This window comes from Lactuca sativa, chromosome 7 (assembly GCF_002870075.4).
Source record: "Lactuca sativa cultivar Salinas chromosome 7, Lsat_Salinas_v11, whole genome shotgun sequence".
NCBI lineage: Eukaryota > Viridiplantae > Streptophyta > Magnoliopsida > Asterales > Asteraceae > Lactuca > Lactuca sativa.
Window position 1 is genome coordinate 42,620,303 of NC_056629.2, and position 72,089 is coordinate 42,692,391.

The 72,089-nt window shown below is 36.5% G+C and overlaps 3 protein-coding genes across 3 annotated transcripts; all 3 read left to right on the forward strand.

The window, feature by feature from the left end:
* Nucleotides 1–7,608: 7,608 nt before the first annotated feature.
* Nucleotides 7,609–10,116, forward strand: LOC111880697 (protein kinase PINOID). The gene is made up of 2 exons (XM_023877117.3): nucleotides 7,609–8,833; nucleotides 9,124–10,116. The coding sequence occupies exons 1-2, from the start codon at nucleotides 8,208–8,210 to the stop codon at nucleotides 9,893–9,895; spliced, it is 1,398 nt and encodes a 465-aa protein (XP_023732885.1). The 5' UTR covers nucleotides 7,609–8,207; the 3' UTR covers nucleotides 9,896–10,116.
* A 31,336-nt stretch (nucleotides 10,117–41,452) lies between these two features.
* On the forward strand, nucleotides 41,453–42,277 carry LOC128127226 (uncharacterized). The gene has a single exon (XM_052765663.1). It carries the CDS (start codon nucleotides 41,453–41,455, stop codon nucleotides 42,275–42,277), a length of 825 nt encoding a protein of 274 aa, XP_052621623.1.
* A 12,472-nt stretch (nucleotides 42,278–54,749) lies between these two features.
* On the forward strand, nucleotides 54,750–57,283 carry LOC111880736 (glucan endo-1,3-beta-glucosidase 13). Its single transcript, XM_023877152.2, has 4 exons — nucleotides 54,750–54,877; nucleotides 56,298–56,609; nucleotides 56,735–56,765; nucleotides 57,043–57,283. Exons 1-4 carry the CDS (start codon nucleotides 54,835–54,837, stop codon nucleotides 57,128–57,130), a joined length of 474 nt encoding a protein of 157 aa, XP_023732920.1. The 5' UTR covers nucleotides 54,750–54,834; the 3' UTR covers nucleotides 57,131–57,283.
* Nucleotides 57,284–72,089: the final 14,806 nt, after the last annotated feature.

The following is a 72,089-nucleotide window of genomic DNA, read 5'->3' on the forward strand; positions in this document are numbered from 1 at the left end:
TTTTGTAATTAGCGTTTGAGTATTCTTTATATATTATGTAATTGTCTTTTGAATAATCGATAAAACAATCTATTATCTCACAAAAACTTCATAGGGTATTTGTGTCATTTCCCCTAATTCGTAAATATATGTTGCTAATTAAAAAAAATGTATTTATGTTTTTTCTTTTATGTTTTTTTTTAGATGGGCAAAAATGCCCTTCGATTTAGAAGATAGATTAGTTTACAGTTCACCATGTTGAAATTTGCACACAAGGTTAAGAAGGTGTATTGTCAAGGAAGACTTTATGGTTGCATAGATACCCATACATATTAATACTATTATGATATCTTTACTTACGACTATAAAATATACGTAGTTTTGACTCAATTAGGTATAAGATAATTTTTTTTTATCTAACTATGAAATAAGTTATATGGGTTGATTTTTACGTACCACTATAAAATATACTCCAACATATTATACCTTCCTGTAACTGTTTTTAACTAGAAAATATTTATAATAATCTGATTTTTTAATCACAACTAACATATTAATTATCTATGTTTTTAAAAAAATAGGGTCAACTAATCAACCCATAAACACAGCCGTTTGTTCCACATATTTTACGACCAAGTGTTATGATGAATTTCATTAATTTTATCCTTAAAACACTTTATATAAATAAAGATAAATTCTAAAAAACAAAAAGGAAAATCCCACAAAAGATAGTACAAGATCCCTGGAGTTCTAAAGTGAGATTTTCCATTTAGATGTAATACATGTGTGTAACTTGTGCTTCATATTATAAGTGATATTTTCTTGATTCTCTAACCCATTCATTTATGCAAGTCATAGATCCTCATGTCTTCCCAAAATCATTTGTCCCTTAGATTTTGTGTCTACATATCCTATATTTTATCTAATTAATTCCAAGTAACCTATTTCTAATTTTTAATTGTGTATGGCTTTAATCTCAATCAACAAAACTACAAAAAATTACGATTCCCACCAACCACTTTCAGAACTAATATGGAAAGTTAAATCATAATTATCATATATGCTTCCAGATAGATTACCATCCTATTATCATTATGACAGCCAATGAAATTATGGGTGGGAAAGATCGGTAGAAACACTATAGTGGAATCAATTATTTGTTTAAATAAGTACCATTTAAAATAAATTTATACTTTATGAGTTAAAATTCTTAGGAATCTATAAGCTCTGACTTTGAACTCATTTTAGCATACAATTCAACAAACTACCATAACTACGTTAACAAACAGATGGTTCCAATTTGTTATATAGAATATATATAAAATATAATAAAGCAAACAGGAGTTTCATGTGAGTGAATAGTAAATGATGTAAGTTGCAAGCTTTTATGGGGCTCAAAATTTTTGGATTATCAAACATGAATACAAAATAAACAAGCATCTTTAAATATGGGGGTTGGCTCACTTTAATGAGGAATTTCAGTTTCTCTCACTTGAATGCTTAACTTTTTGGCTGCATTTTCCATGACAAATAGTTCCATGGTAACCATCATTCGGACCCTTTTTCATATGAAATGATACATATCTTTTTCTTTCTTTTTTCGAGCTCAATTTTCGAGAGTCATCCTCATAAGGTTATATTCTTCTAGTGTCGTTTTTGTGGAATCAACTTGTAAATTTAGAAATATTGAAGTGGGTTAAACCAAGTTTGTTGTAAACAGTTAAAGCACAAAGTTTAACTTATATGATGATTAACTAAATAAAATGATCGATAGCCCAAGTCGAACTCGTTGGAGGCGGGAAGAAAGTAAAAACGATAGGATGAGTAAGAGATCCCAAATATATAATTCTTTATTAATTTCAAGGTGATTAATAAAGCTTTCATACTTCTTTTGCATATCGGGACTAAACGTCACATGTTTTGCGAAATTTCAGCTAATTTAAATTGATGATTAAGATTTTTATAATGGAATAAACAAAAGTCATGGAGATCACACAATTTGCAATTAATACAAAATAAATCTAAAATTAATAATGAACCAAATTCAAGGAAAACTAAAAATTGAGGTTTTTAGGAGCTTCAACTCGACAGCTTCTTACATCGTTATAAAATAGGTTTCTTAACCGCTGACACATTAAAAATTATGTTCGTTTAAATGTGCTTTCTTTCCTTTCCCCTTGTCAATCTCTCACTTATCATAAATGTTTTACAGTTTTAGCTAGGTTATCAATTTGCTCAACAACACCCTCTTAGAGCCTATAGATTTTGAAGCATCAACAATACTTTATTTTAAGATTTCTTAAGCTTTGAGTCTTTCTATATTTCCTTATAAATTCTACACTTCAACTACTGAGATGCTATTGTGGGGATCTAATTAATATGAGTGTGTTGATGAAGACGTGAGACATTCTCATTCCTCTTCGTTAACTAATTTTCAGATGGGATTCTTGAGTTGGAAATATGATTTGTGAAAATGATTTTTTAGGGTAATGTATTTCTTTTGTACATATTTATTTATTTTTCTATACAATGTGTACCATTAAATTCACCTCACAACTACCATTTTGAACGTACATTGAAGGTTAAAGTTCTTCTTTTATACGATTTAACATTAAACAATTTTTTACACAATTTATCATTAAATTATGTCCGATCATTTTCTCCGGCCAACATTGTCGACTCTCACTGCTGCCATCCTCCTCCCACAACCACCATCTACCTCCACCAACAAACACTACCTACCTCCTATCACCAACAAACACTACCTAAACCATGTTATTTGGAGATAAATTATACTTTTCTTATCTGAATGCCATTTAAACCTTTTCCCAATATGCACCAACAAAACTTACTGTATTGTATAATAAGTTGGTAAAGAAGGTAACAATATAAGATACATACGTATCTACACTCCAAAAGAAAATTAGCAATTAAAACATGGACCAAACTTATTGTTATTTTCAAGAAAGTTGTCTGTACATATTAAAAGGATGGTGGACCCTTTAAAAATTCCAACTGTAGGACCATAATTTGTTCCAATTTTGATGACATGTCCTACATGTCTGGTCCATTTAGGCAAAAGCAACCTTTAAAATATCGATTGTGTCATTTTCACTTTCCAAATCATACAACTATTAATCAAATAACTAAAGTATTTTTATTTAAAAATGAAGTATTTTACGTCCTACATATTTATTGTTTCTCAAATAAAATAACATCAATATGTCAATAGCCGATATATTTTCATTAAATATGTAAGTGAAGAAGTTTCAAACCTTTCCTTGATGCAAGATCTTGCCTCTCATATAATAAACAACAAAATGCATTGACAAACATCAAGACATGTTCAACTAATCATAACCTTTTTAGATCGAACATGATAGACAGATGCCAAAACAATTATTCTTTAAGATATATTATTTGTTTCTTTAAAAATGGCGAAAATAGATGGTCCTCTTGTTGATATAGAGTACTAGTTCACAAATAAACAAAATCTTGATGAAAAGAAAACTAAATATTCCAATTCTTATTTGTTTTTTTTTTTTTTTTTCAAGTTGGAAGCACATTAAAACAAGGAATATAATTTTTATGTCTAAGACACTCAACTTAAGCTTTTGGAGATGCATGTATAAGCTACAATTTTGCTTTTAAAGTATTGTGGTATTATATGGACGTGTGTCAATCTTAGTAGTTAATACAACGCCTTTAACATTCATGCTTATGATTTGACTTTTATTGATTATACGTAATCCATATATGGAATTATTGAATGCGTGAGCAAACAATGATGTCTAACTCACTTCATGTAAGATAAAATCTAGTATATACACGATTTTAGCTTTGTACTTTTATCTTCTTATTCAGTATACTTTGACATTATACCCCGATTATAAACAAGAAAATTAATGTGTATTTAGATGACATGTTTTGTTATGATTCTGACTGATTTTTCAAAGTACAATATTATAATATGAATAAATAAAAATAGAATATTAGTATACACCAATAGATGAAAATATATTGGTATTAGTAAATGAAAGTTGGATGTTATTATAAACAAAACAACTAAATATATATATTTTTAAGAATCATGCCTAACTTTTTACACCAAGTGTCTAAATACTTCTTTTTTCAAGTTAGTACATGATGGTACCCTTTCCTTTGACATCTTTCAAGTTAGTACATGATGGTACCCTTTCCTTTGACCTCTATCTATGTATCCATCTCATTCAATTAAACTACCAAGTATAAGGCTACATCATGCATCTCCAGAGATTATTTTTATACATTCTATAGTCGATTTAGTCAAATAGACTCTAAGACCACTTCTCATAGACAAATTTGGAAGATAGAAATGTAAAACAAAATTCCTAATACCAACGAATAATCAATATTGAAAAGTAAATGGTATATATATATATATATATATATATATATATATATATATATATATATATATATATATATATATATATATATATATATATATACTTCAAGTATGCAAAAAAAAAAATACTATCATATGCAATTCAGTATTCTTAGTAATATAAACATAAGGTTTCTCGACTTGCCCCTATTTTGTGGACTCAAAACGATCGACTCATAAATATTTATGTTTATTTGAAAAGTTATGACATCCTCACATTGTTATCCTTTGAACACAAATAGTACGTTTTATATCAATCGTTGTTTGTCCCTTTTCACACAACGTGTTGTAATATGATTCGGTTATAGTATATAAATGAAAAAGGCAGATATTATCGATTCCCTTTGTCCCCTTGAATGTCTCTATGACAAGTCTAAGCAAACTAACAATGAACGCACAATGTGTTTTTGACATTCGTATACTTTTGTCACGGGAATCAATTTAGAGAGAAATAATAAATCATGAGCATAAAAAGTGGTAAAAGATCGAATTCGTTGGGGATAATGACTTGAAAGGGTAACGAATTTTCGACTTTTGTCACATTTAGTCACTAAACTTTTTTTCGTTATCTATTTGCCATTGAACTATTGAAACTGTTCACATTTTACCCTTATGACCGGCTGTTGCCGGTCATAAGAGTAAAATGTGAACAGTTTCAATAGTTCAATGACAAATAGATAACGAAAAAAAGTTTAGTGACTAAATATGAACAAAATCGAAAGTTCGTTTCCCTCTAAAAAGTTCAATGACTAAATGTGAACAAACTTTCTCTTGTATTATGTTTTAGCAAATTATTTATTTTTGTTAAATTGAAGCAACATTTGTTGATTAAGAAATCTATGAAATAAAAAAAAAAAAAAAAAAAAAAAAAAGAAAAAAACAGAACCCTGAAAATATATTTAAAAAAAACAAAAAACCAAAATCGAAATAAAGAAACCAATGGTTTGACATTTTCCAAAATAAAAAATCAAAATTTGCAATCTGATTTTGGTTTTACAAAAAAATGAACCATTCTCACTGATGTGAATTATGACCATTAGTTTGGCATGCGGAATTTGTGACATCCCATAAATATGTAGTTACAACATCGTCTGAACTCATAATTCATAGTAAGGGGTTAGAGTATCATCGCATGAATACGTAGTTACAACATCGTCTGAACTCGTAATTCATCACCTACAGGTTATGGGTCTGCTGGTGTTTCCACTGAGTTGTCTAGAATAGTCCGTGGTCGCCATCTATACTCTGATAGATGACTACATCGCCACATTGTCGGTTAAGGTTATGGTATCTCCTTTCATCCTACATCACATATTCATCATCATCGATTTACCTAATTATCATCACCTTTCTATCATCTCCTATCTCTCATCATTTTATTTCATCACACACCAACTATTTCATCTACCCATGTTTCATCTGCAACATATTTGTAGATATAAAATAAATATATCGTTTAAATCTTTTAAAACATGTATAAAATCGTTCATCCAGCATAGACAGTAAGTATTCAAATAATATGCACACATAGCACGTAATTTATATAAAATACTTCATATCTATGTGTAAGATGAAAATAACTATATATACCATAAAAATCCCATAAATGCTTCCTAACTTCGAACCCCAAGGTTTACTCTACAAAAGCTTCATATTCTCGGCTCTCTGGACCTAAAAGGGTCCAGATCTATCACACCAAAAAGCTCAAGATAGCTCTTCCTTTCACTCTACACACTCAAGCTCGCTAGGGTTCTCACTTATGGGAAAGGTAGTTGCAATTGAAGGTCATAAGTGCCTTTAAATATGGCTCGGGCCCAAAGATTTAGGGTTTCTACCAACAACGCGGACTCGTCGAGTCGCCTCACCGACTCGTCGAGTCCATTCATTAATCCGAGTCATCAGTCGCGACCTTACTCGACGAGTTGAGGCGTCAACTCGTCGAGTCTCTCTTCTTAACTCAATAGAAAAATACTTAAATTATGATACCTGGAAATCCGGATGTTACATTTTGTTTTTTTTTTTATTTCATAGATTTCTTCATCAACAAATGTTGCTACAATTAAACAAAAATAAATAATTTGCTAAAACATAATACAATAGGAAGTTTGTTCACATTTAGTCATTGAACTTTTTAGAGGGAAACGAACTTTCGATTTTGTTCACATTTAGTCACTAAACTTTTTTTTCGTTGTCTATTTGCCACTAGACTATTGAAACTGTTCACATTTTACCCTTATGACCGGTAACAGCCGGTCATAAGGGTAAAATATGAACAGTTTCAATAGTTCAATGGCAAATAGATAACGAAAAAAAGTTTAGTGACTAAATGTGACAAAAGTCGAAAGTTTGTTACCCTTTCAAATCATTATCGTAATTCGTTGTATGACTATTTCCAACCTAGTGTTAAAACCAAATGTCGCGATAATCAATTTTGATGTAAAGTTACAACTTAACAAAAATTGTTTTCTGAATAGTATAACATTAGTTGTTAATATCACATAGTTCTTCAAGGTTAAACATAATATTAAATCTTTTACTAAAATTGGTACAACTCCGAATTAATTCAACCTATGTAGTTTATCATCTTATAATAATTTCTATATTTAATATTGTTACTTATGATATAATATTATAAAAATATTGAAAAATTCACTACTCGTTAATAATTTTACACAAATTTTATTAAATTGTAAAAAACTAATAACTATAAAATTTACTTTCAAAAAAAAAAAAAAAAAAAAACTAGAAAAATATATAAAATATTGTTTTTAGTGCTAAAAGTTTATACATAAATATATCTCAATAATAGCTGAGTGGCGACATTGAAAAATTAACTTTGGAATCAAAAGTCTCTTAGTGCAACAAATTTGATCACTTAAATACCTAGATAAACCCATATGAATTATGAATCATACAATGTGTATGAAACAACGTTCACATATTCTTATGTATCTACCTCCCTATCTCATTCAAGTAAAACTGTATATTCTTTTACTACATTTGTGTTTTCAAAGTAAATAAAGTTGAAAATCATTAATTTTTCTTTAAACAGCAAAGATATTATTAAAACAAACAAAAATGTAAGAAGATGCTAGAAGACAGAATTACAAGAAACAATCCTAACTTTCTTGAACGTAAGCGGGTTTTTCTCGCCTTCAAAAATAACTTAAGAGAATTATTTGACGATTAAAACCAAAAAAGAATCAATCAAACAATTTTATAACTTCAAATGATGTTAATCTGATTGAAAGGTAAATGCTTTTCTTTTCATTTGTAGTTTCTAGGAAGCCCTCCCTTTGAAATTTCTGATGTTTATAGCGTAGGCTAGGCCTAGAGAGGAACCATAAGAAGCAACACTCTTCTCATTTGCCACGTGCGAAGCTGCTACCGGAACTCACGTGCCACGAAGCCTCCTTCTACGTCACTAATCGGGCTTCAGCACGTGCGACCACTGTTACCCCTCACGTGTCACATTAATCTCCGGTCCATAAAACTGAAAAAAGTAAACCATAAAACGCCACCTTCCACAGCCTCTCTCTCTCTCTCTCTCTCTCTCTCTCTCTCTCTGCAAGAAATTTAACCCTCCGCCGTACGTCGTCGTCTTAAATATCGCCAACAACCCTCCTCCCTATCTACACCGCCCTCCTCCTCCTCTTCCTCCGAAGTGTACGGAAACCTTCTCTTTTTCATTATTGGCGGATTAGTGGTCTGAAATCCATAGCCCACGTCCACCTTCAAGCTACTTCTTAGAGCATTGTAGGTTTCCCGGTGGTTGTTGTGTGTTTAACATATTTGAAGGATAATGTTAGAGTTTCCGAGGGATCAGTCAGAAGGTTTAGGAGAAGAAACGGTTTCCGAAGCGGTGAATTCAAGTCAAAGCTCGATGAGCAGTGATAGTTGTACTAGTTTTAGTCGTTTGTCATTTGATGCGTTGGAGCTTCTTCCACCAACACGGCCGCTGTACTCTCCGGAAAATATGATAATTAAGCCGCATAGGTCTTCGGAGTCGTCGTGGCAAGCGATTCGGACGGTGGCTTTGAAGAGGAGTAGTAGTGAAGGATTTGGTGGCGTCGATGGAGGAAGCAGTTTGAATTTTAGAGACTTTAGTCTTGTTCGTCAGATCGGAAGTGGTGACATCGGGAAAGTGTACCTGTGTCGGTTGAGAAACGAAGATGTAGAAGAAAGCCGGTGCTATTTCGCCATGAAGGTGGTGGATAGGGAAGTGTTAGCTCTGAAGAAGAAGATCCAGAGAGCAGCAACTGAGAAGAAAATCTTAAACATGCTTGATCATCCGTTCTTACCGTCTCTCTACGCTCAGTTTGAAGCTTCTCATTTCTCATGCGTCGTCATGGAATACTGTTCCGGCGGCGATTTGCATTCCCTCCGCCATAAACAACCGCGCAAACGGTTCTCTCTCTCAGCCGCAAGGTACCTACCTTAAATTTAATTAACCTTAACTTCTCTTCTGTCGTTTTATGCTTGTTTCTATATGCCTTATCCTGATTTGTACACTGGAAATTTGAAAACAACTTTTGGACTCTACCGATTTTTCTATGATAGTTCCAGACTTTTTTGACTTTTTACCTGCAAATTGCCATTAATGGACCTCTCTTTGGTTAGCTTTCAAATCGAAGTTACCTTGAATATTGATTTGTTTATTGCATGGATTCCCGAGAAACAAATTGATCGAGATTTTGATTATATTTTTGGTAATCCAGGTTTTATGCTGCTGAGGTTTTGGTAGCTCTAGAGTATCTGCACATGCTCGGAATCATCTACAGAGACCTAAAGCCTGAAAATGTGTTGGTCAGATCAGATGGTCACATCATGCTCACTGATTTTGACCTCTCTCTATGCTCTGACGCAATCCCTGCCGTTCAATCTCAATCACTTTCTTCATCACCGGATCCACCTTCTTCCTCGCCGGCGGTTTCACGTCCGTCGTCTCATCCTTTCTCTTGTCTCCCTAGTCAACTCTTCCGATCGAAGAAAATCCAGTCCTTCTCCTCCACCAAACGCTTGTTCGTGGCGGAACCGGTGGACGCTAGATCCTGTTCCTTCGTCGGCACTCACGAGTACGTTGCTCCGGAAGTCGCTTCCGGCCAGTCCCACGGCAATGCCGTCGACTGGTGGGCGCTCGGGATCTTCATCTACGAAATGGTCTACGGTTGTACGCCGTTTGCGGGTGTAACAAACGAAGCTACGCTGCGTAGCATCGTGAAAAAGCCTCTCCAGTTTCCAACTGTCTCGCCGATTTCTTCGCGCGAAACCCAAGCGCGTGACCTGATATCCAGATTGCTGGATAAGAATCCGGAAAGCCGATTCGGGTCGAAACGTGGTGCGGCTGATATCAAGACCCATCCGTTTTTTAACGGGTTGAACTTTGCACTTATCCGGTCAGCGACACCACCGGTGATCCCAAGACAAAAGACGGCCGCAACGTCGACGAGGTACTTTGGTGGGCCAACCTCGTCGTTTGATTTCTTCTGAATAGATTTTTAGGTGAAATTACTAATGAGGACATGTAAATATACGTATAACTTTCTATAAATACGATAGCTCTAGCTCTATTTTTGGTAATCAAGAATGGATTATATCCTCCCTTAATTTTTAGTATAAATTTAGATGTTTATTGTTGGAACTTGGAAGTCTTTTAAGTTTAGGGTAGAAGATGAATTAGACTTTATAGTGAAAATTGCATATTTCGTCCACTCATTTTCTTTTCACGTAATGTTTTATTTTGAACTATTTTTCGTATGTGTGAGGTGAACTAGCAATTAGGGGTGGCAAATTGGGCCATTGTGTCGTGTTTTTGTCTGACACGACACGACAATGTTTTATGTAAAACGAACACGATACGACATAATGTTGTGTTTTTCTTTTTAATTAACACGAAAACAAACTGATTAAAAAACGACAAATACAACACGACAAAGATGACATAAAATAACAATCGAAAAACGACAAACACCATCATATAATATATACAAGAGATTAAAAAAAATTGTTGGCGAGTATAAGAAGTTTGAAGAAATCTTTAAAGATACTTTGTCGAATTGTATGTTAATAAATAGTGATAATGATTTGAAAAGGTAACGCATTTTCGACTTTGTTCACATTTAGTCACTAAAGTTTTTTTTTTGTTATCTATTTGTCACTGAACTACTGAAACTGTTCATATTTTACCCTTATGACCAGTTGTTACCAGTCATAAGGGTAAAATGTGAACAGTTTCAATAGTTCAGTGGCAAATAGATAATGAAAAAAGTTCAGTGACTAAAAGTGAACAAAATCGAAAGTTTGTTTCCCTCTAAAAAAGTTCAATGACTAAATGGGCCTTAAGTCCTCATTACCGCCTCACCAGCCACCCAACTCCCCTGTGTGAAACCTTAATCGACCATAGTGAGCTAGGAGAGAAAGAGGGCTAAGATTTGAGTGTTTTTGTGATACATTGGAAGAGAATAATAGAGCATCAAGCTTGGATCACGAGGAGGCTTTTGGATCTAGAGGTTTTCCAAGAGTTTACTTCAGTTTGAGGTAAAAAGATGCTAACTTGATCATTTTCTTATGAGATTTTGGGTTAGGGTGTTTGTAGGGTTTTCTCTCATCCATTTTGGTGGTATTAAGTCACTTGAGCATGTCTTGAGGTTGAAACCTAAAATCTGGACTGTAGGTGGTCTAGTGAGCCCAAAGACTCAAACTTTATTGAGCTAGAGGCAAACTTGTGTGCATGTAACCCTTGTTGGAACTTGTATTGACATTATGAGCTAAATATGCCATGCATGGACGTAAAGCTTGCAACTTTACGTGACATTCGAGCCTTAGGGAGTTAGATCTAAAGTTTGGGGTCATGGATCTGCCTTAAGACGTCTGAATGAGCACATGGACTGAATGGACTCACCAAGTCAACGAGCTAACTCGACGAGTCGACACTGGTTTTCCCCAATGAGTCTGGACATGGGTAACTCAACAAGTTAATGAGACAACTCAACGAGTTCAATTGGGTTTTCGCGACATTCTAAGGAAACGAGGGGACTTGACGAGTCACATAGATGCACTCGGTGAGTCGAGTCAGCATGGACTGTTGACTCGAGTGTGGTAAAGTAGCCTTGTAACATGAGAGATAGATAGATAGATAGATAGATAAATAGATGACATGAGAGATAGATAGATAGATAGATGTAAACACCTCTATATAAGGTGGGTTCATACCACATGTAGATGTGTGCTTGAGAGATGTAACATTGAGAGTGTTAGTGTGTGTTAATTATGTTGATTTAGATCTAGATACTTTTTTGTAAACAACTTTCATAATTGAATGCATCTCTTAAACACCCAAATCACCGTGTTCTTTGTGTGTTCTTTAATTTTACATGTCAAACCAATGGTCATAATTCACATAAATGAGAATGATTAATTTTTTTGTAAAACCAAATCAGATTGGAAATTTTGATTTTTTATTTTCGAAAATACCAAACCATTGGTTTTTTTTATTTCGGTTTCAGTTTTTCATAGATTTCTTCATAAAAAAATGTTGCTAGAATTTAACAAAAATAAATAATTTGCTAAAACATAATACAAGAGGAAGTTTGTTCACATTTAGTCATTGAACTTTTTAGAAGGAAACAAACTTTCGATTTTGTTCATATTTAGTCATTAAACTTTTTTTAATTATCTATTTGTCACTGACTATTGAAATTATTCACATTTTACCCTTATGATCGGTAACAACCGGTCATAAGGGTAAAATGTGATCAGTTTCAATAGTTCAGTGGCAAATAGATAACGAAAAAAAATTAGTGATTAAATGTGAACAAAGTCGAAAGTTCGTTACCCTTACAAGTCATTATCCCTAATAAATATTGTTAGATCAATCGATCAAAGTATCACAATTGGGCATGATTCGAACCAATGAACAATAAACAATATTTACTCGTAAATGACTTTTACTATATGTAGCTTGTAGCGATAGGGACTATTTCGATTGAAATAGTTGAACTTTAATTTTTTGTTATTTTAATTAGTTAATTTTTAATAATAATTAAAAAATATTTTATTATAATATTTGATATTAAATATTACATTTTAATTATAATATATTATTGAAAAATCTTCAGAAAAGTCCTAAAATTTTAATCCAATTTATGAAAAAAGTCTCAAATTAAATTTTGTTTATAGAAAAACACAAACTGCCGGCTAAAACTTTGAAAAACCCCTTTTTGGCAGGTTTCGTAGATTTAGCCGATGTTCTGTCATTTTTTGTTAGTTTGCTCAAAATATTAGGATTTTTTTGAAAATTACCCGATAACCAAAATATTAGGACTTTTCTGAATATTACTATGTAATTAATGGATATTATTATTAACAAATCATTTATAAACATAACAAATATTTTTTATTATAAACAAAGGAAATACATTTGTTTCTAATTTGTAGGAATAAAATGGTCGACTACGTCTATTGTTTGTTGACCACTTTAAACTCCTCATGTTCTTCCTATGTATCGTTGTGAGTGTCATAGTGAGATGTACTACGTACGTTTCTTCAATTAAATACAAGAGTTGATAATATTTATTAATACACAATCAATAAGTATCTACTTTCTATTAGATGTGACGCTATAGGATCACATGTTATTAGAAAATATCATTACATAATGATTATTGAACATATAGATCTTTCATTATGTTCTTTAACGTAAATACCACCTAACCTCGATACATTATTCGGTAACAACCATCAAATTACAAACATAGTGAAAAATAAATTTTGAAAGACAATTTAAATAGATAATCACCCTACATTTTTTTTCATATAAACTATCATTCACGATTCACTTTTGCACATTTGATAGACGTGTGTTAGCCTATAGTTGTTACCGTGTGATGTATGGATGTTGGGTGGTAGTTATGTTAAACAACATAAAAAAACACCAACATTAGATGAACACTCACTGAATACATCTCACCATCATACCCACAACGATGCATAGGAGGAACGTAAAGAGTTTGATGTGGTCAATAAGCAATAGAGAAGTACTTAGACCACTAATTTATTCCTAGAAATTATCAACAAATGTATTTTCTTTTTTATAATACAAATATTTATTATGTTTATAAATGATTTGTTGATAATAATATCCATTAATTCCATGGTAATTTTCAGAAAAGTCTCAATATTTTGGTTATCATTTAGTTTTCGGAAAAGTTCCAAAATTTTAAGCAAACTAACAAAAAAAACAGAATATCGGCTAAATCTGCAAAACCGGCCCGAAAAGGGATTTTTCGAAGTTTTAACCGGTATTATGTGTTTTTCTGTAAACAAAATTTAGTTTGGGACTTTGTCATAAATTGGACTAGAATTTTGGGACTTTTCTGGAGATTTCCCTATAATATTTTTGTATTTATAACTATTTACGGAAGGATGTACTGAGTGGGTATGAATTAGGCCACAATTTGCCACAATGGATGTAGCGCACAACGTCTTTAGTGTGCGGTACAAGTCATGCTTGACTACAATATACTCTCTCTCTCTCTCTCTCTCTCTCTCTCTCTCTCTCTCTCTCTCTCTCTCTCTCTCTCTCTCTCTCTCTCTCTCTCTCTCTCTCTCATCCACTATTATGTGTTCGTGGTATCAAATACATGTAATCACCACTATCCTATGTGGAGTTGAGATGTATGACGTTTTTATTATGGTAGAACCATAACAACACTTCCCTCTAGGGTAAGAATTTTTCATCTTTCAGGTTTTATAGAAAATAAACATGAAAAAGTGATATTTTTTTAGTTTTGGAGTGTATTATTACATTTTAAAAAAAATTATGTTTGTGTAAAAAGGACAAACTTAGATGAAGGGGGTTATAATACATTTCATATAGATGATAATAGATTGATTAATTATAGGAAAAAAAAAATCAAAATGGGGAATAAGTATAAAAGGTTAAAGTTAATAGTTTTTGTTTAATAAAGTTAATAGAAAGTTGATGTCGCAAGAAAAAAATTATGCATGAGGTCGATCGTTGTGGATGCTCTAAGTGCCATTAAGTGAATGACAACATTCGAATGATGTTATTTATTGCAATTACTTGAGGTATATCTAAATTAATAAAATCCCAAGAAAGTATATCAATTTTAATTAAAAGCAACACATCGCAATATTAGGTATTTGAATAACAAACATACAAATAAAAATGTCAAGAAAAATAAAAAAGAAAACAGATGTGTGTGGTTATTCTACGATTATAAATGAATAAACAGATTTATTGCTGATCATGAGATGAAATTTACAATTACATTGAGGATATATATATATATATATATATATATATATATATATATATATATATATATATATATATATATATATATATATATATATATATATATATATATATATATATATATATATATATATATGCTTACGTTATTTTATTCTAACTAACTATTGTGCGGATATCGTATGCTATTAGAATTACTAAGAGAATAAGTTGTTTAGCAATGCGAATACGTTCAATTTTACATAACTATTGTCATTAACATACATTCTCACTAATTAAATCGCCTATAAAGTAATTATATACTTATTATTATTATTCTCATTTCTATCAGAATATTTATTTGGTCGTATTCTGTTAAAATGAAAATGAGTGAAAAACGATGTGTGAGAATAAAAATAAATAATAATTAGCGAGAATGCATGAAAATGACGATATTTTTATAAGATTGAACGTAATTGCATTGCTAAACAACTTATTCTCTTAGTAATTTTCATAACATACGATATCCGCACAATAATTAGTTAGATATGCGCCACCCTTGATGCCCACCAGAATCAACCATTGTCCACAACTCAATAATCTCTCTTTTGGAGGACGATTAATAAATAAATCGTCTTGTAAGATTTCCACTCCTCGTAAAACTTAAAATTAAGTAACATATTTCCTTTACTCCGCCCACCCACTCATTAATTATTGTCACGATCTTGGTAAACATATATGTTGGATTCTCCAATCTTGATTTTCCTAAATGACAACATACCCTCATTAATTAGTTATTTGATGAAATAATATCTCATCAGGATGTGTTAATGTAACACCTGGTTTTAGTGATGTCCCAATTTCAAGACGTCGGAACAGAATTTGATCAAGTGATGGTATTTGGCTTCAAAGGAATAGGTTTTAGGCCCTTTTCGGATATTGGCAATGATGGATTAAGTGATTAAAGCCAACGATTTATGCCTTGAAGCAAAGGGTAAATTTGGGAAGGTGATATATCGGGCTTCTTACATGAATTAAGGATTTTAGTTCGATATGTGTTTAGTCAACAGTAACTAGATAAGAATGTGCGGCTCATCGATACCTTTCTGTGCATATAAAGAACACCGAAAACGTAGTTGAAATGAAGAAGTTATGGTTGTTTGAAGTTGAATTGAAAGTTTGGGGTTTTGCCCTACACAGGGTGTATCTTGTTGAATGTTGATTGCATTTCTAATGGGCTATGCATGGCGTAACTTTGGTTACGTAGGGAGAAGTGCTACTACCCAAAACCCTAATCCTAAGGGTTTGTGCCCTATTTAAGGGCTCTAACTTCTTGGAACCCTTCCCATTACATGCCTCCATCACCTCAAACCATTCCTTTGAAACCCTAACCACTAATTGTGAGTTTTGGAAGTATTAGTGTGATTTTTGGGTATGTTCTTGAAGAAGGATTCCATTGGAGAAGCCAGTTTGAGCTCCAAGCTTTGTAGATCCAGACTTTACACTTCATCACCTACCTCCAGAAGGTATAAAGCTTGCATCTTGATGTTCCTTTTGTTAAATCTAATTAGTTAATGGGTTTTATGTTTTTGTCCCATAATGTTGGTCCTTGTGAGTATGAGTTACTCCAAACAATTTAAATTACTCATTCTAAAGTTTTTGAGGATATAGAGTCTTAAAAATGAGAGCTTGGACACTCTCATCCATTTATGTATGAGTTATTGAGCAATAGATAAATTTGTGGACCTAGGTATTGGTTTTGTTCTCTTTGCAAGCATGCAAATGGATAAAGTCAGAGACTTTATCCATTAAGATGTTCATCTAGATCAGATCTTGGAGTTTGGGGGTTTGGCTTGCGAAAACTTCCCAGGGTGTCACCCATCACTGGATTGCTCTCGCCCGGGAACATTTAACATTGCAGAGTTCTTATGGGATCTGCTGCCCTCACGACTTTAAAACGCGTTGTGTCAAGGAAGGTATCCACACCCCTTATAAGGAAATGTTTCGTTCTCCTTCCAAGCCGATGTGGGATTAGGTGTAACCCACCTTCAACCCCCCCCCCCCCCTTAATTATAAGGTTCGATGTCCCCCTTGAACACATTGACCCGTTCCCCAGCTCTAATATCATTTATAACATCCCCCTTTGGCACGTATCACAATACTGTGCGCCTTGGGCTCTCGGCACGAAAACTTCCCAGGGGTCACCCATCCCTGGATTGTTCTCGCCCGAGCACGCTTAACTACAGAGTTCTTATTGATCTAAACCAAAGTTGTAGTATATGTTAAACCGAGAACATCCATAAAAAGAACGCCCAAATCTAACTTCGTATGAGGAAGTTGTGATTTTTCTAAGATTCGGCTTAGCAGTGCACGGTCCGAAACTCGAATTTTAGTTCGAGCGGTTTTTGGCTTACGCGACCTAAATGAGAGTTGAAGATCTCATTAATAGGAACTCAACGGTAAAAAGATAGACGAAAACGGATTCTGTATGAAGGAATTACGAATTCTTCGCGGTCATTTAGCAGTCTAAACTCCTCCTACTGTTAAATTTGAGATCGATCGAGAATTAGCCGATGGAGTCTAAATGAAAGTTGTAGATCTTGTTTTTACCTACGCGTGGATATAAAGAACGTCGAAAACGGAGTTCGTATGTGAAAATTATGAATTTTTGAAAATCGGCTAATTACCACCGTGTGTGTGATGCCACATGTCAGCACCAGGCTGTGTCTGGCTGTAGCCAACCTGGCTCACGACGTGAGTGACCCTACAACCTCCTATAAATAAGAGGTGAAGCCCTCTTCATTCCTCACACCTCCCCTCACTTCCCTCTCTCTCTAGAACTTCTCTCTAGCCCCGAAACCCCCCGAAAAGCCTAGGGAACCTCCCTAGCACGAGGCGGAAGCCCCGGAGCGCCCAACGGCTCCGAGAGGAAGAGCCTTTCGGCTCGGGAACACTGCTCCAGCGGCGCCCGGTTTTGAGAAAAACCCACTGTAAGTAAGTTACCCCTAACATAACTTTAGTATAACTTATGTTTTAATATAGTAATGTTATTAGGACCTTAAAATAATTATTTGGGCTATTATTATGAGTTATATAAGAGTGTTTCTTAACGCTTATATAATAGCAATAATAGATATACTATTAATTAGTCGCGGTTAACGTTAAACTAAACCCTAGTGATATTGATACTAGGTTTTCTTCGAGGGAAAATTGTTTTGAGATAACGAAGTGTTGTCCGAGTACCGAGTCACCACCTAATCAGGTGAGTACATAGTTACTTTCATCTTACACATAGATATAAAGTATTTTATATAAATTACGTGCTATGTGTGCATATTATCTGAATACTTGTTGTCTATGTTGGATGAACGATTTTATACATGTTTTAAATGATTTAAACTGTATATGTATTTTATATCTATGATAATGTTGGGGTAAAACATGGGTAGATGTAATATGAGTTGGATGATGAGTTAAGAGGTGTTATAGACCATGAGGTGAGGGTGAGGGGTGGACGATGTGAGAAGCCTTTTCCCAAACGATGGCCCCATCATTCAGCAGAGTATGGATGACAACCATAGACTATTCTAGACAGTCCAGTGGAACACTAGCAGGCTCGCAACCTGTAAGTGTTGTGAACGATGTGTTCACCCGGTGTACTCTAAACCTTGGTGATTATGCAGACTTGATGCCTAAACCCTGGTGATCATGCAGACTTGATGCCTAAACCCTAGTGATCATGCAGACTTGATGCCTAAACCTTGGTGATCATGCAGACTTGATGCCTAAACCCTGACGACTATGCAGACTTAGTGCCCGCTGTGTAAACCATGCAACGATGGACTTCATGCCAATTCCTTAGGAATGAATGAATGAACGAGAAATAGTTGATTCTTAGGGTAGATCCTTAAGAATAAAGAAGATAATGAAGATGGGTAATTGGGTTAACTGTTTGATGATTAAACATAATAATTATATTATTGTGGGTTGAAAACCCTATGTACTCACCATGTTTCCCAACCTGACCCACTCAGTTTATTTATATCATAGGTGTTGTTATGAAGTCACATTACATTGAGAGATTAAAGAGACATAAATCACTAGTGATAATGAATGTAAGTTCTGTTTATGCTTATGTTTCTGATTAACGATGACATCCCAAATGTTTTAAAATGAATAAAAATACTTTTCTTCGGAAATGCTTTGATAACCTATTTATCATGTTTCACTGGGAACAAATTCCGCAACATTTTTATTAAAAGAGGTACTCTGATTTTTATAAAGCATAAACAAAATCGGGCTAATCTGGCAGTGAAAATGGGGATGTCATAGAACCCAAGACTTCTTATTCCCAAATCAACCAACTTATCACTAGACCAACTTCCCTGCTTTATAACACCCCCATGAAAGTTTTTGCGCCGGGAGCCCAAAGCGGACAATGTTGTGATACGTGCCATAGGAGGATGTTACAAATGGTATCAGAGCCTGGGGGTACGGGTCGATGTGTTCAACGGGTACGTCGAACCCTATATTGGGTGGGGGTGAAGGTGGGTTGCACCCGATCCCACATTGGCTTAGAAGGAGAACGAAACATTCCTGATAAGGGACGTGGATACCTTCCCTAACACAATGCAATTTAAAGTCGTGAGGGCAGAAGATCCCATAAGAACTCTGCAGTTAAGCGTGCTTGGGAGAGAGCAATCAAGGGATGGGTGACCCCCTGGAAAGTTTTGGCATCGAGATGCCAAAGCGGACCATATTGTGATACGTGCCAGAGGAGGATGTTACAGTTTATCTTGTCTTCAGGATTGAGGTCATTTTTCCTCATTGTACTCGTTAGTCGAAGACACCAATGTCGGTCCACTAGGTTATGTTATGTATAGTGGTCTATAGGATGATGCTATGCTGTAGTGATCTGTTAGATTGGTAGATCTTTATGATTACATGTACTTTCTGATTAATACAGTTTATCTTGTCTTCAGGATTGAGGTCAGTTTTCCTCATTGTACTTGTTAGTCGAAGACACCAATGTCGGTCCACTAGGTTATGTTATGTATAGTGGTCTATAAGATGTTGCTATGTTGTAGTGATCTGTTAGATTAGTAGATCTGTATGATTACATGTACTTTCTGATTAATATTTATCTATTGCATACATCGACATAGTGTGGTTGGGTTGAGGCTTTGCTGCTATATGCTATAAGCCAACACACATGGGGAAATCCAATCTGAAGACTGTGGGCCAAGGGTAATCTAGTCTGATAACTATGGACCCCAGGGTAATCTAGTCTGATGACTGTGGACCCAATGTACATGGCAATCCAATTCAATGATTGTGGGTCGGGGGTAATCCAGTCCGATGACTGTGGACCCAGCATGCATGTTTGTATATGTTTTGTTGTGTGAGATATTTTGGAGGAACTCCCTAAGCTTCATGCTTATCCAATTGTTTATAATTGTTTTTTTAGGTACCATTGATAATTGTAGGAAGGCGAATGCATACATGATCATACACATCCTCATGTTGATTTATGTTTGAAAGATTTTTGATACATTGATTCTATGAATTTGTTTTGAAAACAATGGTTTACTATCTTATGGTCTTGTTGAAATGATTTATAAAAATGAAAATTTTTATCATGGTTTTTAGGATGTTACAGTTCAGGCCTACCATTAATCACTAGGTTACCACAAGAGATATTACACATTAATTGTCACTTTGATCAGAAATTCTTTAAGTAGATAAGTTCATTGCCAAATTCTACAATGGCCATGTATTATATTTATGTGGCTAAAATATCAACACGTTTTCGAAGTTTTTACATCTAACCAACTGATGCATCATAAATAATGAACATAACTTGTAGTGCTCTTCCCCAAATCCAAACATCTATCGAATATTTATTTGTCTCCAAATCCAAACATTTTCCATATCTGTATTTGTCTTTTTAATTTTTATTCGATCTAAGAATATCAACCCAAACCGAAGATTTCTTTAATAATACCAAGGTTCTAAAAAGCTCGTCATGGCTCCCAGGCTTGTACTTGTCGCCAAACTTTAAAAAAATGTCGCCTTAAGTCGTATACGTACATAACAATGAATAATATAAGAAAATACAGAAACAATTATTAATTATATACAAAATTGTCGCCTTAAATCACGCCTTATGAAAGATGTGGCTCGCCACAGCATGAAAAAACTTGAGGCTTGACATTGCCGTCAAGTTACGTCTAACGCTATTTCGAAGCTTAAATAATTCAAACACATAAATCATTACTACACGTTAAAAAACATCACTTCCACTTATACAATAAGGCTCTGTTGAAAGCATATAAGTTTTCAATTTCTAGATGGGTGTCTTCTTACTCGCAATAATTTTCTTCCAAATTATCCATACAAGATTCTTTTCACCCATGTCACCACCCGCAAAGAATCTATTTATTACACGTGTAACAAGTGAAAAAGTTTTTGTTGGTACGTATTAGCATATATAAGAGAGGATATGATACTTGTATTGGTAAACATATCTGTGAATAAAAAAGATATGATCCTTACTGAATGTATCAAAGTAAAGTTTTAGAATCAAGTACTTATTTCTTGTATTAATTTCAAGTTCATTTTTATATGTTCTATTGAATAAAATAATAACATCATAAAAACTAATAAGTTTTTACATGTAATATATATTTTTTTGAACCGACAAACGATATATATATATATATATATATATATATATATATATATATATATATATATATATATATATATATATATATATATATATGTGTGTGTGTGTGTGTGTGTGTGTGTGTGTGTGTGTGTGTGTGTGTGTGTGTGTGTGTGTGTGTGAGAGAGAGAGAGAGAGAGAGAGAGAGGAAACAAAAGAAAAACAAACCCCACCTAGCAAGAATCTACGACGGAAAATAGAGTACAAGTTTAAAAAGCAAAACAATGACCATTACATACAACTAAATGGATATGAAATCCATTTAGGCCATCAGACACCATTTTTTTTTTTTCATTTCTATGTTTAAACCACAGGAAAGCTGATGATTTTATGATATCAACGACTTTCGTAGCACACACATTTTTGTTGTTGAATAATCTTTAATTCATTAACTTCCATATATATACCATAAGGCCCCATAGTAGATGCCCAACGATCTCCTCTTCTTTTTTGGGCAGTTTCCCCAGTTTGAAGCATAATCTAGGACCTCGTTAACTGACTGGAAATCTACCAACGCAATTTGACACAAGTGAAAGACCCATTTCAAAACAATTTTTGTGAAGGGACATTGCACCAATGCGATGTCTATTTCATCATTATGTTCATATTGACCTCAAGATGTAGAAGGAAAAGTGATTACTAGAGTGGATAGAGCCGAAGCAAAGGGGATTCGTCCCAACTTCGCCCTCCACAGAAATCATGTGACTTTGATTGGTACTTCTTTAATCCACCAAAATTTTCCTGTATCCACCCTATTGTTAACCTTGATGACTTGTCTAAGCGTACGCACCTGGTAACTCCCATCATCGGTAAGGCTACAGGTCCATGAGTATCCGTTTGATACCTCATGTTTCTTTATAACATCGTTGGGAGGGATGCCCATTTTGATTTGTTCCTTTTCAATACATGCAATATTGTTCCAAGCCCCTGCTATTGATTCCATGGAATAATAATTATTAGGTTTATTAGCGAGGTTATGTATACTTGAGATGACTTTGACCCATAATAAATTGGGTTCATTTCGAAGCGCCACCACCATCTAACAATTAAGGATGTGTTGAGAGATTTTATATATTCCACACCCAAACCTCCAATATCCTTGCTAGCTGTCACTTTCTCCCATGAAATCCAATGAATCTTCTTATTGCCGTCGGATCCACCCCATAAAAACCTCCTTCTAAGTTTTTCAAGTTTCTCCAATACCCCAGCAGGTGCGGTGAAGAGAGACGTGAAATAATTTGGAAGGTTTCCAAGGAAAAATTTAATTAGTGACAATTGCCCACCAAATGAGAGCGTTTTCTCCTTCCATGACGACAATTTTTTGTGAAACCTATCAACAATTGGATTCCAATGTTTTATAAGCCTCATATTAGCGCCCACAGGGACCCCAAGATACGTGAATGGCAAAATCAATGGTTCACATCCTAAGGGTGTTGCCCAACAAGACACCTCTTGCAGACAAGTTCCCACTCCGAACAACTCTGACTTGTTGAAGTTGACTTTAAGTCCCGAAGCCACATGAAAATAGCGTAGGATTCTGGCAAGGTTTTTATGTTATGTTTGGGCCATTTACCTACAAACAACGCATCACCCACATATAGGAGATGTGAGATTAGCGCCCCCCCCCCCCCCCCCCCCCCCCCCACGTGGTAGTTGGGAGATAGAAGGGTTCAAAAATCGTATACTTTTTCGATGATACCTTGGAAGACACCTGCTTGGCAGAATGCTCTCATTGTGACACTGAGACCTTCCATGGCCGTAATAAAGAGGAAGGAGGAGAGAGGGTCTCCTTGTCGGACTCCTTTCTAGATTTTGAACTCATCTATGGGATTTTCGTTAATGAGGACCGATGTATGAGATGAATGAAGGCACCCTTTAATTCACATTCTCCATTCGTCACAGAAGCCCATCTGCATGAGATTAGCATCCAAAAATCCCCAGTTAACAGTGTCAAATGCCTTGTCAAAATCATCTTTAAAGTGAAGTACTTTCTTTTTGTTCTTTTTTGCCCAGGAGCAAATCTCATTCACAATCAATGGCCCGTCTAGGATATTTCTGCCCTCAACATAAATTGATTGCACTTCATCGATACAATGCCCCATTACTTTTTTGATTCTAATGGCCAAGATTTTCGCGATAATCTTATAAATGCAGCCAATAAGGCTAATTGGTCTGAAGTCGTGTATCATTTTAGGGTCTTTGGTCTTTGGGATTAGGAATATGAATGACGAGTTACAAGACTTATCTAACCGACAATATCTTTCAAAATATTTTACCACTGCTGCAATGTCACCAAAAAGAACTTCCCAATACTTTTTATGAATTTGAAGGAAAACCCGTCGGTCCCTGAGCCTTCTCATTACCACATGCCCATACCGAGGCCGTAATTTCATCAAGGGAAATTGGGGCCTGTAGATTGTGATGAAGTTCAGAATCAAGAAGTTTTTTGAATATGGGGCTTATTAGCTTTGGTCTAGAAGGCCAAGTTTCATTGAATTTTGTTTTAAAGAAGCTCAAAGTCTCCAACTTAATCTTGCATGGGTCATTGCACCCTTCACCATTGATCTTAATTCTATTGATGCTATTCTTTCTGTTGTTATTGAAAAAGTATATGACATTCATATATGTATAGACTTGTAATTGTTAAGCAGTTAAGATGCAGAAAGAAAATCAATTTAGGATGCCAAATTCATTGTAGGTTTGACACTAAATTGTTACTAACATTGTTAATGTGCCTAAGAATTGATAAATCATAGAATTTGTTCACGTGATGCATAAATCTGTAAAGTCGTATCAATTTGTACGTCTAAAAGTACTACAGTAGTTAAATATTTTGAATGGTATTTATTATACATCAATATAGAATGTACATATGTTGATAAGTGATGAATGACAAGTTAAATCATCCATATAAAATGTACATATGTTGATAAGTGATGAATGACATGTTAAATAGTATAGAAAATTGCAAAAATGGTCTCGAGGTTTAGCTAACTTTTTTGGATACAATCCAACTAACTTCCAAAAATTTGCAATTTGTTCCTTTTTTTTAATGTGTATTTATACCTTTCAAACATAATAATAAAAATAATAAATTCTTACCTTTTAAATAGTCTTTTACAATGTTTTAAAAACCGGTGTGAACCGGCCGGTCGAACCGGTTAGACCGGGAATCCGGGAAAGAGCGGTTCAACTATCACCGGTTTTATGTCTAGTTCTGAATCGGATCAAATCGGCTGATTTTTACAAAAACCTGGTTGAACCGGTTATATTGAATAAAAACACATAGAATTGAAACCTTTTGCATAATAAACTTTGGTAGTTTTTTCATATTTATTAAAAAAATTCTGAATTAAAACAATGATAATGTTATGAAGTTTTATGATGTGTTTATATTCATGTATGACTTAATTTTCTTTTTAATACACGTAGATTGATGTAAAACTTATAGTTATGAGTTAGTCTAATGTATTTTGATTGATCTATAATTTGTTTTCATGTGTATTTTAATGTTTGAACTTGTGGACATCAAATTCTTAATTTGTGTATGTATGTATGTGTATGAAAATACAAAAAAAGATGAAAATTATAGAAACTGGTTTACTCAGCGGTCGAACCGGAAATCGATAATCATACGGGTTCAACTAAAAACCGGTTTTTAAAATATTGGTCTTTTTATATTTTTAATCGTTTAATTATATAAACATTTTGTTACTATATAAAAATAATATTCCATCCCACCCTTTCCTTTTTGACTTGAGGGAGGGAATGTGACCATTTCTTACTTTAAAATTATTAAAATATTAAAATAAATTAAAAAAGTGTAAAAGCAGACCACATGTAAGGATGGAAACCGGGCGAAGATAGAGCAAGGTTGACCGTCTATGTCCACATTTCATCCTTATCTCCATCCTGGCGAATGCGAGGAATCTCTCTCTCTCTCTCTCTCTCTCTCTCTCTCAAAAAACATCAAAATAAGAATTTATGATTTGGTATATGTGTCGTTGAACGAAGTAACGATCACAAACTCTTGAAATTAGAAATGTAATTTGGTATATGGGCCGTTGAACGAAGTGACGACCATTTCTTACTCGACAAACTTATATTATTACAAGACTCATTTGATTATGTGTAAAGAAGCCAATAAACCACATGAACCATTCTTATCGTTTTCTCTAAAAGGTACATCCTTTCTTTTATTTTATAATATTATGATAAAAGTACTAATTGCAAGTAATTAGAGTAAAAACGTTTGTGATATTACTTTTTAGATTTCAATTATACATACATTTCGTAGTGAATTTATTTTATTGATCAATTTTTTTTTTCAGATTTATAATTAGATAATGTTAGGTATCACACTTCCAATGGAACCAAGCACATATGAAATGAGCACTAAACTACAATTTCAATAGGCCTTTAAGATGTCTTCGCATATCATCCAAAAGGAAATCTCTCTCCATATCCAGGGAAAGAGGATAACTTTTGTTTTGCAAGAACTAACTGGTTTATTTTGCATTGACATTGTAGCATAACGAAGTTTTGACTTTGTTTCGAATTGGTCACTAACGTTTTCTTTTTGTGCAATAGACCATTAATGTACTATTTTACCTGTTAAATAAAGTAATTAACCAATTTCATTATGGTTTCCGGTTGCATTTAGTCTAGGTGTCATTCTTGTATTTTTTTTTTCAAAATAAAAAATTAAATTAACAAAAACGTGGCTTTTCCGTTCATTTTTTAAATAAAAATCCAATGTGTAGGCGATCTCCTTCTCCATTCCCCAGTACTAACCCTAGCCTAGCCGGTAACTCCTTTACAAACAATCGTCGATGCCTTTATTTTCAACCTTCTTCGGCAATTCCGTCATGAATCATCTCTGGCGCTTTTCATCGCCATTGTAGCTCGTTCTCTCTCTCTCTCTCTCTCTCTCTCTCTCTCTCTCTCTTTCTCTCTCTCTTCACTTAAATCGAGTTATCCCTTCCATCGATGCAGATTCATGAGAGGGAAGGGAACCACCGTTGTCGGATTTGGTCGCTGAAAGAAAATGGAGGCAGTTGGGGTACCGTCGATATGAAATTAAAGTGTGTGAAGTGCATTCACAAACCAGATTCAACGAGTATTGAAGATCACAAGTAGTTATAGAAAATGAAGAGCGGAAATTATCCCTATCAGTCTGGAAGCTAGCACCACTATACCCTACAACTCTCAAGTCATCACTCCCACCAAGGGTAAGGACCCAATCGTTAGTCCTCCGCAGGTACTTGAGAATATTCTTTACCGTTGTCCAGTGAGCCTTACCAGGGTTCCCCTGATACCTGCTAACCATGCTTAAAGCAAAGGCTACATCAGGACGAGTACAGGTCATAGCATACATGATCGAGCCTACTGCCGAAGCATAAGGTATACGACTCATTTCAACTATCTCTACCTTAGTACTCGGGCTCTGAGTCTTACTCAGTCTAGTGTTACTCTGGATGGGTAAATCTCCTTTCTTGGAATCTTGCATGCTGAATCTCTTCAACACCTTATCCAAGTATGTACTCTGACTAAGTCCAATTAGTCTTTTACTCCGGTCTCTCAAGATCCTTATCCCTAGAATATAGGCAGCTTCTCCTAGGTCCTTCATAGCAAAACACTTCCCAAGTCAGGACTTAACTTCCTGCAGGGTTGGGATGTCATTTCCTATGAGTAGTATGTCATCCACATACAGTACCAAAAAGCTAACTATACTCCCACTAGCCTTAACATATACACAAGATTCATCTTCACTTCTCGAAAAGCCAAACCCTTTGACTTTCTCATCAAAGCAAAGATTGCATCTGCAAGGTGCTTGCTTTAATCCATAAATGGATTTCTCAAGCTTATACACTCTATTAGGGTACTCTGTGCTGACAAAACCCTCTGGCTGATTCATGTAAACATCCTCAGCCAACTTTCCATTAAGGAAAGCGGTTTTGACATCCATTTGCCATATTTCATAGTCATGAAATGCAGCAATGGCTAACAATACCCTAATAGACTTAATCTTGGCTACTGGTGAAAAGGTCTCATCATAATCAACTCCTGGAGTTTGAGAAAAGCCCTTTGCAACCAGTCTTGCCTTATAGGTGAGTACATTACCATCCATGTCGGTCTTTTTCTTGAAGATCCATTTGCACCCAACTGTCTTACGACCTGGCACATTATCAACCAAGTCCCAGACCTGATTTTCATACATGGACTGTATCTCGCTATCCATTGCCTCTTTCCATTTAGCAGAATCGGGGCTTGCCATGGCTTCCGCATAGCTATTAGGTTCATCCAGACCTATCAGTGTCTCATCACTGATAAGTGTATCACCTGCCGCAGTAATATGGAATCCATAGTAATGCTCAGGTACATTCCTAACCCTTGTGGAACGCCTCAGAGGTACAAATGGAGGTACAACAGGAGTTTCCTCCTCAAGTTGGCTGCTAGGGTTTGAGGTTCCTTCACCACTTGACTCTTGAAGTTCTTCAAGGTCAATTAGCCTCCCACTGTTTCCTTGGCTTATGAACTCTCTCTCTCAAAAGACATCCCTCCTTGCTACAAAGACCACATTCTCACTAGGTCTGTAGAAGAGGTAACCAAAGGATTTTTGTGGGTAGCCGATGAAAATACACCTCTTACTTCGAGGTTCGAGCTTGTCATGAGTCTCGCGTCTCACGAAAGCCTCGCAACCCCAAACCTTGATGCAGGATAGACTAGGAACTTTTCCAGTCCACATCTCGTGAGGTGTGTTTTGGCAACCTTCTTTGTAGGGACCAGATTAAGGATATGGATAGTAGTCTCTAAGGCATACCCCCAAAATGAGATTGGTAGCGAAGCTCGACTCATCATGGAACGAACCATATCCAATAAGATTTGATTACGCCTCTCAGCCACACCATTCAACTGCGGTGTCCTGGGAGGTGTCAATTGTGAGACAATCCCACATTCCCTAAGATAGTCGAGGAACTCGGTACTAAGATACTCACCACCACGATCGGATCGAAGCATCTTAATGTTCCTGCCCAATTGATTCTCGACTTCCTGTTTAAACTCTTTAAACCTTTCAAAAGTCTCTAACTTATGCTTGATTAAGTAGACATATCCATATCTACTGTAATCATCAGTAAAAGTCACATAATAACGATTAGCATCTCTTGTGGCAAGTTTGAAGGGTCCACACACATCCGTGTGTACAAGATCCAACAAACCTTCACCCCTAGCACAAGAACCTGTGAAGGGTGACTTTGTCATTTTTCCAAGTAAGCATGATTCATAACTATCATCTGACTTTAGGTCAAATGATTCCAAGACTCCATCCTTTTGGAGTTGACCTATGCGTTTCTTGCTTATATGTCCAAGACGACAATGCCATAATGATGTTTTATCCAAGTTATTATCATTAGTAGAATCAATACACAATACATTATTTCCTAGATTATCTACAACAGACACAGCTTCATACACACCATCACAAGGTAATGCTTTAAAATAAAACACATTATTAAAGAAAGCATTTATTCCACCAATTTCATTATCAAAGGAAAAGGTAAAACCTTGTTTATACAAAGCATGAAAGGAAATAACATTTCTTTCCATTTATGGCGAATAACAACACTTATTCAAATCTAAAGTAAATCCACTACTAGGCAACAAAATATAAACTCCAATCTTAGTGACAGGTGAAACTTTCCTATTCCCCATGATCAAGTTTATCTTTCCATGCTCCACATTCTCACTTCTTCTTAGTCCCTGTAATTCAGAACAAATATGAATACCGCACCCGGTATCAAGGACCCAAGAGTTAGAATAGAGTGAATTATTAGATGATATAGTGTAAATACCTGCATGGTTGGGTTTCACTTTCCCATCCTTCAAATCTTGCTGGTACTTTGGGAAGTTTCGCTTCCAGTGCGACTTTTCATGGCAATAGAAGCATTCAGCCTCTTTGGGATCAGAAGAAGGTGTAACGAAACCTTTCTTGGTTCCGCTAGAAGAGGAGTCATCAAGGGTCTTCCCCTTGGTACCCTTCAAGGGGTTCTTCCTCTTCTTCCATTTCCCTTTCCTGATTGCCAGGACAATTGAGGAGTTTGGAGTAGGAGTAGGAGTGGTTACAACCGACTTACCTTTAAGACCTGATTATGCGGTCTTTAGGAGTCCCTGAAGTTTGCTAAGTGTAACTTCCTCCTTATTCATGTGGTATGTCATGCGGAATTGATCATAGCATGAAGGTAAGGAGTGTAAAATAATATCTATTGCCAACTCCTCAGGGAAGTTCACATTCAACTTCATCAATCGATCCACATACCTTTGCATTTTCTGCATGTGGCTTGTGATGGTTTCACCATCTTTCATTCGGTTTGTGATCATAGAGGAGATGATTTCATATCGCTCTTGACGAGCACTCTGATGGTAGCGGTCCATCAAATCCTGGTGCATCTCAAAAGGATAGTAGTCCTCATAGGACTTTTGGAGCTCGGCTGTCATGGTGGCCATCATGATGCATGCCACTTTTGTAGCATCTCTTTCATGAACCTCATATTCAGCAAGCTCCTCAGGAGTAGTAGTTGGCTCATGCACCTTAAGCTCCTTGTTAAGAACATATTCCTTGTTCTTGTAACGAGTGACCATCCTGATGTTTCTGATCCAGTCAGTGTTGGATCCATCAAAGATGACTCTCCCACAAAGGTTCATGAGAGAGAAGGAGCCAGTAGGGTTTGATCCAGGAGTAGAATTATTGGAAGACATCTGAAAAGAAGAAAGATAAGTTTAGTTTAGATATAGGGATAGTCCTTAATAAAACACCTAAATGTAATATTAAGGCTAGGATCCAATCACAATATATTATAACCTAGAAGAGGGATGCCGTAATCCAAGTTATAACATATTTGAAAGGTAGGTGAATGACGATTCACCAATTTCCACCATGAAAATGAAATATAAATTATTAGGTTTTATTTGCTTTTTAGAAATTCCTAGATTCTTTGAGATTCATTGAACTTTTCAATGGCATGTTTCAATCTCGAGTGTGCCCTTCATGTTTTGTGACTGGGATACCGAGGATCACAAAACAAGGTGTGAAGTAACCATGCAAATTACTTAGTACCCTTAATGTTTTTCACTTAATCGTTGTGTCGGTAAACCACACGCGCTCTTTCCGACCTCATAAAAAACCTTAAGTCACCCTTTTCCTCCCTTGTTAAGTCCAAGTTAGTGTGCCGGTAAACCACACACGCTCCACCAACGACATAAACAAGGTGCAAAGTGTAATTTCATGGATTAGCACCTTATTCACATTTTTCCTAAAGTAACTAAGATTGAGAATTTATAAAACGTTTAGTTACTTTATAATAATCATTATACTGAGAATTTTTAAGTCATTCTCCTACCCGTTCGACTAACGACCCTCCACCAGTCAAGCAAGCGGTGGGTGAGAGTGGACACCCATTAAGTTGCCATTTTATAGGCAACAACCTTATACCCACCTTATAGACTGGCTTCGTGAATGAGGCGTACTAGCGGTAAGACGACTTTGATCTTATATATATATATATATATATATATATATATTATTAACTTATAATATTATAAGTATAAGGGTTGAATTTTAACTTTTAAAATTCTAAGGGTTGGAACTAAAGTTTTAATATAACTTTACTTGTTCCTAAACTTGAGGGCATGTTTTGTAAACTTTCAAAACTTTTCATTTCTCATAACTTATGAATGTAATTGAGTATTAAAATGAAGACTTTTCATTTTTCTAACTCTTGTGTTCTTTTAATGGTTTTAATTCAAGTGTGACTCTTGGTTTTCCATAACTTGAGGACAAGTTATGGACTCCATTAAAACACATTATGACCAAGAATTAAACTACCAAGTAAGTTACAAGTAATTCCTATGATCATATAAATTCATAAGATCAAGAACATGAATATCCATATCAAAGTTTCAAGACCATATGAACACATATAATCATGAAAAATTGATATTAGCCATTGTAAATGGATTAGAACAAACATTACACCATCTAAAACAAGTTTAATAACACCAAAACAATTTAGGGTAATGTTTCTAGTCCATTTCCAGCAACAACAGTCGAAAAATTGCATTATGAGGCTCCTACTCGTCGAGTGCACGAACCTACTCGGCGAGTAGGATGAATATACACATAAACTCGGCGAGTCCCCCCATGGACTCGACGAGTTCATCAGGCAGATTGCACAAAATCAAAATTTTTCAACAATTTTGCATCAAGTATCAAACAAACAAGCCTAGGCTCTGATACCACTGATGGGTTTTGAGCATTCTAACACTTCCTAAGTGTACATGCAACCCTAATAACCTTGGATCTATGTTTGTCTAATTCTCATGCAAAGTTGATTTCCAAGGTTATGATCCTATCTAGCATACATGGGGAACAATTTTAACTTAAATGAAAGATAGAACTACATGCCTTGTTGTTGATTTTGATCCTTGAAACCTTGTGAGCCTAGCACCCCAAGTGTGATGCCTCAAATGCTTCACACAACACCAAATGCTATGGAATAAACTTGGAGAGAAAGTGTAACACTCAAAAATCGGCTCTAGCCCTCAAACATGCATGTCATGGCTGATTTTTGGAGAAACATGAGCTTTATATAGTGTTGACACATTTAGGGTTACATCATGTAAACCCTAATGTGTCATGACTCTTCATTTCCATGACCCATGGGTTTGTAACTCCCATGGAGCCTCCATGGACCATTCAATGGGTTCAACCCAACTTGATTATCCATGGAGCCTCTTAGCCCACTATATAAGTTATGGATGATTTACATAAGCAACCTATATATTTAATTAGTTATCTTTTGATCACTTAATTAATTCTAAAATTAATTCTTAATCAAAATAATTAAATAATATTATTAATATATTAGAACTTATAATATATTAATAAACCACAAGTGTTATTTCTCTCATGAGAGACTTGGTGTCTAGATAACTTTGGATGGGAAGGAGAATGAACAATCTTCTTCCCTGAAAGCATCAACTTTCCCCGTTGATCCAAAGCTTGAAGCTAATTGTCATACAACTGTTGTTTATGGATGGTTCTCTACTAATATGTTTTTGTATTCGATTTATCTAATGTTCTTTTGATAGATTTTATTGAAGCTTTGAACTTCATCTATTTCTTCATTTGTTTCTGGATTTAGCATTTATTTTGGTGTGTTCATGATGAGTTGAAGGAAGTTGAATGGTGATAGTGTTAGGAGGTGGATGATGGTGGTGTCGGTGGTGGGAGGTAGGAGGTGGATGGTGGCAGTGGTGGGAATTGGTTTACAGGAAGATGAAAGGTGCTTTGATTAAAATGGAATATGATTTAATAAGAATAATAATAGGAAAAGATTAATAAAAGTTATAAACAAATCCATGTAGAGACCATGTCAATGCCACATATGCAAGTGTTGGTGACTCAAATGTAATATGGCATGCCTCGTAAGCTTAGTGGCCAAACAACCCTTCCATTTATTTCATAATGGCGTAATTGATAGCTAATTTGAAAGTTGAGGGACTGATTGCGAAAAAAATCTTGAGTGATCAATTCAGGACAAAGTCAAAACTTAGTTGTGCTACATTGTTAATTTCCCTTTTTGCATCAGTTCACAAAAAACAGACAAATGAAAATACATTGCTACTTAACTAACTTGCTTAGTTTTTGCATCAAATCCCAAAAAAACACAAAAAAAAAAAAAAAAAAAGTGTGTTGCTATTTATTGCAAAAAAAACTATTTTTCCCTTTTTGCATAAGGTCAAAAAAAGGGATATAATGTTCTTATTTGGTGCATAAAAAGAACTTGTTTCCCTTTTTTGCATCATGTCACAATATAGAAGTTGATAGAAGTTGAAAGTTGGAACTATTATGCAGAAAAAAAATACAAAAAAGAAATTGAAAGTTGATTGCTTTTAGTTCATGTTACAATAATAATAATAATAATAATAATAATAATAAAAATAATAATAATAATAATAATAATAAAAGTTTGTTGCTATTATTGCATGTGCAGCATGTCATGAAAAGAAAAAAGATTGAAAGTTCGTTGCTTGTTTTCCTCATTTTGTGATCACTTTTCTGTTGTTGTTACGTATGTTTTCCAACGGTTTACTATTTGTTCATGTTATGTTGTTAGAATGAATGCTTAATTTGTATACTGAAAAATCCGATCAACGAAATATACAACGCTAGTTATCTTGAATCAAAAGACCAAAGGTGTGGATGTAAAAGAAGCTACAAACAATTAGACAATAAAGAGTCGCTTAAATACAAGAGAAAAATCTTACTTTTGTTTTAAATAATAAGAACATAAATATTGGTTCCCATTTAAAGGCTTAATATTTAAGATTAAATTGAAGGATAATATTTCCTTTTAATTGGATTAAGAATAGATTTTTGTTCAACGATATATGTTGGTTTGATTAGTATATCACTTTTTTTCATGTTTGTAGTTTGTAACCTTGACTAGCTTCTTGCTAAATTTTTTAATGCATTCACTGTTGAAAAAACCAATTTTCTATTGTAGACTTGATAAAATCAAAAAAGGGTTAATTTAAACTTTTTTTATCCTATCATATAAAAATGACATGTTCACAAAAAAATTATGATTTTTTGTGAAAGAATCAGTTAGCAATGTAAAACCCAATACATGTTAAAGAAATGAGGGATCCACAAAGACGTTAAGCGCAGACAAGGGAAGAGGAAATCATGTGGAGGGAACAATTCCATAACCTAACCACTTCAACTGTCTCCAACTAATCCACATCGTACTCATATTTCAATTATTTTTCTCATTAGAGTTATAGGCTGCTTTAATATTGTATATTATTGAAATTAAAATAAATTTTTAATAATAAAATTTTATTTTATTTAACAAACAATTTTAAGAGGTTGTATATATTGAAAATATCTTTCTTCAACCCATTTGATATATTATTTTGAGTTGTTTTATTCATTTAATATGCTAAACATAAATACATGGTCCAAATCACTCATTAAATAAACTAGCAATTTTAACGTGGTAAATTTGCTTGCTATTAACAAGGATAGGTCTTCACAGAAGAGACATGTATAACATGAGAAAAAAAATCTATCATAATAAATAAAATATTTTTTTTTTTTTTGCCAAATATCATTATCTTTTTAATTTTGACATATGTAATTTAAAGTAATTTTGTTTCCACATTTCATTTATTGTATTTTTTTTCCATTTTTATTTTATTGTCATGTCATTAAAGTTCTTAAGTCACATTATTATAGTAATTAATTACAATTTATTATAACCGATTGCTTACTATTATTTTTTAAAAGTCTTATTAATATAATTTTGTTATTAAATAATATAAAAATTAATTTGAATTAATTGTATTCAAATAGTTAATTTAGTCATAATTGTTTAATTATATAATTTATAGAAGGGATATATACAGTAAAGTCCCAATATTTTCATCGATTTGACAAAAAGTCATAAACTTTATTTTTTTGACAGTAAAGTTAAAATTACCGGCAGTTTTTGAAACTTTTACCATTTTTTCCGGTTATCCGGTAATTAGGATTTTTTTGTCAAAAAAATAAAGTTTAGTACTTTCTTGTCAAATCGTCAATTAGGACTTTACCGTAAAAAAAATAAAGTCTAGAACATTCTTGTCAAATCATTGAAAATATTGGGACTTTAGTGTATTTTCGTTACCCAACAACTTTTAATTGTGACTTTTGTTGCAGCACCACTGTTTTTCTTACCATTATCATCTTTACTCTGACACAATCAGGATCAGGAGAAACATATGCATAAGAGAGAGCGAGAAAGGGTGAAAAGACTTGTAAAACTTTCTTTTTGCTTCGTCACTAAATCTTGAACTAAAAAGTGGGGACATACCTAGTCAAAAAGGTTTGAATGTGGAGAAGGGAAAGAAGGGCAATTACATTTTTTTTCCGGTTTCTTATTTCTCCATTTTGGGACTGCAAAAAGTTAACACACCTCTGATTCTTTCTTTCTTGATTATCTACATTTTTTTCAATGTCTTTTTGTTGAGATTAAAAAAATGATTTAACAAAAAATAAACGTTAAGGATTTCAATAGAATCTAGCTGACTAGAGAAAGTTTCAATAACTCTTATGCTTAAAGAGTATCATATCATTAAATTTCTAACCAAAATAAGGGATATATACACTAAAGTCCCAATATTTTCAACGATTTCACAAGAAAGTCCTAAATTTTATTTTTTAGACAGTAAAGTCTTAATTGACGATTTGACAAAAAAGTCTTAATTTTTTTTTTTTTTTTTGACAAAAATGTCCTAATTACCAGCTAATCGGAAAAAAAATAAAAGTGTCAAAAACTGCCGGTAATTTGGACTTTACTGTAAAAAAAAAATTAAGACTTTCTTATTAAATCGATGAAAATATTGAGACTTTAGTGCATATATCCCTTTATAAAAAGGTTGTAAGTATATGACTATGATTCAACTTAGACTTTTAAATTTACATTATATGTCGACTTTTTGTTGATTTCTCTTTTTGTAGGAAATGTTTGGCATAGTATGTTGTTGAAGATACATATATACCGATGAGGGGTGAACTAGAAAGAATGGTTGAAAAGTGTTAGATACTAGATTCAATGATAATGAAACTAAAGACGAACTATAAAGGAATCTGTCATATAAGGGAGTTGGATTTCAAATATTTATTTAGTCAAATGATTACAGAGATAAAAATAGATAAAATGATATAAACAACGAAGAACAATCTAATTTCTCCGTCTACAATGATGAAATTAGATGATTCAAGAGAAAAAATAGATAAAATGATATAAACAAGGAAGAACAATATAATTTCTCTATCTACAATGATGAAAATTATCTTTTAAAATTTATGTCATTAGATATCCACCTTAATAAATATAAAGATTATTTTTGTTAAATGTCAATTTCGTTTGTCATTTTTTAGGAATTTCAGAATTGTTTTTTTTTTTTCCGTTTGTCATTTTTGTGTGTGTTTTTTTTTTTTTTGCTTTTTATTCAAAATTTCACATCATATTAATTAATTTTATTAATATGTTAATTAATGTATATTAATATAGATAATAACCTTCCATTTGTGAATTCTTATATTTTAGGATTGGAACAAAAAGAAAACAAAATTTTTTAAAATACATATTTGAACTATAATAAAAGAAAATATTGTCGATTTGAAATCAAAACAATTAAATAAATGAGCTAAATTCCAAAAGTTGATTTATCATTATTATTATTATTATTATTGAGGTTTGAATTGATATTTTTAAGTAACATTTATGAAATCAAACCTTTGTAACGATACTTCTTAAATAAAACCTTCTAATTGTTTTCTTTTTGATGATATTTTTTTAAAACAATGATATATATATATATATATATATATATATATATATATATATATATATAAATGTGGCCCGTAAAAAAACGAGTTAATGTCAAAATTTATAACGCTTATATATATATATATATATATATATATATATATATATATATATATATATATATATATATATATATATATATATATATATATATAAGCGTTATAAATTTTGACATTAACTCGTTTTTTTACGGGCCACATTGATAAACGCCGATTTGTGTCCATCAATATGTGATCTATTAAAATTTAGTTTACAAATACAAACGTAAATTTGAATTATGACTCTATTTTTTTTTTAATATCTACATTATTAGTTACAATTATTTTTTATTTTTTAGTTATACAATTATTTTGATATCAACAAAATATAATATGTTATTTTTATAAATTTTTATATTTATAGATTTTGATTATATATAACGGCATTTTTTTGAATCGTACAAATTAAATATTTATATATTGTTAGATGTTTTACTTTAAAAAACTAAAAATTAGCTACTCAATCAACAATCATGAGAATATGATCGTACTTTTTAAAAACTAAAGAATAGCTATTATAAATGTGTGGAAATAGAAATCTTTTTAAAGTGCAATACATTTATGAAGCTTTCCCTTAATATTCAAGTTATTGCTGAAATTTTTGAAAAATCTTGATATATAGGTTGATCTTTGAAGACTTTTACATATGTTTATGACTCTTGGATGAGTGTTGGTGAATTTTGAAAATATCACTGGTTTTGGTGGTTGCTTTTATTTTAGATTTATTAATATTTAAGTATTTTTTGTGTTAGGCTGTTGTAGTATTAGGCACTAACATGGTGGTTTGAATTCATCATAAGTTACTTCAACAAGTAGTATGAGTTCCATGAGTTTTATCTGTACAAATTTTGTCTTATTTTGTTGCATTGTGTTGAAGGGTATAAATGTCATTATGATTAAGTGATGACTTCTAAATATAAATTACTATGTCAACTGTATAGATAGAATTACTTATTTATTCATTATTTAGTTTGTATTTATTTCAAAATTTTATTTTAAAAAATGTTTAATGTTCACATATTGATATTTAATTTTTTTTAATCAACGTGTATAGTATGGTGAGCATGGTGCGGTTTTTGGCCAAAACCGAACCGAAAACCACAACTTCGGTTTTTTAAAATTTAGAAACCGCACCGTTCGGTTTTTATGCGGTTCGGTTTTTTTTGCGGTTTTTTGTTAGTTTTTTTTGTTTTCATTTTGTCTTTTTACTAAAACTCAAGTAACTCGGCGAGTTACTTTGACTCATATGAGGAGTGCTAATCATTTTTTGGAGATGAACCGATACCATCACCTCTTAGTTTGAAATCAAATTACATAACCACTCATCCAACATGTTTCTAATGCTTGAACATAATACGAATTTCATATAATATTTGTTTCACATATACATGCAATAATATCAATTAATTTATTCATAAAAATGATACTATCATCACTAGTACTCTTAATATTTAAATGTTAAAAAATGTCATAAACATTATTTGTTATTGTAAATACCACTGACTGTATGCTTGAAAATATACAATCATCTGATAGATAAGATAGATATTTATATTTATAGAAAATTTATTTGTCATAAGTTCTTGGTTCTTACAAATATCAACACTTAATATATATATATATATATATATATATATATATATATATATATATATATATATATATATATATATATATATATACCCGTGGACACCACGGGTGAGAAATGAAAATATTAAGAATAAATCATAAGTATATGTTGACCAATGATTAGAATTAATTTATTAATTTACAAACATGAATATTTTTCTATAAGTATATATTGAGAAAATGTAGTTAGTAATAACACAAATAATTGAGAAAATAATAAAGCTCTTCTAAAAAGTGAAATTTGGATTACAACATTTAAGTATCAGTAAGGTTTAGCTTATTTTGGGACATTCCATATATTTATCACGGACAATTCACAAATAAACAAAAATGGATTAAATCAAAGTGTGCATTACATATTAGATCACAGGCAGCGTACATAACTGCTTGTATATAATTGTTGTTTATGTGTACATTAAAAATAATAAAGGGTTTGCATTTTGATTTGTAATTCGATTTAGCTTTAACTAACACCATCCATTTGCATATTTAAATATAATGGGTTGAGGGGGAAACATCATATACAAAAGGATACATTTATACAAAAGGGGTTTTCATTACATTACACGTAAATTCGTTAATGATTTTTGTGAGACATTCGCTTCACTTTACAAATAAGTCATGTATTGTAACCAGAGTCTCCTGGAGGGAGAGCGTGATAGTTGTATATAGATATATATATTGGGTCTGACAAACCCACACCTTAGTTGCATGCAACAGCTAGACCGGCAGGTCTGGGGTGACAAATGTCATAACATTTCCGACGCCTGAAGAACGTCGTTTCAGGCCAACTAGATCATAGCATGGTTATAATAACTCACATTAAGTATTAACAAACATAGAATTTACGGGGATTTCATTGAAATCAAACAAGTTTATGTCGATTTAAACTTGCATTGTTTTACTATAAGCATGACAAATTACGTGTACATCTCGGTCTTTGGGTTTTAAGACTACATTTACACATTAAGGAAAATATTGGATTTTCTGGAACGAACACTACTTTTACAAGAAAAGGTTTTCATAACTACATACAAAAGTTTATGAACTCACCAACGTGTTGACACTTTTTCAAACAACTTGTATTCTCAAGAAATCATTAAACAGGTAATCGAGTGCTTTTGAGGATGGGACGTTATGGCATCAAACATTTCATATTTTGTCAACATAATGTAATTGATTTGGAAACATGTAACTCATACAATGATGTAACTTTTTCAATTATATTTATGTTGGTTATGTTTACTTTGATCACTATTGCAATTATTGTTATGATACTATACATGAAGTCCTCCAACCCCGGACGTTTCCGCCATCCTTGGTTTGGGGGTGTGACAGATTGGTATCAGAGCACGATTTATAGTGAATTAAGTATATCAAACCACATAAGATATACAAACTATAAACACATTCGGGACTAAAAGTCTCTAATTTGAAACATTTTTCAATTGGTTATACTTTTAGAAAATAAATAGTTTTCTTGTTTAAAGTATAAATACATACTCGCATAGTGTCATAACTAGGGAGAACATAAAGTAAAAAGAAGAGGAATTGAACACTACGAGTATGCCTTGGTATGTGTAATCAGTTATGGGAAGGATATATCATGATCAACTATATCCGTCCGAGAAGTGACTTACACATAGTGGGGGATACTCGCAATTGGCAACAAATCTAACGACCTAACTTCACTCTACAAAGAATGCTCTAAAAACCAAATGTAAACACTTAAAATACTATATGAGTATTTCATGTTGCTATAGCGCAATATTATTATTATTATTATCCTTTACATGCTTCTTACACCCCAATTCTCGTGCAGACGACATGGCCGAATTTCATCTACCTGGAGACCCTTACTTCCCTAATGAGGGAAACACTGGATGGCTCGAGGCAGAACCCGAGGAAATGATCGAGGAGGATCCTTAGGAGGACCCTGAGGAGATTGACGAAGAAGAAGAACCCGAGGAGGAAGATGAAATGGAGGACGAAGAAGAAGAATCTGAAGAGGAAGAAGAAGAAGAGGAACCAGAGGAGGAAGTCTTCAACCCTCCTTACATCGCCAGGGTGCCTGCGAACCGTTTCGGCTACAACGGGCCTGAGCCCCGTTGGGCAACAGTGATCGAAAGGTGGAGCCGACAACAACGCCAACGATCACCATATAGCGACCAACGTGGTTACTACGACCTCAGCCACGGGGGACCGGCTGACAGAGCCCTCCCCGTCATGGTCCAGCATATCACGAATTTGGGGAACCAGAGTAGGTAAATGGCAGCTCAAGTTCGGAATCTCAACGTTGTTACGGAAGCCACCGATGCACACACCAGGGAGTTGGAAAGGGACTTCTATCCGGTGGACAACTTATCGAGGACCTTGTTGTCGCTCGAGCGGAGGTAAGGGAGTACCAAGTGAGGCACGCTGCTCTCGAGGAGAGAGTGATCGCGGGCGAACACCAGACTGCGGAGCTTCAGGGAGCCTCGTCCTCATCTCAGGGCCACCATGGACCAGATGCCACCCGCCGCGAGTAGTGTTTGCACTGCTCATGTTTTGTTATAAAACTAGGATTTCGAGTATGCGTTGGTGCTACACTTTCTTGCGAATAGGTTGACCCCGCGATTAAGTGATTACACTAGTCAAAGGGCTTTTGTGCCGCCAAAAATTATCCTTTACATTGATGTAATGTGGACCCTATGAGGTCAAATTTTCCCTAAAACAATATGTACTAAAAGTTTATCAATGAATTTGGCATGCATTTTATTTCATTGGATGTTTGGCACTAGATCTCACTACTGAATCCATAAGTTTAATTATATAGATTTCTACTATGAATTTGTTTGCAAACATATGGAAGTCGGGAAATAATATACTTAAAAACTAATGAACTAATTTCACGACACTCGACTTATATCCATTACTAAAAGCCTTATACCCATTTCGTCTTTGAAATTCTATGACAGAAAAATGCCACCTCCTAGATCTGCTAGATGCACTGAGAGAATGCAAACAAATTCACCCCCTCCGCCTCCCCAGTATGATCCTATTATGTTTCAGGCTGCGGCTACATCCGCGGTGGCAGCTGCTATGTCCCAAATCAACACTGACGGTGCCAGGAGGACAGGGAGCAGTATTAACATCTCTACTCAAGGGGATAGCCAAGGGCGTTCGAGAGAATGTTCCTATAAAGACTTCACAAATGGCAAACCTGATTCTTTCAATGGAAGTGGGGGCGTCATCGCTTTGATGCAGTGGTTCGAGAAGACTGAATCCATCTTCGAGATCTGTTTATGCCCCGAAACATACAAAGTCAAATTCGCAGCCTGCACTTTCTCTGGCAAGGCCCTCACTTGGTGGAACGGCCACGTAAAATCGATAACACTCTCTGTGGCTAACTCGTTAAGTTGGGAAGACTTGAAAACTATGATACTGAAGGAATATTGCCTAAGGGGTGAGGTGCAAAAATTAGAACAGGAACTGTGGAATCTCAAGATGACGGGCTCGGACCTTGCAGCTTACACCACTCGATTCAATGATCTAGCACTCCTCTGTCCGGCGATGGTTACACCGGAAAGCAAGAAGGTGGAACGATATCTCTGGGGTCTATCATCCCAGATTCAAGATAGCGTGCTGGCCTCGAGGCCAACCACTTTTGATAGTGCCAAGGAGTTGGCACAACAACTCATTGATCATCGGTCCAGCCATGTCACGGTGCCAACCACCTCCGATCAAGCAAAAGGAGGGAACAACAAGAGGAAGTTCTGGAACAATAAAAAGAAGCAACTGGCGTAGGATCCCGCTAAGAAACGGCAAACTGTTTCCATCCATCCTTCCACTACTCCCTCCACTCCGGCCCCGCGGAAGCAATATGCTGGAACTCTTCCCAAGTGCAACAAGTGCAACTTCCACCACACTGATGCTTGTCGAGAAATGAACTGTAGTAATTGCAACAAGAAGAGGAACAATGCTCGATTCTGTAAAGTGTCAGCCCAATCCGTCACTCAAGCCACCCCGGCCGCCAACACCGGAGCAAGCCAAACCTGTTACGGTTGTGGAGAGGCAGGGCACTTCAAAAGAAACTGCCCAAAAGCACGAAACACCAATGTTGGGGGTGCAGGAAGAGTCCTAGCTTTAGGGCATAGAGAAGCAGTCAAGGACCCCACGGTGGTTACCGGTACGTTCCTCCTCAATAACTCTTATGCATGCATACTTTTCGATTGTGGGGCGGAAAGGAGTTTCGTGAGCCAACAATTCAAACATTTACTTAAAGAAAATCCCCAGTCATTAAAAGATTCATACGTCGTAGAAATGGCAAACGGAAAGGTTGAGCACACTAATGATATTTATATAGGGTGTACCCTCACTCTAGATCACCATTCGTTCAAAATCGATCTATTGTCGGTCACGATAAAAAGTTTCGACATCATCATTGGTATGGAATGGGACTTCTTACATGTGGGGTTTGTGAGCCATTAGAGGAGTTACAATTGTGACTCTAAGCTCAAGATCAATAAGATTACAAGGATTCAAGCTACTTGGAAGAGGTAAACCACTTAGATCTGTTTTCTTTATGATATTTTCGATTTATATATGATAGATCTAGGTTTGTAAGTCTTGGATTCAAAGCATGTACAATAGAGAAACCTAGATCCAAGCATTAGGGTTTGTATGAGCATATAGGATTGTTTTTATGCATAAAACCCATCAAAAAGTACCTCCGAAAGGAATACCACGCCTTCTTAGCCCACGTCGTAGATAAGAAACAAGGGGTGAAGGATATCAAAGACATTCCAAAAGTGTGCAGCTTCCCCGACGTATTCCCAGAAGATCTGCCAGGTGTGTCACTCGCACGACAAGTTGAATTCAGAATCGACTTGGTTCCCGGAGCTACCCCCGTAGCCGAAGCTCCATATCGTCTCGCACGGGCAGAAATGCAAGAACTGTCTAGTCAATTGAACGAACTATTAAGCAAGAGGTTCATCAGACCGAGCTTTTCACCCTGGGGAGCACCAGTCCTGTTTGTGAAAAAGAAGGATGGATCTTTTCGCATGTGCATCGACTATCGAGAGTTAAACAAACTTACTGTCAAGAATCGATATCCCCTGCCCCGAATCGATGACCTCTTCGACCAACTTCAGGGAGTAAGCTACTTTTCAAAAATCGAATTAAGGTCGGGTTACCATCAACTGGGAGTTCAAGAGGATGATATTCCCAAGACGGATTTCAGAACGCGCTACGGCCATTACGAATTTGTGGTGATGCCCTTTGGATTAAAAAACGCACCTACGGTATTCATGGATCTGATGAACCAGGTGTGTCGACCCTTTTTAGACAAATCTGTGATCGTATTCATCAATGATATCTTGGTCTATTCGCGAAGCAAATAAGAGCACAGCCAACATCTGCGACTAGTATTGGAGACTCTAAGAACTGAGAAGCTTTATGCTAAATTTTCAAAGTGCGAATTTTGGCTCCGAGAAGTGGGATTCCTTGGCCACATGGTTAGCGAGAAAGGGATACATGTGGATCCCTAAAAAATCAAAGCGATCGAAAACTGGTCAGCACCTACAACGCCGACAGAAATCCGACAATTTTTAGGGCTCGCTGGATACTACCGAAGATTCATCCAAAACTTCTCCAAGATCGCTAAACCACTCACCACCTTGACTCAAAAAGGTGTGATGTTTAAGTGGGGAGATAAACAAGAAGCCGCCTTCCAAACGTTAAATCAAGCCTTATGCAGCGCGTCGGTCTTGTCTCTTACAGAAGGAACCGATGACTTCGTGGTATATTGCGATGCTTCAAATCAAGGTCTCGGATGTGTGCTCATGCAGAGAGGGAAGGTCATCGCTTACGCGTCAAGGCAACTTTAGATACACGAGGTTAATTATACTACCCACGACCTTGAACTGGGAGCAGTAGTGGTCGCCCTAAAAATCTGGAGGCACTACCTCTACGGCACAAAGTGCTCCATCTTAACCGATCACAAAAGTCTCCAAAATATCCTCAATCAAAAATAGCTCAACATGCGGCAAAGAAGATGGGTAGAGCTGCTGAACGACTACGAGTGCAAAATTCGTTATCATCCGAGCAAGGAAAATGTTGTAGTCGATGCCCTAAGCAGGAAGGAATATTCAGGTCGCCAGGTGAAGTCATTAACAATGACGATCCATTCACACCTATTCACACAAATCAAGGAAGCTCGACTTGAAGCCTTGAAACCAAAAAACATGACAGGTGAGGCATTGAGAAGGATGGATAAAAAACCTAGAAGTTAAGGAAGATGGAGCTCGTTACCTCATGAACCGGATTTGGACACCGAAGTTTGGTGGGTTCCGAGACGTTGTCATGAACGAAGCACACAAGACTCGATATTCCATCCATCCTGGTTCAGATAAGATGTATCTAGACCTCAAGAAGTTGTACTGGTGGCCGAACATGAAAGCTGAGATTGCTACCTATGTGGGCAAGTGTCTGACTTGTGCCAAGGTCAAGGTGGAATACCAGAAACCCTTATGACTACTACAACAGCCTGATATATCGGAATAGAAGTGGGAACGAATAACCATGAACTTCATAACCAAGCTGTCGAAGACATCAGGCGGACTTGATACCATATGGGTAATCGTCGACAGACTGACCAAGTCAACACACTTTTTACCAATGAAAGAGACCAACTGTAGCACCTGGTTCCTGGTATGTAAGATTTATCTGAGTATTTTGTATTATTGGCCTTGGACTCGGCGAGTTGGAGGCCCGACTCGCCGAGTAGAGACGAGACTTGGGACGCGATTAAGTTGGCGACTCGGCGAGTCCGCACTGTCTGATGAAACCCTAATTTCCAAGGGTTTGCACCCTATTTAAACGACCATTTGCGCCCCAACTCCGCCCCCTTCACCCTCAAAAGCTCTCCATACATTCTAGCCCTTGTTTTTGTGAGTTTGAGGCTTTTTAGTGTGTTTCCTTGAAGATTTTGGGAAGGAAGAAGAGTAGATCAAGAGGAAGGGAAGGAAGCCAAGCATCTTCGTGTTCTCTCAGTAATTTCTTGGAGGTATAACTCGTTTTCCCCCTGTTTCTATGCTTATTACTCCATTAAAGTCCTTCTTGAACCATGTCCCAAGCTTGGTTGTGCATTATTGGTTGATTCAAGTTGTTAGCCTTTAGATCTAGACCTTATTCAGTCCTTGGAGCTTGGATCTACTGCCTTTATGGGGTCATATTGCACACAAGCCCTAAATCTACCCCTTTTGGTGCACTTTGAGCCTTAGAACCTTTATTGGTGATTATCTACACGTAAAGTTGGAAACTTTACGTGGCAACCAAGCCCTAGGAGCCCAGCTCTATGAATGGTAGGGACTGGATTCGAGCAAAATCGCGTATATGGCTTCTGCATGAAGCAGACTCGGCGAGTCGCTCATCTGACTCGGCGAGTCTGGTCGCGAGTCTCCGAGTTTGTCCCCTTTTCGTTGTGTCGAGTTGAGTAGTGAGTCCTGGGTGGACTCGGTGAGTTAGTAGCCGAACTCACCCATGAAGGAACTCGGCGAGTCAACGCCCTGAGTCGGCGAGTTCAAGGCAGTCTTCTTAGATCAAGAACAGACTCGGCGAGTTGTTCATACAACTCGGCGAGTCACAGCATGAATTGTTCATCGGATGAAGATGAACTCGGCGAGTTGTTCATACAACTCGGCGAGTAGGATGAAGGACTTGGATATTAGTTTAGAAGGAGAACTCGTCGAGTCAATGCCGAACTCGATGAGTAGAGATGGGTTGCAGAACAATTGATTGGATAAGGACTCGGCGAGTTAGGAAGCCAACTCGGCGAGTCGGGTCAACTGAAAGATGACTCTGGCTTTGACTTTTAACTTGATCAATGGTAAAATGGTCAATTTACCCGAGGGTCAGTTAGCGGTGTTTGATTGAGTGTTTTGTGGGAATTATAGTCGGAGGATTTCCGGAGCAGCAGCAGCAGCAGACAGTCAATTCCCACACAGACCAGCAGCTATTTCGAGGTGAGTTTCCTTCCAGTAGGAACGGGTTTAAGGCACCAAGGCCGACCCGTGTAGACGAGATGTTAGCACTAGAGTGTGGGCCGAGCCTGTATCTCTTGGTTTAGTTAAGTATGATATATGTGTCGGTATGATAGAGTTGTCTATACTTGTTGTCTGTGTGATACTTGTATATTATGAGTTAGCGGTTGAGTGTGGGCAAGGCCCATATCTCTCCGAGAGTGGAGTGTGGGCTAGGACCGTATCTCCCAGATAGTAGAGTGTGGGCGAGGCCCGTATCTCCCGGCTAGCGAAGTGTGGGCAGGGCCCGTATCTTCACGAGTGTGGGCGAGGCCCGTATCTCCCGACTAGCGAAGTATGGGCAGGGCCCGTATCTTCACGAGTGTGGGCGAGGCCCGTAACTCCTAGCTGAATGTTATATGTTATATGCTTGCATGGTATGAGGTATTATAGGGGAACTCACTAAGCTTTGTGCTTACAGTTTACAGTTTTGGTTTCAGGTACCTCTTTATCGAAGGGGAAGGAGCTGGCGCGGTAGCGGCACATCATGCACACACACTGGTTTCCGCATTTATGAGATTTCTCTGGGATTTACACTCTGATATTTCGATTGGTTGTATGATTTGGCTTTAGACATAGTTTACGTTGTGATGTGGTTTGATCAAACAATGTTTTTAATTATTAATGTTTTCTAAAGTAATGTTTAAAAATGAAATTTTTGGATGAGAAAATTGGGTCGTTACAAGTTGGTATCAGAGCCCTGGTTTGAGGGATTCGGACACACCTTCGGGGGGTGTCTGAACTCAAATCGAGGGGTCAAAAGATTTTGAAAAAGAAAACGTTTTCTAAAAGGTCAAGTAAAGTATTTTAAGAAGAAACGAAGTGTGTGATGTGCGCAACCGGCCGAGCTCAAGTAAGTATTCCCCAAAGTACCCATACAAGCTTATGTTGTGTTTATCAGTTTCAGTAGAACAGCATGCTAGAATAGGACTAAGGATCTAGTAGTGATGCCTTATGTGCCTGCTTTATGTGCTACAGTGTATGAAAATTGCATGCTAGAATCGAGTAGACAACAGTAGGATAGCCTGTTAGGTTATGTCTGATAGTATGAGTTTAGCTCTGTATGCTAGATCAGTTTCTCTCTATGAGAGCGGATTTGCTTGAGATTGTTCCCTTAGTTCGAATGTTGCTTGCTTTGTGCTTTGTGGGACTATGAGTGGTGGGAGTTAGCCATTAGGTGAATACGTCACGTCAGATGTGATCAGGGTTGAATAATCTTAGAGTGCTGGATTTGGCCCTATTGCGCAGCTCTCGTTTGCGTCTAATCGTTGTAGGGATGAGCCTGTTACTCGAAGGATTATCCGAGCTTCACCACATGTGATGGTATTAAGGTAATTGTTAATTGGAACTACTAAGAGGCCTTCACCAGCTGAGGACCTGGTAGGGTGGAGCCTGAGATTTCCCTAGGGCAAGCCTAGGATGAGTATAGCAGTGATCAGCCGTAGTGGAAGGGATCTGGTGGAGTCGAGGCAGTCCTTGAAGAAGGTACGGATAGATGTGGAAGGTAGTATGGGCCCGTACTACTGAAAGCAGAGGATTCGTACCCGAACCAAGGAAGGCCAAGATAAGACCGGGGAACGTGTAAGTAGTTGTGATCCCTCAAGAAGTATCAGTATCACTAATGATTGTTATTATGTATTGCAGAATGGTGATACTTCGATTGAGGCCGATAGATGGCGGTTCAGGAGAGGGGTCAGGTTCGGGATCAGGTTCCGAGCCGGTAGATGAGGGACTACGCGAGTTCATCGCGTCAGAAATCACCAGGGGTATCCTTGAGTCGACCCCCATTATCTTCGGTTCGATCAAGGAAGGGATCATCGAGTTGATGGAGGATCGCCTCAGGGCGTTCAGGAGTGACATGGCATCTGGCCAGTCGGGATCTTGCACGCTGTCCTTTAAGGACTTCAGGGGCAGTGGTGCGCCGGATTTCCACGGGGTGAAAGACCCCATTGCGGCCAGGCGATGGATTGCGGACATCGAGTCCGCACAGTTGACTAGCTTCTGCCCCGAGGGGTCGAAGGTGAGGTATGCAGCAGGGTGTTTACGAGACCGAGCTCGAGATTGGTGGGAGTCAGTGGGTGACTCGTTGGGAGCCTCAGTTACCGAGGCTATGACCTGGTCGGACTTTGTGACCAGGTTCAGGGCAGAGTTTGCACCGGCTGTCAAGCTTCAGCAGCTGGCCAAGGAGTTTTTGGACATAAGGCAGACAACGGAGACTGTGGCGGAGATCATCGCCAAGTTCCGGGAGAGGGCACTGTTGGTGCCCCAGTATGCGGGCGATGAGGACATGAGGAGGACCCGTTATCATGACATGCTCCGAGCAGGTATCCGGGAGCATGTTAGCTTTTCAGCTTGCCCTACCCTGGAATCCATGATTGTCAGGGCAAGGGAAAGGGAGATTGATTTAGAGCACATTCGGAAGAGGAAAACAGAGGCGGGGCAGGTGGTTGGGGCTTCAGGAAAGAAGCCCAGGGGATCAGATGGGAGGCCGAAAGGCCAAGGGGGACCTGGCCGCTGCGGGAAATGCGGCAGGACGCATGAGGGAGCATGTAGGATGGGATCAGCAGGCTGCTACAAGTGCGGCAAGGCAGGGCACTTTAGCAGGGATTGTACTACTCCAGTTTCGGCTATTCAGACATCGGAGTTGTTGTGTTTTCACTGCAACCAGAGGGGCCATAAGAAGGCCAATTGCCCCCAGTTAACAGCATCGACGCCAGTAAAGGCGCCAGCTCCAGCGACCTTGCGGATCACTAATGGCCGGCAAGGCAAGGAAGAGGCTCCGGTGGTGAGGAGCCGGGCATTTCAGCTGACTACCGAGGAGGCATGCGCTGCACCCGACGTGGTGACGGGTATGATTCTTTCCCTCTACTTTATTTTATGATGTTATGATATTGATATGTGCTATGTGTGTATATGTATGCATTAGGATCGTTCCATGTGAACGACATCCCAGTTTAGGTGTTGTTCGACTCGGGTGCCTCCCGATCATTTGTTTCCCTTGCGCTTAGCAAGAAGTTTCCTGAGTCTTCAGGCATATTGGATTGCCCTTTAGAGGTAGAGATTGTTGATGATCGATCGGTGCGAGCATCGATGGTGTTTCAGGATTGCGTATTGCGTTTGTTTGAGGAGCGCTACTTGGTAGACTTGGTTCCCATTCCGTTGCGCGGGAACAAGGTGATTATAGGCATGGATTGGTTGAGCCCTAATGGGGCGGTGATAGACTGCGCACAGCAGCTAGTGTGAGTCAGGACCCCGGGTGGGGGAGAGTTAGTGATTCATGGCGAGAGGCCACATTGCGGACCCACTGTATGTTCAGCAGCGAGGGATAGACGCTATCTTCAGTAGGGATGCGCAGGATATGTCGCATATGTGATGGATACCCGGGAGGCGGGTAAGCCGACAGTGAACGAGGTTCCGGTGGTTCGAGATTTCGCAGATGTTTTCCCAGAAGAGCTTCCTGGGATACCTCCGGAGCGACAGGTGGAGTTCAGGATTGACCTCGTTCCTGGTGCGGCTCCGATAGCCAAGACACCGTATCGGTTGGCTCCTCCCGAGATGCAGGAGTTGTCTACGCAGCTGCAGGAGCTGCTAGACAAGGGATTTATTCGTCCGAGCAGTTCACCCAGGGGAGCCCCGATCCTGTTTGTGAAGAAGAAGGATGGGTCGCACCGGATGTGCATAGACTATTGGGAGCTGAATAAGGTAACGGTGAAGAACCGTTACCCACTAGGTGAACATCACATCTTCTCACCCTCTCTCTCTTTATCTCTTGACTGAGAGCTAACACACACGCACACACACTTTTTCAAATCCTCTCCAAACACTCTCAAAGATCATCCTCCTTCCTCCAAGAATCTCGATATTTTTGCTTGTTTTTAAGGATCTTCATCAAGTAATTTTCAATCTTTGGTAAGTGTTATCAAACACAAACATCTCCTTTCATTTTAACATCAATAACTCCTTCTTACATAGCTTTATTCCATGATCACACTCTTAGAAACTTCATAAGCTCGAAAACTACTTCAAGGTGTTCCTAGGACCAAAAATCTCTTCACTTCATCTTCAAAAACTGAAACATCAAAGCAAAGGTGAGTTCATACCCCCTTGTTTTTGGTTTTCATATGATTTTTAGGGGATAATACAAGTAAAATGTGTAGATCTATGTGTTTTATGCATGTCTTGTGTGATTTCTTAGTTTATTTTGTAAAAATGTGTTAGATCTTAACACATCTCGACATCTTAAGCAACATTGAGTAAAAATCCATGAACTAAGACAACTTATACAGCATATTATCAAGTTAAAAGGGGCTATATGTTTAAGATATAAAAATTTAAAGCAAAAATCTTGTTAAGGGTCATAATTGTCAAGAAAACAAAAGATAAGCGCAAAAAGTGACATTTATGGTTTTATAAGGATCAAACAGGTCATACTTATATAAAAATGAGTTTTCATGATAACCCTACTTTTCAAAGGGCCAAAAGTGTAAATTTCAGCCTATTGGGCTTAATATTTGGGCCTCACGGTTTTGGGCCCAAATTTGCAAAAAATAAGAATTTTGGGGTTAAAAATGTTATTTGATCAAAGTTTGAGTCATAAATGTAAATAAACCAAATTTAGGGGTGAAAATAACATTTATTTCTAAATTGGGCCAAAAATGTAACTTTTATGAAAATTGGGCCGAAAGTGTCATTTTTTTAAAATAAGGGGCTGAAAATGTTTTCTGCAAAACTGGGCCAAAAATGTCAAAATATGAATTTTTGGACTAAATCACGAACTTTTATAAATTATGGACAAAAGTGCTATTTTTACAAAAATTTGGGCCTTAATTGAAAATTTGAGGCTTATTGGCCAAGAACGCCATTTTTACAAAAAGAGGGCTTTTATAATCAATTTGGTAAACCTCGAGCTAAAACAAACAACGAAATAATAACGAATGGACGAAATACATCGATAACAATTTTTATTGGGCCTAATATTCACGTTATATGGCCAATGAGCCTTAAGGGCCCATTCAAGTGTATATTGAGCCTAGTATTTTCCATGACATGTTTATTGGGCCTTGCGAAACTTTTACATGTTAATTTGGGCCTGAGCTATGGGTCACATGAGTGTTGGGCCTTAGTGGTCCATCTACATGCCTATTGGGCCTAAATTACCCTCTTACATGTTATTGGACCTTTGTGGTCCATTTACATGCTAATTGGGCTTGGACTGAAATTCACATGCTTAGTAGATCGTAACTATAACTTTTCATAATTATTGAACTTCATATACTTATATATGTACCTTTTGGATATGAAAACATACAACATACATGTAAACATTAAACATGGTGAAAAACATAACAAACATGAAAAGTTGAGAATCTAGTGAGACTTGTCGGTTGGCACCTTTGAGTGTACAATCGTAGCCTTAGTTGCTCGCTATAGCTAGACTAGGCCAGTCTAGGGTGACAAAACCCGAGTTTCCTGGAGGGAGAGCGGGAGTTTGTGTATAGATCTATACGGGGTGACCCCCACGCCTTAGTTGCTCGCTACAGCTAGACTAGGCCAGTCTAGGGTGACAAAACCTTGAGCAAATACCGGCGTTTGGAAAAATGCCAAGACAAGAAAACCTAGTTATTATCATGCATGGTTATAACGACTCATATAGAGATCCAATACCATTTTAACATTTCGGAGATTAACCCTTTCGATCGTGTCAATACAAAACAACTTATTTGATGATACAAGAACCACGACATTATATTAAATCAGAAAATATCGGATTTTCTTTAGAAATACTAATATTCAATTACCACTTACTTACAATACAAAGAAATTTAAACTGCATTCCTATATGTTACTGCTATGAAATTCACCCATGCATTTATAGTCGATTTTCACACCATTTTCAGACATTTTACAGAAAATATCGGATTTTATGGGTTTACAAATGATGCAAAGACTTTTATTCAAACATACTTATGAACTCACCAAAATTATATATGTTGACCGTTTTCAAAATAACTTGTATTCTCAGGTAATCGTTAGGCAGGAAGATTTTCAAGTGTGTATGGATTTATTTTGTGTAACATCACTCATCGTACTATTAATACTTTGAATTTATGTAATCTATAACAATGTACTTGATATGAACAATAACAACTATAATATGTAATGTTTGGTGATGAATGTGTTATGTTTCATGTATCCTGGCCCTAACAATCCTTCGCCCCTGATTACTTCCAAATTTTTTATAAATTACACATTTATCTTCTTCTTACATGTTTTTTCATTTTCAACTATAATATATATAGCCTAGTAGTGTTCAAAAAAAAAGATGTGATGTAAGAGCAATATAATAGAGAAATTTCGAATATCTTGAAAGTAAATCAAGTTAAGGTTGAAGTTTAAGAACATTACAATGAATATATCAAACAAAATGACGTATTATAGTATGTTTGGATACCTAAGTTTATATATATATATATATATATATATATATATATATATATATATATATATATTGAGGTTCAATAGAAAACCATAATTAACCAAAGAACCAATCGTGAGCGTTGGAAATCATAACAATCAACGGCCAAAGAAATAGATGTACACTTTTATATTGGACGCACACACACCGGATTATACTAAAAAATTCACCCTTTACTAAAAAACCCACCACTTTTTTTCATTTAAAATTTTTTTAGACCATGTTTTTTATCCAAAAAAAACCGAATATATCGTTGTTCACGATTTTTCGTCCTCTTTCCATAGAGATTTATGATGATATATAAAAAACGATTTTTTTTTCGAAATAAAACTCACTTCATTTTCTTTGATAAAAAAAAAGTTAAGGTCTATTTTTTATAGAAAACAAATTAATCCATATATCAAAATTCATATTTTTTGTACTTTTTTAACATAGATTCATATTTTTGTTAAAAGATTCATATTGTAAACCTATTCAGATTCACATTGTGAACCTCCTCAGATTCACAGTGTGCATAATAATAAGTCAGATTCATAGTGTGAATCTGAACTGATCGGAGCTTTTTCACACTGTGAATGTTAAATTTTGAAATATTTACAGTTTAGATTCACAGTGTGAATCTACACTGATCGAGGTTTTTTTTTTTTTTTTTTTTGGTGAACAATCTCAGATTCACAGTGTGTATAATAGTAATTGAAAATTCACAATGTAAATCTGAACTGTTCGAGATTTTTCATATTGTGAATGTTAAAAATTGAAATATTTACAGTTCAGATTCATAGTGTGAATCTACACTGTTCGAGGTTTTTTTTTTAATTGGTGTTGATGTTTATTAATAGAGTACAAAATTAATATTTTTGGTATAATTAGTTTTTTTTTTTATAAAAATAAACTTAAATATTGAAAAAACTAAGAAAATTAAGTGGGTTTTTTTCGAAAAAAAAAGTTCGTTTTTTATATATCATCATGAATTTCTATGGAAAGAGGATGAAAAATCATGAACAACGGTATATTCGGTTTTTTTCGATAAAAAACTTGGCCTAAAAAAAAATTTAAATGAAGAAAAGGAAGTGAGTTTTGTTATAATCCGGTACATGTACGTCCATTATAAAAGTTTACAATCCTTACTTTTGCCGTTGATCGCTTTAAATTCCGACGCTTTTGATTTGTTTCTTGGTTCTTTGATTAATAATGGTTCTCTATTGAACACTCTCTCTCTCTCTCTCTCTCTCTCTCTCTCTCTTTATATATATATATATATATATATATATATATATATATATATATATATATATATATATATATATATATATATATATATATATAAATTTATAATATTTTAGAGTATATTTACCACTTTACACTCTCCTTGTGATAGGGACCCAAGTATATATGATAGTATAGTAGGATAGGTCTTTTAACCCTTTGCAAGTAATTAGTAATGTGTTCAAATTATATGCTCTAAACTTATTTCTGATTTATTATCATTCAAAATCAATCTGTAAAATAACTATGCTGAAAACGTATAACAAAATAAAAGATTAGATATCAACAACAGAATCAGATTACTTTAATAATCTTTTAAGTAGTTTTTTGTTATTTAAATAAGAATGTGCTTAAGCCGAGCCTTGAAGAAACTCTTTGATTCCTCATGTGCATTTAAATAAAATTAAAAACAAATAGGAAAAAGTAAAAGAAAAGGAGGAAAATTTGGTTTGAAGAAATCTCTTGATTCTTGATGTGCATTTAACTCTCATTATTTGTCTTTCACCAAACACACACATAATTCAAAGGCCAAGTCTTGATCTATGTCTTTCACATTAACACTCCTTCTTGCAACATGTTACCTATGTATGTATCTCTTTCATTCCCTTTTGTTTTATTTTATTTTACAGCAAAATTGATCTTAATATGACTCTTTTAAGATGTCAGATAAACACCATGACTGCATGGATTGTTATATGGCTTGATATGTTTTTTTTTGTGCCATTTTCTATTTGATAGCTTAAAACAAGCATGAAAAACTTGTTTTGCACAACCAATGTGGTTTGTCTAATGTTTGTTTTAGTAAATATGTAATCTTAATGATTATCTGACTTTTTCAAATGACTATAGGACCCTACATTAAGCATGTTTAGACAAGCCATGTTCTATTCTTGTCATACTTGGCATTAAGATCATGTGGTTGTTGATGTATCATAGTCAATTGAAATAATCTATTTTAGTTCAAGTTACCATTTGTTTTTATACATACAAACTTTTAAAATGACCCGATCTCATTCTTTTTGTATGTTGGCCATTTTCACAGACTATTATTTTCAGTTGAAATAGTTTAATTTAGTTTACTCCATGATCAAAGTCTCGTTAAAATCGAAACTACTTACATAACTATAATACTATATTACAGATTATTACTCGATTATAACTCAATATTATCTAGAAATAGTGATTGTTGCTACTCATAGAGTAATGAAAAAGAACAACTTATCATAAATAGTATTGTCTTTATCGTAGTCTTCTTTTTGTTCATGTTTTTTTTTTGTGCATATTAATGTCCATTCATTTATTTCATTATTTATAAATATTTATATGATGAGTTAGATTTTTTTTGTCAGACACTGTGAAAACTGATGACAATAGATTTGTTACACAAAGGGTTGAACAACATGGTTAAAGAACTCAAGTGGCAAACTTCTTGTGCTTTATTACCATTATTTTCATAATTATTGTATTTAATATGTAAACTATTAAATCCACGAGATTTAATTAATTGACATACTTGGAAATAGATAAAAAAAAAAAATTACTAAAAAAGGTCAGCTTAGTCCAAAATAAACAAATTATCCTGTAAAAATTAATAAGATGAGTCCATAAGCGTTTCTGTTGCGTTTTCTTTTGAGAGGTCAATTAGGTCAATATCAATTCTCCTTTTGAAGAGACTAAAATGACCCCATGCTGTGGTATACTGAGAGGTCAATTTGGTCAGATGAGGAGACACCTTTAAGAAGCCTGAAAATGTGACCACTCAAACATGTCTCTCTTGGTGTCTAATTGCCTATTCTCATCAATTCACTTTATTCTATATATATATATATATATATATATATATATATATATATATATATATATATATATATATATATATATATATATATATATATATATATATATATCAAATGTGTGTGTGTGCATTATCAAATGTTTTTTAAATAAAATGTTTTGTATTGTATTAATTTCTTAAAATTACATTTTTTTTTTTTTTTTTTTGTAGATGTTGTGATGGTAGGGGCTGAAGATACACTATTGTCACCACCGGAAGGCAACATGACCTTTTTGGGTGGTACGAATTGGTGTGTTGCTTCACCTGGTGCATCGCAATCCGATTTACAAAATGCATTGGACTGGGCCTGCGGGTTAGGTATGGCTGATTGTAGTCAAATTAAACCTGGAGGCCCATGTTTTGAACCTGATACGCTATTTTCACACGCGTCTTTCGCTTTCAATAATTACTACCAACAAAACGGGAATTCCGATGTTGCTTGCAATTTTGGAGGGAGTGCAACTTTGACAAAGAATGATCCAAGTAAGTTTATTCCAGATCGTCCAATCAAGGGTAGCCAAATTGTTGAGTTTGATTTATTCTTTAAATAAACCAAAATACAACATTTCTAACGACTTACTATTTCTTTGGCTTGTTTTGCACGACAGGCTACGGGAAATGCAGCTACATCGCATCTGGGTAAGATGATACTTAGTTCTTTTACATTTTTGTAAAAAAAAACATGATAATATGGTTGTAATCTAACCATTTTTAAGAAATTGGTAATCAGTTGCAAATGAAACTTTAGGTTTTAGATTCAAACAAACAAAACAACCATCTAGTTTGTCATAAAATAATCTAATTGTACACTATAACTGGCATGAATAATGTATTATAATATGTCTATAAGTCAATTGATTGTTGCTAAAAGTTTATAAAGTAAAGGCTTAATGTATATTTTTTTTCCTTCTTCTAGGCCAACGAAATCAGAAGGGGCCTCTATATGGAAGTTAAATTGGTGGAAAAGTGGTGGGATTGTATTGCTTTTGTACATGGGAAGCTAACATTGAATTAGAAGGTAGGGAGGGTGTCTTTGATGTTGGTTTAGGAATCTTCTTATATGTCATTTTTGTAATTTACTTTACTTAAAACTAGAAATAAAGTTTTGTAATTGGATTTTAGTATTCATTATACTATTATGTCAGTATTCTTTATCATCTGATGTGATAGACTTGGTTTTTATTTCTTGACACAGTTGAATTGGGACGCAAGGAAATTAGGCTCTTTTTGTAATTTTGCATATTTAAATACGTACCAGTTTACGCTAACCTTCATTTCATTTATTACTTCGCATAACTTTCTCAATCTTATTAAGTATATGTTTATCTGGATAGATTAAAGTAATGTAGTTTATATCATTATTAAGACTGTTTTTTTTAGTTATATAATTTTATATAACTAACGGAGAACTTATAACTTACCATAGGGCATAGGCATTTCATTTTTCGAGGCCTGAAGCCATCTTGGGCTTAATTAAACCCAACTTTCCTTTAGCCCAACACTTGGATATTATCCAACATTAGTTCGGATATAAGTAAAATACAAATACATATTGTTTCACTTTGAGCAAATATTGATTTTACCAATTAGAAGTTAACATTAGATATAAAATAACATAAAATATGCAAATTAAAAATTCATATCCAATAATGAAGTTGCGGAAAATAAAATTTAGGTTTCAATGAATTAGACGTAACGAGAAAATAACAAATATACAATCTAAATGGTTGTCTGATAGCCTTTTAAATTTTCAATTAAAAATAAAACTCTTAATGATTGACGTTTGATAGTCTTTCAATTTTAGCAGCAGCCTCTTAATTTATAAGAGAAAGAGTTTTATTTGAATAAAAAAAAATGAATGTGTTCTCAATACCATAATTTTTCAACAAATGTTTTTCTCTTTTCTTTTTCTATTTCACATGACCACCTCTATTTTCCTCCGATCTCACCTCTTAAAAATTCAGATTATACCAAACAACTAAGACATACAATTTCAACCAATAAATAATTTAGAAAATATCTTATTACAAATAAAAGTAATGGGCTCCAATTTCTACAAATATATAAAATATAAATTAACAAGTCGCATTAGTTTGTCAACAAAAATCTTTTAATCGATTTAGTTGACAATTTGACACGCATAAAAAGTTAAAAGTTTTTTGCAAATAACTCAAAGCAATAAATAGATGGTTATGTACAATTTGCTAGAAGAAATCCAAACATTAAGTTTTCATAAATTTACCAAAAATCACAAAAAAATAATAATGGTAGACATGTTAAAGAGCCGTAAGGCTTAGAAAATTAAACATATAACTTTTGACAATTATAGAAAAATCTCAAATAAGCATTTTAGGATTTTTTTAATATAGACTATACGCACATAGTCACGTTAATGTAAAGTCTAACACACGAAAAATGTATTAATCAGGTTCCATAAGGAAGTCCTAACCACATTAAAGTTAAACTATGAATTACTATTGAATTGCCAAACTGAAGATGTGTAAAATCATAGAACGGAATTTCACCTACCATAACTATGAAAGAATTGATATAAGAGTAAATGATTCACTTTCATCGTTTAAAATCGAAAATATATACAAGGATGATAATAATACGTTCACAAATATGACTGTCTAATTTTCATAAATATAAAAGATCAACCATCTTTAACCACCGCATTTATACAGTACAACATTTTTTTACAAAAATTCTTAAAAAATAAAAGAAAGTGAATATGACTAATTTATAAATTTAGAGAGTGAAATAAAAAAAGTGAGTGACCACACCCTTTGGTCTAGGCACATGTTATCAATCAATAATACATGTTATCAATCAATAATGTAATGAAAATTTTAGTACACATCAAGCAAGCGAAACATTTAAAAGAAATTATTTTCTCACAACATTATGCAAATGTACAGCTACATCATATGCAACAAATAATATGTATGAATTTAAGACGTCTCACATGACTTCCAAAAAACAAATAATTACACAAGACATAAAGTTTACATATTTCATGTAGGTTAAAATACTTGACAACTGAATCAAAGTAGATACGCAATTGAATCATGAAATATCCATAGGTGTAGCAAGTTAAATCTAATCAACAAAAGCAGAAAAATCCAACAAAATACCAGTTTACCGTCACATTGTACATATATTACAAAAAATCAAAAAAACTCGAAGGACAAAGTTTTTAATCTCAAAATACCGAGAATGCATTAATGAAATTTGGTGGATAACAATTAAATATGTTTACTTGCACTTTTTGGCTAGCAACATACTCTAAGGTTACCCGTTATGGGTAGCTTTCTACGCGTGGATATAACTTCATGAGGGTGTAGTTGTCTTTGGAGTAGAGTCGGTCATGGGTGAAGATGAGTGTTTAGATTAGTTAAGTCTTAAATGGTTATTTTTCCAACCGTTTAAATGTGAACGTTGGATAATTAAAGAAAAAAGTTATTTAACTTTTATATTTAAACCATATCACCTTACCTATAAATACTGACCATTTTATACATTTCACACTACAAACGCATCACTTTCTTTCTATATTTTCATATATCAAAATCAAAATACCACAACCATTCCAAACACCCCAAATGATTCATTCTCACATGTTGATAGTTACATACAAATGTTAACATCCCAAATTCAACAACAGTCTCTATTCACCGACCGTCCATTTCCTACAAACTACTTCCAACAACGTATACCACAACAATTTCATCATTTTCAATTCCAAGCTTTTCAACAACCTTCTCACCATTAACATTTTCAAGCTCAACCATCTCAACCTCAAACTCAATTCCCATTTTCTGAACCTCAAACTCAAGTCCCATTTTCTCAACCCCAAACATAAGTCTCATTTTCTCAACCACAAGCAACAAACCTTGACGATGACGATGATGACGACAGGGTCCAAGAAAACTCAACCACCACCTACAAGAAGACAAAAGAAAGCAAAGGGTAAAAAAGGTACTCGAAATTGGACAGAAGAAGAAGCGGCATTTAACAAAAACGTGGATATCTATATCATAAGATAAACAAACTGACAACGCACAGTCAAGTAAAAGTTTTTGTAATCAAGTTTTACACAACTTTCACGAGGAAATGGGAAAGGGCCCATATTGGACCTACGATGTCATCGATGGAAAGTGGTGTGATCTACGAGCGAATTGCACCAAATTTAATGACATATTTGAAATTCTTTTAAATATACATAAAAGCGGTAGCAACGACTTCAACATTTTGTTAACTGCTTCCTACCAATTCAAGCTTTACAACAGCAGCAAACTATTTGGCCACAACAAATCTTGCCTAATTTTTCGTGAAGGTCCAAATGGGTTCTTAATCTGAATGTGCATTCCGAATCGACCACCGACTCCAACAAAAGTCTGAGAACATTCAAGTTGGATATGGGTTTCATACTCGACCTCAACGATGACTTCGACGATAACGAGGGGGAGGGTCCACCGGAAGTTGTAACATCCCAAAAATACTAAGTAAAATTTTTTATTTTTAAGTCAACCAAAACCATCAATCATTCATTTTAAACCACCAAATTATGACAATGTAGAAAAATAGTTATCAGAGTATAATTCCCAAACTCCTAAAATGTTGAACACTGGTGGATGTGATGTAATCATGTCAAGTTCTTTCCTTTCGAACCAGATGTACCTGAAAAACATTTTAAACATAAAACATGAGCACAAAGCTTAGTCAGTTCCCCAAAATACCACATATCATACATACATTGTCGTGGGTTACCCCCATAGTCTTACATACAAGTGACATGGGCTACCCCCATGGTCTTTCCTTGGAATGTCATGGGCTAGCCCCATGGTCTTACAACCAAGTGTCATGGGCTACCCCTATGGTCTTTCCTTGAAATGTCATGGGGTACCCCTATGGTCTAACATCCAAGTGTCATGGGCTACTCCCATGGTCTTTCATGCAATTGTCATGGGTTATCCCCATGGTCATTCATATAAATGTCACGGGCAACCCCGTGGTCTTCTATGTAAGTATCATAAAGACAACTAGCATTCTACACAGTATAGTGAGAATACTCACCTCAATCCGATGATAAACAAATCACACACTAGAGCTGCTGTTGCGAAAACTCCTCACACTGAACGTATTCAAAACCAACCCTAATTAATAATTAGGGTAATACCCCATAATCATGGTCCAAACCATAATCTCCTTACTAACGGCAAAAGACTATTCTACCATCTCCAAGCTAGACCCAACTAAGCATAGCCAACGACCCAAGATGGTCTAAGGCCCAAAAATGGCCCAAATGTACTTTTGGGAGTACGCCATGCACACTAGTCTAACTTTTAGGAGTAAACCATGCGTACTTGTAACATCCCAACTCCCAGGTATAACATTTAATTAATTTGCATTCATGTTGTCAGAGCAACTCGACAAGTTGGAGGCCCCAACTCGCCGAGTAGAGGACTTATTGGCCGCGTGATTTTTAGAGTCTACTCGACGAGTTGGAGGACCCCAACTCGACGAGTAGGAGCTGAGTGTGAAAACCCTAATTTTTCGGGTTTGTGTCTTATTTAAAGGACCTTAAGCCTTCATTTCCGCCTCCCTCATCACCTTACCATGTCCAGAGAGAAACCCTAGTGAGTTAACCCATATTTTGAGTGTGTGAAGTCAAAAGTGTGCATTTCCTTGAAGAAGCTTGGAGAGTGAAGAACTTAGAACAAAAACAAACTTTTAGATCCAGCTTCCATATAGTTGTAGCATCTCTTTGGAGGTAAAAATTATTTACCTTGACTCATCATTTCTTAGATCTCTTAGTATGTGAGTTATGGAAATTTTGGTGTAAGAATGAGGACCATTCCCGGGTTAAGCATGTCTAGAGGATGTGGTTACAAATTTGGACTCCTCCAGACCCTTTTGTGCATAAGGTCTCAAGCTTTATGGAGCTTGATCCCTCTTCTTGTCCTAAACCCCTTCTTGAGTATAGTTTGAGTGTTTTAGCCTTGTGGGGGCCTTGCATGCATGTAAAGTTAGCAACTTTACGTGGTAACTCCATGCTATGAGGTTAGATTTGGAGTTTGGAGCATTGAAATCAACTTAAATGATAAATGGTTAGGGAACTCAACGAGTTGGAAATCCGAATCGACGAGTTGAGAGGGTTTTGCCCGTCTTTGGACTTAGAGTGAACTCGACGAGTTTATAGGACAACTCGACGAGTTTTTGGAGTTTTCCCCAACATTCTCGACACTGTACAAGCTCGACGAGTTGGTGAGGTAACTCGGCGAGTTGACTCGAGATTTTCTGAATTTAGGTGAACAGAGGGAACACGATGAGTCGCATAGATGCACTCGACGAGTTTAGTCAACATGGACTATTGACTTGAGCGTTGACTTATGTTGACTTTTAGGGTTTGGTCAATTGTGGACTTTGGAGACCATGGAGGGGTAAAATGGTCTTTTCACCCTTTTTGAGATTTAGTGGAGGAGTTAACTTAACATCTCAGAGTGGTTATTATAAATTGCTAATTAGAGGTGATTATGATACATGTAGGCGAAGTCTAGACCTACCATTGCGTACGAGATATTCTTGTTCTACTTACAAGGTGCGCCTTCTCACTATACATATCTGAGTGGTAATACTGTGTGACCGGAGGGTCTTATTTGAGTTATCGACTGGAGGGTCCTATGTGCTTATACTGAGTTATGTGATATTATGCATTTTGTCTTTGTGATATATGTTATATTATTTTGTGCCTTACTGAGTTAGGATCGGAGGGTCCAAACCGAGTTGTGATACTGGAGGGTCTTCACTGAGATACAGGACTGGAGGGTCCAACCGAGCTATGAGACCGGAGGGTCTTCACTGAGACACATGATCGGAGGGCCCAACCCGAGCTGTGAGACCGGAGGGTCTTCACTGAGACACATGACCGGAGGGTCCACACCGAGCCATGAGACCGGAGGTTCCTCACCGAGACGCATGACCTGAGGGTCCATGTCGAGCTATAGCCACGAGAGGCTTATTATTGTGTATGTGGTATTTTGGGGAACTCACTAAGCTTCGTGCTTACAATGTTGTGTGATATGTGTTTCAGGTACTTCTCAGGATCGCGGAAAGGCGCCAACTTGATTGTACACACATGTTCGAGATTATGTTTGAGGATTCTGAGATATTATCAGTCATTTTTTTTATTTGTGTTTTGACAACTGATACATTTGTGGTTTTTGAGAAATGTGATATTGATTTTTATGTGGTTTAAAAATGAAAATTTTGTTTGAAAATTTAGAGTGTTACAAGTTGGTATCAGAGCCTTGGTTTGAGGGATTCGGATGTATTGTCGGGTATGTCTAGACTCAAATTGAGGATTTGAGAAAATTTTCTAAAAATAAATGATTTTTCTAAAACAAGAGTCTTAAAGAGAGAACGAGACAGAGCAGTGTGTACAATCAGCCAAAGCCCGAACGGTGATTCCCCAAAATACCATTACTTGTTTATATTATGAGATACTTCTGAGATATTAGAGCTACATGCTAGAGGATAGGTTAGGTATTTCAAAAATTAGGGCTAGAGTTGCCTGATTCATGATGCCTTAGCCTAGGGTATGCTATTGATTGATCTTATCTGCTATTTGCTCTGTGTGTGTACTGGGTAGGGAGAAACATAGCAGAAATCTTTTAGAGAGAGTTCTGAGTATTCTAGGAGAGATACCTAGATGAGAATTGAGGAATCTACCGATAGAGTAGTTTGATATCCATGAGGGATAGAGTACTGTGAATTAGGAGCCTAGGAGGAGGACTTGGGACGACTATAGGTTGGTATGGAAGGTAGTATTGGGCCCGTACTACTGAAAGCACCGGATCTGTATGCGACCCAAGTAAGAATCTTAGGATGCTAAGGAGCGTGTAGGGGTGGGTAACTAAGTGTGTGTGTGTTAAGCTAGTCTCTGATGAATATGTGTTTGTATTTCAGAGACACTATGTGTGTGTGTGTGTGTGTTAAGCTAGTTTCAGAGACACTTAGGATGCTAAGGAGCAGTGGTACCAGTGACGAGGAGATCCGCAGGATAATTCATGAGGAGGTGGTCGCAGCTATCAGAGAGGCCATACCAGAGATGTTCGGGTATATCAAGACCACATTGACTGAGACATTCGATGACTGATACGTTGCTGTCACGGAGGCTGCTACGGCCACAGCCACCGCGACCATAGTTGCGGTCAGGCCACAGGGAGGTGACTCGTTGTTGTTTCGTGAGTTCATAAACACGAAGCCACCAGAGTTTGATGGGACGCAGGACCCGACTGCTGCCATGAGTTGGATCTCTAACATTGAGGGGTGTTTTTATACGTGTTCATGTCCAGAGCATCTGAGAGTTCAGTTCGCGCTGAACCAGCTTCGCTTGGGAGCAAAGGACTGGTGGAAGTTTGTGACGACTGATTTTACCATTGAAAATCATGTTGCAATGACCTGGGAGAGGTTCAAAAAATTATTCAGAGATGAGTATGTTCCCCAGGTGGAGATGGAATGTTTGGCACAAGAGTTTGTCTCTCAAGCAGAAGACAAAATCAGTGACAGAGATTACGAGGATGTTTCATGAGATGGCACTATTCTGCCCTAAGAACGTGTCTACTGAGCAGGCACATGTGAGTCAGTATTTGAGCATCTTGAGGAGAGATATTTGGGAGTTCGTGGCGAACTCGTCTTATTGGACATTGGCTGAGTTGCATACCAATACCAGGAGGAGAGAGATTGAGCTGGAGATTCAGACCAAGGAGGAGGGAGAGCAGCAAGGAGAGAGGGGAGACCAGTGCAGTCGCAACCAGCAAAAAAGCAGGCTAAGCCCGCTGATTCGAGAGTTGGAGGCCAGAAGGGCCGCACTTGTGGCAAGTTCGGCAAGAGTCATGAGGGGTCTTATCGAGCGGGGATTTGCTACAAATGTGGCAAGGAGGGGCATATGGAGAGGGACTTTATTGATGGCTGGTCGGGGAAGGTTGAGCCTCCGAGAGCTCGTGGGAGAGCATTCTAGTTGACTGCGGGAGAGGTCTGCGTAGCGACTGATGTTGTTGCTGGTGTTATTTGACTCGGTTGCAAGTCGATCTTTTGTGTCTTTATCCTTTAGTCTTCACATTAGTATCAGATGCGAGGCGTTGATTCGACCACTGAGGGTTTCTATAGCCGACGATCATGCGGTTTTTGCCACTGATGTATTTCGGGGATGTGTATTAGATATTTCTGGTGTTGAGTTCCTAATAGATCTGGTGCCGATAGCGATGGGTGATGTCTGTTTCATAGTGGGCATGGATTGGTTGAGCCAGTTTAGAGCTATGATTGACTGTGAGCGTCAGATGGTGACCATACGAGACCCTAGTGGGGGAGTACTTATTGTGTATGGTGAAGGTACCAGGTCTAGATCAACTTTCTTCTCTACCACCAGGGCGAGGTAGAGTTTACAGCAGGGATGTATGGGTTTTTTAGCATATGTGATGGATACAAGAGTTGCCACTAAGAGGCTGAGTTCTATCTCTGATGTTCCAGTTGTGTGTGAGTTCCTGTAGATTTTCCCCGAGGAATTATCGGGTGTGCCTCCTGAGAGGCAGGTGGAGTTCCGGATCGATTTGATTCCGAGTGCGGCGCCTATTGCCAAGGCACCTTATCGCCTTGTGTCGCTCGAGATGCAGGAGTTATCCTCGCAGCTCCAAGAGCTACTAAGGAAGGGTTTTATTAGACCGAGTAGCTCACCATGGGGAGCGTCGATCCTTTTTGTCAAGAAAAAGGATGGTTCACACCGGATGTGCATCAACTACCGAGAGTTGAACAAGCTTATGGTCAAGAACCGTTATCCACTACCGAGGATCGACGATTTATTCGATCAGTTGCAGGGGGCGTCTTGGTTTTCCAATATTGATTTGAGATTTGGGTATCATCAGATGAGAGTTTGCGAGGAGGATATCCAGAAGACGACCTTTAGGACTCGTTATGGGCACTATGAGCTTGTGGTGATGCCTTTCGGAGTCACCAATGCACTGGCAGCGTTCATGGACCTCATGAACCGGGTGTGCAGACCCATGTTGGACAGGTCGGTGATCATGTTCATCGACTACATTTTGGTGTACTCAAGGTCCAAAGAGCAACATGAGGAGCATCTTTGGGAGATTCTTGGAGTATTGAGGATGGAGAGGCTTTATGCCAAATTCTCCAAGTGTGATTTCTGGTTGCGAGAGGTCAAGTTCTTAGGACACCTCGTTAACCAGAATGGGATTTTGGTCGACCCGGACAAAATTAAGGTAGTTATGCGATGGGAAGTGTCGAGGTCCCCATCCAAGATCAAGAGTTTTTTGGGCCTGGCAGGCTACTACCGGAGGTTTATCAGAGATTTCTCCAAGATTGTCGTTCCTTTCACCAGATTGACCAGGAAGGGTGTTACTTTTGCTTGGGGGCCCGAGCACCGGACCTCATTCGAGACTCTTTGCCAGAGATTCTGCGAAGCTCCAGTGTTAGCCCTTTCGGAGGGAGTGGAGGACTTCGTAGTCTACTGTGATGCATCTATATCAGGGATGGGTGATGTGTTGATGCAGACGGGACACGTGATAGCATATGCATCGAGGCAGTTGAAGCATCACGAGACGAGGTATCCCACCCACGATTTGGAGTTGGGGGGCGGTGGTGTTCGCATTCAAGATTTTGCGCCACTACCTTTATGGTGTCCGATGTACCATATACACGTACCATAAGAGCCTGAAGTATCTTATGGATCAGCCCAACCTGAATATGAGACAGAGGAGGTGGTTGGATGTAGTGAAAGACTATGATTATGAGATTTTGTATCACCCTGGCAAAGCTAATGTGGTAGTCGATGCCCTGAGTCGCAGAGCAGTGAGTGCCCCGATCCGAGACGTGTGCATGAGGATGACGGTGATGACTCCAGTCTTAGATACCATCCGAGAGGCCCAGGTGGTGGCCATGAGACCAAAGAACTGTAAGAGAAAGCGGGTGATCGGGCAGATTTCTAACTTTGAGACGGATATGTGGGGGCTTATGACCTTCCATGGGCGGATATGGGTGCCATATATGGGCGGAGCTTGACGTATTTTGATGGAGGTGTCCCATAGGTCGAGATTCTCGATCCATCCGGGGGCCACCAAGATGTATTTATTGGTGGCTCTTTATGAAGAGAGATGTGGCATGGGTGGTCGAGAGATGCTTGACCTGTCATCAGGTCAAGGTGGAGCACTAACGTCCTCATGGCCTGTTACAACCTGTAGAGATTCCCCTATGGAAGTGGGAACAGATTTACATGGATTTTATTACCAAATTACCTAGGATTGCAAGGGGTGTTGATGCGATATGGGTGATTGTAGACCGGTTAACGAAGAGTGCTCACTTTCTGGCAATCAGTGATAGCTCTTCTGCAGAGAAATTGGTCGAGATCTACGTTCGAGAGGTGGTGGTACGACATGGGGTGCCAACATCAATAGTGCTAGATCGATATGTGTGTTTTACTTCCAGGTTCTAGAAGAAATTTCGTGAGGAGTTGGGTACCCGGTTGCACTTCAATACCGCATATCACCCACATACAGACGGGCAGAGCGAGCGGATGATTCAGACGCTCAAGGGCATGCTACGCACATGTGTTGTGGACTTCGGTGGAAGTTAGGACACTTACTTGCCCTTGGCTGAGTTTTCATACAACAACAACCATCACTCCAGTATCGATATGCCTCCCTTTGAGCTTTTATATTGGAGGAGGTGCCGAACTCCCATCTGTTAGGGAGAGGTAGGGCAGAGAGTGATGTGGGGCATTGAGATAGTGCTCAAGACGACAGAAGATCTAGCAGGTCAGACAGAGGTTACTGATGGCCCAGATTCGCCAGAAGAGTTACGCAGACCGACGATGCTCAGAGCCAGAGTTTCAAGTCGGAAATTTTGTCCTTCTGAAGGTATAATCATGGAAAAGGGTGATCCGATTCTGGAAGCGGGGTAAGTTGGGCCCTATATACATTGGTCCTTTCAGGGTGATCGCTTGAGTGAATAAGGTAGCTTATTGGTTGGAGCTTCCTGCAGAGTTGAGCCAGATTCAAAACACCTTCCATGTATCCCAGCTGAGGAAGTGTGTAGCCGATGAGACGGCAGTGGTACCTCTGGAGGACATTCAGGTTGACGAGCGCCTGAATTACATTGAGAAGCCGATAGAGATCTTGGATAGGAAGGTGAAGGTCTTGAGGAATAAAGAGGTGCCCTTGGTTCAGGTTTAGTGGCAACATCGGAAGGGATCCAAGTGGATGCGGGAGCAGTATCCAGAGTTGTTTCTGGAGGATGACTTCAATGGCGAAGTCTGATTCTAGAGGGATGGGGAATTGTAACATCCTGACTGATGGGTGATGAGCACTCTAACAACCTTATGGTTCACATGCAACCCTAGATGCTTTGGATCTATGTTTTCTCTAATTATACATGCAATTTTATTTTCCAAAGCATTCATCCTAACTAGCGTACAATTAAACAAAAATACTAGTTAGATAACTTACCTCTTAATAGGACTTGTAGTTCTTGGCCTTCAAAAGCTTTAGCACCTCAAATGTGATGCCTCTAATGTGTCACAAACACCAAGTGCAAAAGGAGGCTTGAGAGAATAAGTTACTTAGCTTAAAATCAATACACACTCTCCAAGATAGTTGTGGCCACCGGTTTTGGCTCTAGGGGAGTCTATTTATAGTGTGTCAAGTTCTAGGGTTACATCCATGTAAACCCTGATGCACCATGACTCTTCATCTTACTTGGGATCCATGGGTTAACCTCCATGGACTATCCATGTTGGCTTAGCCTACCCAAATATCCATGGATCATTGACCCACACGGGATCTGTCTTTCAAAAGACATGATGTAAATCTAACCTTCAACCCCTCAGGGTAGAAGCTAGTCAGGAAGGCGTTCCCGATGTTCGCCAACCACCTTCTGCTAGCAATGGGGTCCATCCTATGAAGAACTCAGGAGCCCCATATGCATGTAAATCTAAAAAATTCAGAGAGTATGCACCCACCATAGCCATAATCTCAGTACGAAATGTGGCCAAACGCTCATCTAACATCTTCATAATACCCTACTTAATCGTACCAAAGATCACAAGATTCTGCTCCAGACTACCAAAAGTGAGCTCTGATAAAATGAACTCTCACATATGCTCATCCAAGGGCCCAGATCCAGTGCCCGAATCCAATCCTCACCAGGACCTGAACCACCTCGTGACCACCATACTGAAAACAAACAATACAACCATCAGAAAACACTTGAAGAATTTCCACACTTAGCAAGTTCCTTAGTATCCTCATGACTTTCCTTGTCTCGAGTACGAATCCAGTGATTTTAGTAGTCCGGTCTCAATACTACGTTCCACACATATATGTACTTTCCTCAAAAGTTGTCCGGATTCCCCTAAGCGACTCCTTTACTACCAATCATTTGACAATCCTGCTAACAACCATCTGACATGCTAAAATACTTCCTAGGTCCTCCTAGGATCCTCTTCACAACTCTCTCTGCTATCAGTTGCAGAAGAAATTCCTAATAATACCCTCTAACTACCTTACGAATACAATTACATGCAACAGGAACTAGATAATTCTTCGACTGTAAGGTCTCACACTACAACGTTTGGGATCAAACAAGAATTGTGTCATGGAGTTAAACCTAACCTTCTAAAATTATCTAATTTATGTAGCATGCAACCTAGCATATTCGCTTGATAGTTAATTAGCACTAGTGGTGGTTCCTAAAAGCACAAAGCAAGCAACATTCGAGCATTGAGTTATAACCAATGCACTTCCTAATCAGGTCACTCTATCATATCATCTGTAATCCATTCTAGTATGCCGTTCTCTAAAGCATACAAAGGAATCTCTTCTAACATTCCATCATACAATTTTGAGCAGATCATTAGCCATAATCTAGGATGTTATACATGTATACACATACTGGAACAATAAACATGTATGGGTATTTTGGAAAATACTTACTTGATCTTGGCCGATTGCACGCATCACACCCCTTCTATTATAAAAACTTTTGGAAAAAAAATTCTTTTTACCAATTCCTTAGTTTGAGTTCAGACACACCCGAGAGTGTGCCCAAATCCCTCGAACCACTGCTCCGATACCAACTTGTAACGTCCTAAAAATACTAAGTAAAAATTTTTATTTTTTTAAATCAAGCATTCATTTCAAAACTATCAAAGTGTGACAATGTAAAAGATAGTTATCAGAGTACACATCAAAATCGTAAAATGCAAAACATTGGTGGGTGTTTTGTGACCATGTTGGTCCTTTCCCTTTCGAACCTGAAGTATTTAAAAACATTTTAAACATAAATCATAAGCATAAAGCCTAGTGAGTATCCCTGAAAATACCACATACCATACATATAAATGTTATGGGCTACCCTCGTGGTCTTTTCCCTGAAATGCCATGGGCTGCCCCCATGGTCTAACATCCAGATGTCATGGGCTACCCCATGGTATATCCTTGAAATGCTATGGGCATACCCATGGTTTAACATCCAAGTTTCATCGGCTACCCCCATGGTCTTTCATGCAAATTCAATGGGATACCTCCATGGTCTTTCATATAAATGTCACGAGCCATCCTGGGGTCTTCCATGCAAGTATCACAAAGACAACATGCACTATACATAGTATAGTGAGAAGAGTCACCTCAATCGATAACATATAACTCTTACACCCGAGTTGTTGTTCCAAGAATATCCTCACAATAAATATATTAAAACCAACCCTAATTAAGAATTAGGTTAATAATCATAATCAAAGTTCCAATACATACTCTCTCTCACTAAGGGTAACCTACCATTTTACCCTTCCAAGGCTAAACCCACTTAACTTGACCCAAAGCCCAAAATGACTTATTCCTGCTTTTGGGAGTACGCCATGCGTACTGCTTATGTATTCCCTGTGTGAGTTCCTATAGAAAAGAAAACAAGGCATACCCTGTTACGCACTGCGTACTCCAGGGTTACGCCCTGCGTATCCCCCTGTTATTAAAATCCACTATTAAGATCTTAATACCTAAAGACTAAACATCCAACTCACAGATCTTGATCTTGGGAAGGTCTTAACTGATAAAGTCATCAAATTTAAGCTTTTGCATGACTTAATATAGCCCAAAACTAAACCCTAAGTCCATAACACTCTTTAATAACCTCAAACTCTTGCATGAGTGAGAAATAGCAACAAAGACTTCATTTCTATGACACATGATCCTTAGAAACAACATAAAATGACAAACTTAAGCTATGGAGTAGCTTTTACTAATAAGAACCAAAACCATGGGACCAAAAGCTTGCAAATCAAGGCTCTAACCAAGATCTAATCATAGAACCATCAAAGGTGATAGCTTTATACCTCTAGAAGCTTGCAAAGGTGATGAAAGTTCTGGATCTTCAAGCTCCAACCCCACCAATCCTCAATGACGAACTTATCCTTCTTCCACAAGGAACTAAGAACACTCTAAAGGTCCAAAACAAGCTCTCAAGGATTAGGGTTTCGAAATGAAACAATGAGGAAGCGAAGGTTGATAATAAGGGAGGCCTCAAGTGACTTAAGTTGTTTAAATAGGGACTCAACCCTAAAAACTAGGGTTTGGTTCAGCTTGAGTACGCCCCACATACTCCTTATGCATGCCCAACATACTCAAAAAAGTCTTTGTCCTTCTTTAATGATGTACGCCATGCATACACATCACGTACACCATGCGTAGGGACTAGTTTTGCCAGAAAATTAATACACCAAGCCAAAAATGAAAATACATGGGAACACGGGTGTTACAGATGTTATTATTGGCAATGAAAACACAAAGTAAACCACTACAATATAAAACAACAGCATAATATAATTGTTTAAAATACAATGTTGTAATTGGAAAAAAAAAAACAAAAATAAAATATTATAAATAACAAAAA

Coding starts and splice junctions, on each gene's coding strand:
- LOC111880736 (XM_023877152.2), top strand. CDS start 54,835: ATGTCTTTCACATTAACACTCCTTCTTGCAACATGTTACCTAT. Junction 54,878..56,297: donor TCTTGCAACATGTTACCTAT/GTATGTATCTCT, acceptor TTTTTTTTGTAG/ATGTTGTGATGGTAGGGGCT. Junction 56,610..56,734: donor TTTGACAAAGAATGATCCAA/GTAAGTTTATTC, acceptor TTTGCACGACAG/GCTACGGGAAATGCAGCTAC.
- LOC128127226 (XM_052765663.1), top strand. CDS start 41,453: ATGCCACCTCCTAGATCTGCTAGATGCACTGAGAGAATGCAAACAAAT.
- LOC111880697 (XM_023877117.3), top strand. CDS start 8,208: ATGTTAGAGTTTCCGAGGGATCAGTCAGAAGGTTTAGGAGAAGAAACG. Junction 8,834..9,123: donor TTCTCTCTCTCAGCCGCAAG/GTACCTACCTTA, acceptor TTGGTAATCCAG/GTTTTATGCTGCTGAGGTTT.